This window comes from Engraulis encrasicolus, chromosome 16 (genome assembly GCF_034702125.1).
Source record: "Engraulis encrasicolus isolate BLACKSEA-1 chromosome 16, IST_EnEncr_1.0, whole genome shotgun sequence".
Taxonomy (NCBI): domain Eukaryota; kingdom Metazoa; phylum Chordata; class Actinopteri; order Clupeiformes; family Engraulidae; genus Engraulis; species Engraulis encrasicolus.
Window position 1 is genome coordinate 16,202,324 of NC_085872.1, and position 63,373 is coordinate 16,265,696.

At 43.7% G+C, this 63,373-nt stretch overlaps 2 protein-coding genes across 4 annotated transcripts; both read left to right on the forward strand.

The window, feature by feature from the left end:
* Positions 1-18,235: 18,235 nt before the first annotated feature.
* diras1b (DIRAS family, GTP-binding RAS-like 1b) lies at positions 18,236-18,832 on the forward strand. The gene has a single exon (XM_063220223.1). It carries the CDS (start codon positions 18,236-18,238, stop codon positions 18,830-18,832), a length of 597 nt encoding a protein of 198 aa, XP_063076293.1.
* A 13,278-nt stretch (positions 18,833-32,110) lies between these two features.
* On the forward strand, positions 32,111-56,554 carry gng7 (guanine nucleotide binding protein (G protein), gamma 7). 3 transcript variants are annotated; one of them, XM_063220224.1, is made up of 4 exons: positions 32,111-32,200; positions 34,909-34,954; positions 54,055-54,175; positions 54,691-56,554. In XM_063220224.1, the coding sequence occupies exons 3-4, from the start codon at positions 54,095-54,097 to the stop codon at positions 54,814-54,816; spliced, it is 207 nt and encodes a 68-aa protein (XP_063076294.1). In that variant the 5' UTR covers positions 32,111-32,200; positions 34,909-34,954; positions 54,055-54,094; the 3' UTR covers positions 54,817-56,554. The 3 variants fall into 3 exon arrangements, with proteins under 3 accessions (XP_063076294.1, XP_063076295.1, XP_063076296.1); XM_063220225.1 differs by having other exon boundaries at positions 32,118-32,200; positions 34,912-34,954; XM_063220226.1 differs by lacking the exon at positions 32,111-32,200 and adding an exon at positions 32,761-32,781.
* Positions 56,555-63,373: the final 6,819 nt, after the last annotated feature.

The window sequence follows — 63,373 nt, forward strand, 5'->3', positions numbered from 1 at the left end:
ATAAGTATGTGCGTTTAATTTTATCCTTCTTTCCATTCCATATAAATTTAAATATTTGTTGTTCGTATTCCTTATAGAATGATTCAGCGGGTGTTGGAAGAGAGAGCATTAGATATGTAAACTGTGACACAACCAGTGTATTGACAAGTGTTGTTTTGCCGAAAATTGTCAGTTTATTTCCTTGCCAAGGTTGTAATATCTTGCTGAGCCGTTTTAATTTGATGTTGAAGTTGAATGTTGATATATCCTTCACAGTCTCTGGTATGTGGATTCCTAGAACATTGATGCCACCATCTGTCCATGTCACTGGCATTTTGCATGGAAGGGTAAAGTTTGTATGTTTGAGTGAACCTAGTCTCATAATGTGACATTTTTCATAATTGGGTTTCAAACCAGATACTTTGGTAAAAAGGTCCAAGTCGTCTATGAGATTTTCCAAGGATTGTGTGTTTGGTTTGATCATAAATGTTGTGTCATCCGCATACATTATTATTTTCGAGTGTATGCCGTTTAGTCCCAATCCTCTAATTTTTTCATTTGAGCGTACTCTTTCTGCCAATATTTCAATGGCTAAAATAAACAAATATGGAGAAAGAGGACAGCCTTGTTTCACTCCCCTCTCTAATTTAATTGGTTTTGACAGGTAACCATTATTAATAACGATACTGGAAGCTCCCCTATACATGACTTTTACCCAAGTTATAAAGGAATCCCCAAAACCAAAATATTGCAAACATCTGGTGAGAAAAGTCCAATATACTTTATCAAAAGCCTTCTCAAAATCAGCAACAAATATAAGTCCATCCTTATCCTTGGTTTCATAGTGCTCTATTATCTCCAATAGCTGCCTAATGCTACTAGATATATTTCTACCTTCAAGGAATCCGGTTTGATCATTATGTATCAGTGCTGGTAGAACCTTTTTGATCCTTGTTGCTATACACTTGGCTAAGATCTTTGAGTCATAGCCCTGAAGAGTCAGTGGTCTCCAATTCTTTAGGTTAACAGGATCTTTACACTTTCCACTGGAATCTTGCTTTAATAATAGAGAAATCGCACTTTCTCTTTGTGTTCTTGGGAGAATACCTTCAACATATGAAAAGTTTAGACAATCGATAAGAGGTTTTTTCAGTTGTTCATAAAATACCTGATAGACTTCAATGGGAAGGCCATCTAGGCCAGGTGTTTTTCCTTTTTTAAAGGACATTATTGATGTATAAAGCTCCTCCTCTGTTATTAGGCCCTCACAGGATTGTTTTTGGACCTCCGTTAATTTTGCATGTTTGCTAGGGAAAAATATATTTTCATCACACTCTTCACGAATATCCTCTGTATAAAGTTGCGTATAATATTTTTCTATTTCCTTCATAATTTCATCTGGTGTAATTAGTATTTTCCCATCATTCATTATTAATTTTTGTATATTCTTTTTTGAACTGTTTCTTCTTTGTAAGGTTAGGAAAAACTTGTTACATCTCTCTCCCATTTCCATCCACTGTGCTTTGTGTTTATAGTAGGAAATGTTAGACCTTTCCTGGATTAACTGTTCAAATTCTTTTTGTTTTTGCTCAAGTTTATCAAGAGTGTCCTGGGTAGTGTCTTGTTTCTCCACCACCTCTGTCAAGACTTCAATTTCTGTTTTTAAATCCTGTTCCATTGTTTTAAAACATTTTTTTCTGTACGATGCCATGTCAATTGTATGACCTCTAAAGGCACATTTAAAGGCCTCCCAAACAATATGCGGGTTAGCCGTACCTATATTATAAGAAAAAAAATCCTTGATGAAATTTGATGTTTTCTCTACAAAGGTCTGATCTTCAAGCAACTTTTGGTTGAATTTCCAGTACCCTCTACCTCTGGGAAATTCTGTTGTTTCAAGATTCAGGGAAATTAGTTGGTGATCAGATCTGAACTTATCTTCAATCATCACTCGTTTAACTTTAGCTACCAGTGAAAAGGAAATAAGAAAATAATCTATTCGGCTGGCCTGATTCTGTCTTCTCCATGTATACCGTTGCGATTTGGGGTTCTTTAATCTCCATATGTCTACCAAGTCCTTCTCATCCATTATTGTTCTAAGTTCTCTAAGTGCATTTGGGTGATAATTCATTGCATTCGATCGTTTGCGATCTAATTCATAATTTTGAACAATGTTATAATCCCCAACCATTAAGTGCCAGTCACTTTCAAACTCTGTTCCATTTACAGCCTTATTCATATCTACAAAAAAGGATGGTTCATCACCATTTGGGCCATAAATATTAACCAAACACAAACTTCTATCTTCTATTTTAAGCTTTACAATAATCCATCTCCCCTGAGGATGCACTTCTACTTTCTCCATCTTCAAATCAAAACCCTTATTAAATAAGATCATCACTCCTCGTGAATTCTTAAGGCCATGAGAAAACAATATTGAACCTCCCCACTCTTCTCTCCAGGGATCTTCATCAGGGGGACTTGAATGTGTTTCTTGCAAACAAATTATAGTACGTTTTTTTTCTTTAAGCCATGTAAATAATTGTAATCTTTTAGTCTTATTTGCTAAGCCGTTAACATTGTAACTAGCTATTTCAATGTTAGTTCCCATATAGAAAGGTTTTTAAGGAATCCAAGTAGCCTATATTTGAATATAACAAAATATATATGTATATAATAGAAAAACAAAGGAATATTTGGTCTCCAAGGCATACTGATTTTCTGTCTACAAATCCTTCTTTGTCCTCCCCCACCCCCACCCCACCCCTACCCTTACACTGACCGCCCCACCACCCAAACAGTTTCTTCGTCATACACAAACACATACTGTAGCCTATCCAAAACAAAAATAAAGTAAAGAAATAAAGTGAAAAAAAGCGAGCGGAAAAGAGGAAAGAAAATATTCAATCAAAAACAAAAAATATTATTTAAACAAGCATAGTGAAAAAGCGTAGTTAGCAATAAAATAATAATAATAATAAATTAAGAAAAACAGCCAAAAGAATAGGAAATATAGCCTAGAGAGAGAGAGAGAGAGAGAGAGAGAGAGAGAGAGAGAGAGAGAGAGAGAGATAATAAGCAACAACAAAAACCAAAAAACCAAAAATACCGAGACCAATTTGCTTTTAGGGGAGCGAGCATACACCTGCGGCATGTCCGGAGCTCTCCATGCATGTGGTGCTGAAATCCGCGTAAATCGTGCTGCAAGGGAAGGGTGTCCGAATGGCGGGACGTTTCATGGGAAAAAAAGATACTGCCATTCTGACAATTGAACGTCAATGTCGGAATGGCAGTATGTCGGGATGGCGGTTTCCCCCCAGTAGAATTCCCTGCCCGGCTTTGAACCCATGATGATGGTCACACTATCCCAGTGCTGCATAAGAGGCACTGTATTGATTGGCCCATGGTTTGAAATACAATTGGTGGTGGTAGAAATGGGCCAAGTGTAGTCGTAGTAAAGGTTAGGCAAATCAGGTGCCAATACTGCAGGTGCAATGTGTGTCGTTATAGTCGCAAACTGAAGAACTCCTTAAGGTTCTCTGAGGAACCCTTCAATTTCCACTGTGGAAGAACCCCTAAGGCCTCTCTGGGGAACCTTGGAGTCCATAGAAAAGTAATGAATCCTCCGCACACCTCCTCTTCGCTATGCTGTGCATCACAGGAAAGCACTGTCTTCAAAGACGGAGAGTCAACGGAGCATACCAGATGAAAGAAAGTGAAGTGAAAGCCCACCTGGGAAACTCCAACTCCCATTGCCATTGTGACACCGCACTCCAGAGCACACAAGTGTTCACTGCACACTGCACACAATGAAATTGCATTTTATGCCTCACCCGTGCAAGGGGACAGCTCCCAATGGCGCCCGAAAGGGAGCAGTTTGGTGGGACGGTACCATGCTCTGGGTACCTCAGTTATGGAGGAGGATGGGGGAGAGTACTGGTTAATTACTGTCCCCAGAAAATAATACTGATTTTAACCTCTGGGGTTCCTCTGGAACTTTTGGGTTCTTCCATGAACCAGTTGAGGATTCTTTGAGGAACTCCAATTTTTACATAGGGTAGACTAAGCCAATAAGGAAAACTTCTCTGATGATTCAATTTCTGTAGAATCAATGATAGACCATAACAAAAACAACAATAGGCCCATGCTTAGTATAAGCCTTCATAAAATACCTACTAGAGACTCTCAGGGGTGATAGTGAAAAAAAATCCTGAGCCTGAACTTTTTTCCTGTTCCAATGACGGGTCACATAATGTCACATACAAGGCCAATTTTGACACACTATTCAATCATTTAATAGTCTCATTTGAGATGCTTTCATTTTTGTCTCACGTCTTATTCACGAAAACACACATTTTCATCTTGTTAGGCTATAGCCCTTAAGATTGACTGAAAGAAGCTGGCCACGTTCAATTCTAGCTGTAAAAACAAATACCAACGAATGCAGTTAGAAAACTATTCTAGGCTTGTGATGTTGCAGTATAGTTATTGAGGTGGGTATTGAACCACAATGCAACATTTAAACACCAGAATGCATTTCTGAAAACATGGTAGCACACATATTTTACCACATGAATTAACTCAAAGCTGTATAGGGGCCTATGTAGCAGCCACACCTACAGATCAGTAGGGGGCAATACTACAAAAAAGTAGCCTACGGTAACTACATTGTCTTATAGACTACACTGTAATATACTTTTCCTGTGCTGATTCATTTCATTTTCATTGGGACATTGTTCATATAGCTTGTCTACTTCCTGATATAGTGTATGTTTAGATACTCATGGCCCCATGGTCTATCCATCAACCCCTGCCTTCCAGCCGTAGGGAAACGCCCATTATTTACATGAAATATTTAGGGGACAAGCGCATAATTGGCTACATGTAGGCCCACGTTCACATCGCTAATTTCGGACTCCACAGATGTCGGAACCGGCTCTGGTTATTACGGAAAGGACAGTGACTACTGTGTGACTACTGCGTGTCTTTCGCATTGGCTTGTCGTCACTTAAAAGACATGAAAATCAATCGCGTGCACACATTACAATGTATAAGTTGCAAAGATAACAACAGAAAACAACAAAAACAAAGACCGAATTAAACTAGCCTACTTGAAAATACCCCAGGGGCATGACAAAAAGATGAACATTCACTGCATGTCTAGGACACGGTGGCCTGGCCACATGAAATGGAACGCAGACATGACAATACGTTAATGATGGGAGTGTCTGATATTGATAATTGCCCCCTGCCCTCGAGTCGGGCTAACGTATCACCCTTTTTTATAATACCAGTGAGAGCGTGCAGGCAAGGTAACCTGTGCATCGTGCGTGGAATAATTCGATTCGAGTACGCAGACGGGCTACGAGAGGGAGCGCGCGCGAGAGAAAGGGTAAACCTGTGCGAGGCTGTTTGAGTTTCACCCAGCATGACTGTAACAGAGCGCGCGCTGGTTGGATGATCAATCAGCAAAACTATTCTGAACATCTCCCTGAAATCAGTTTTTGACACATGGATTGTCTAGGAATGACGCAAAACACCATCCTTCAATCAACAGTACACAATCCACGAACCCAGCTCACACTGGGTTCCCAAAATCATTCTTAAGTGGTAAATTGTAAACCTTGATACATCCGTTATGCAGACTGGTCGATTCAATCCATTCCAAAGTAGTCACACACTAGTTGCAGGTTAAGCCATGTCTCAAATGTGAAACATTAGCGATCCAATTTCAAGCATTCCACGGTCATTTGGGCATGTTGCAAATGGTAGCCGCTATTCCAATGCAGACAACATAACGCAATGCATCAAGAAGCAACATTATCATGACTGACATAGCCTAGCCTACCGTTTTGAGCATACAAACTTTTTTTTTGAAAGAAACTACTTCTACTTCCATCAAAGTTGGTCAACATTGCACCGTCATTTAGCGCACATGAATGAGGACAGCCGAGTCTATTTCAAACATATTCTCTCAATGATTTCCAAGCATGAGGCGACACGCCAACATACAGCGGGCAAACAATAACCAAATCGCCTTACCTTCAAACGTTGTCTTTGTCACATAACTTTACAAGTATTCCACTTGGGCCTACATCCACATGGTTTAACACACCCAAATCACAAAGCAAGCAAGCCATGAGGTTTTGTGCTAATTGTATTGCTAATTTTTGCAATGCCGCTTCTGCTGCCAGTGGTGCTGGTGGTGAGTGACTCGAGTCATAGAACTATTTTTGTTTACATGTTACAGCTGTTAAGGTGTCGGGATGATACAATGTTATGGGCTGCTGCTCATTTGGGTCCCTTTCACATCTCTTACAACTGGCTGTTGCGCGCTCATTTATTTCCACCGTACATTAATGAGGGCCCACGCGATAATTTATTATTTTATTAATATTGGGGAAAGATTTTATTTCTTTCTACAGCCACCCTACGCCGGATTTCCGGCGCGGCGCCGGACTGCTATCACCCCTGGACTCTATTAGCCTAGACCCTTGATCTCCAAGCATAGGCCCGGGGGCCAAATCCGGACCGGGCATGGCAAACATTTCGCCCATCATGAGTTCAGAGGAGTAAATATAATCATAAATGTGTGTGATTCTCGATCACTATAACTGCAGTGTGTCATATCTCTCCAAAATAGTCACAGAGAGTTAGATCTTAACAGTTCCATAACAGACGTTGACAAGAAGGGAAAATGGAAAAGCAGAAATGTGTTTTCTGTCTAGGCATCTTACTTGTTTCTCTTTGGGTTGGGGCATTAGTTTGGCCCGCAGCTCCACTTGCTCCACATAATTTGGCCCTTGGAGAAAAATAATTGGATACCGCTGGCCTAGACTTTTATTGTACAGTAATATACTGTATATATTATAAGCGGTGGTGGTGCTGTTTTTTGTTGTCATTACTGGTGAGTCATCATCGTTACACTTTGACTTTGTGTAAACGAATTGAATCAGACACACACCGGAGCATAGTTTTCCGTGGCTTTACTTCATGCTGGTCAACGTAGAAGAGAGCATCTTACATCCCTACTACACAGGGTCAAGGGGAACAACGTATGACGTGCTGACGTCATCCTCAGTACATGACATCCCCTCCTTTCTTGGATTAAAACTTTACCCAATGTACTAATAACAGTTTAACTCTCTTAACACCATTAAGATATCTCATATTACTTTCAACATAAATCTTACCACAGTGGCACTCTGTTACAGTCCACAATATCTGTACCAAACTCATGGATTATCATTTACCATTAACATTTTCAAAATAAACCTTTTTTTTTCAAAACATTCTCAGAATAACCTTTTTGTTCCTTTAACTCATAGGACCATTTCTACTTCAGATATTATGCATTCAATATCAATTGCTGAACATATTCAAAGATTGAAACATTCATATCCCAACAGCATAGAATTCACTTTCATTGAACATGAACATTCTTTTTTTTTCTTTTTTTTTAATACATTCATCACTTCATAATGAAGTCCGTGAATCTCTCCGGCTGCTTTATTTCTCTGCGAGGCCGCTCAGTCGGTGTGGTCAGAGGTCGGCTTGGAGATGACCCCTGAGTGAGTGTCTCTGGTGTGGACCTCACAGACGGTTCTGCATGAGTCTCTCTCTCTTTCGGTGCCTCACTCTCGCCAGGTGAGGTTGTCTGCTCTGCTGGTGTGTACACCTTAACATGTGTGGTATTTCTGGAGTACTGAGCTCCACTGGGTGACTCAACTACAACATTATTACCATTCTTACTCACTACAGTGTGTGGTGTGTGATTAAATGTTGTGGTGAATTTGTTAACCTTGTCCTGTTTCAACAGAACTTCATCTCCCACCTGCACCGGTGATGGTTTTGCGCCGCGCCGCTGGTCTGCATACTCTGCATACTTGCCCTTGTTCTCAGCATCGGTGTCTCGTGCCTCGATGTCGACTCTCGGCGTGCTGATGTCTGGTAGCTTACCCCGGAGCTTCCGGTTGAACAGGAGTTCAGCAGGGCTCCTGCCCGTGGTTGAGTGCTCGATCGACCTGTAGACGGTGACGTACTTTCGTAGCTCCTTCTGCCAGTCCAGCCCCTCTGCGTGCGCGATGCGAATTCTTTTCATGATGGAGGCGTTCTGCCTCTCGACCTCTCCATTCGCCTGTGCCCATTTCGGTGTCGTCTTGACGTGTTGTATGCCGTTCTCCTTGCAGAAGTCCTGGAACTGTGTTGACAGAAACTGGGGCCCACAGTCAGATCGGATGGAGACTGGTAGACCATGTCGACTGAAGATGTTCTCCAGGCTGTCAATCACTTTCTCTGCTGTAGTGGAACGCATGATCTCGTACTCATAGTACCGACTGTAGTAGTCTACGACTACCAGGATTGAATGTCCTGTAGGTAAGGGACCTAATAAGTCTGTGGCAAGGTCTTGCCAAGGCCCGTCAGGGAGAGCAGTGGGCCGCAATGGCTCGGGTACATCAGGACGTGCCTCTAGTTTGCATCCGTCACAGTCCTTCACATATTTTTCTGTTGCCTTATACATCCCCGGCCACCACACTTTCCCCCTCAGATGCTGCTTCATCCCTACCATGCCTAAGTGTCCCTCATGAGCTAAGATTAAAGCTCTGCTGCGCAGTGACTGTGGAAGCACAATCCGTGTCCCCCTCAGCACTAATTGTCCAATAGTACACAGTTCATTCGCTATGCGGCCATAAGCTGTGCACTTTTCAAAACGGCCTGTCTTGATCGCTTTTCTCACCTCATCCAGTTCTTTGTCCTCCGCGGACGCTCTTTCCACCTCCCTTGTGGTAAGTGCCCGCGGTGTAGCCTGCACCGCCACGAAGCGCACGTATTCTTCTGCTCCATGATGATGTGGCGTGCTCTTTGCGCTTTTCCCCAGCAGACGTGACAGGGGATCTGCTATGTTGAACTTTCCTGCGATGTGCACGACCCGAAAGTCGTATGGCTGCAGGCGGAGCACCCAGCGCTCGATCCTAGCGCATGGCTTGGACTTGGGGCTGTAGATCACCTGTAGGGCTTTGTGATCAGTCACTAGGTCGAACCTCTTGCCGTATATGTATGGGTGTATGGGTATGGGTATGGGTATGGGTATGTATATGTATGGGTAGGCGCTCGCATGCCCACACCAGTGCCAGGGCCTCTTTCTCCGTCTGCGAGTATCTCGTTTCACAGTCTGTCAGGCTCCTGCTTACATAACATATAGGCACCATAGCACCCTGTTGCTCTTGGATTAGAACTGCCCCTATGCCCACCGGGCCTGCGTCAGCTATCACTTTGGTGGGGGCATCTTTGTGAAAGTATGCCAACGTTCCCGCCTCTGCCAATTTCAGTTTCAGTGTCTCAAACGCCGCCTGTTGCTCTGGCCCGAAGACGAACGGTACCTCTTTCTTTGTCAGCCTCCGCAGCGGCTCTGAGATGGTCGCAAACTGGGGTATGAAACGGCTGCTGTACCCAGCTAGACCCAGAAAGCTGCGTACCTCTGATGCGTTCTCTGGCTCACGCGCCTCCTCCAGGGCTCTGACTCGCTCACTGGTAGGCCCTACTCCCTTTTCAGTCAGTAAGATGCCCATGAACACTAATTTGTCCATCTCAAATTGACACTTCTCACCGTTCAGGGTTAAGCCGCACTTCTCCAGCCTCTCCAGCACTGCATGTAGTCGCTGGCGATGCGTGTCGTGGTCAGGTGCATGGACGATGATGTCATCGGAGATGTTGGCCACTCCCTCGATGCCTGTCAGCGCCGATGCCACCTCGTGCTGATACTGCTCACTTGCAGACGAGACCCCGAATATGAGTCTCTTGTAGCGGTATGTTCCGCTGTGTACGGCGAATGTTGTGATCGCCCTTGACTCCTCAGTGAGCTCCAGCTGGTGGTAGCCCCACCGCAGGTCGAGCTTACTGAACACAGCTGACCCGTTCATGTCATGCAACAGTTCATCAACGGTCGGGATCGGGTATCTGCCCCGGATGATTGCCCTGTTTGCCATTCTCATGTCCAGGCATAAGCGAATGTCTTTGTCCTTTGCCTTTGGCACCACTACGACAGGGTTCACCCATGGCGTTGGACCCTCCACTTTCTCGATGATGTCCATTCGTAGCAGCTCCTCGATCTTCCTATCGACCGCCTCCCGCAGGTGGAATGGTACCCGTCTCAGCGGCTGTGCTACAGGCTCCACGTTGCCGTCGATGTGCAGTCTAACTTGCTTAGTGTTAAGCTTACCCACCCCTGTGAATAACTTTGGGTATTTTCCTTTCACCTCTGCTTTAACGTCGGTGACTGCTGCAACATCTACACCCACCCTTAGCACTCCTAGCTCTGTAGCTGTCTGCCTGCCAAGTAGCGGTACACCCTGACCTGCTATCACTGTGAACTCTGCTTGTGTCGCTCTTTTGCCTATCTTCACATCACATGTGAACACTCCCTTTACCGGCAGTGGCTCCTTTGATGAATATGTGTACAATTTCTTGTCGGATTTGGCTGACTCACAATTAATTTTCTTTTTCTTCAGCCCTTCCCATGTATTTTCATCAACTATGTTGGTCGTGGCACCTGAATCAATCAACATTACTAGGTCCACGCCACCCACATTAAATGTCAGGCTATCTGTGTTGCTATTGTCACGCACTACAAATGCAAAATCTTTTTCCTGCTTTTCATCTACATACTTCACTGACCCCCTACTACCTTTTGACTTGCACATCTTGGCGTAGTGGTCCTTGCCGTTGCACTTTCTGCAGGTTTGTCCGCGAGCTGGGCATTTCTGGTCTTTCGCGAAGTGGTCGCCATGTCCACACCTGAAGCAGACTTTGCCTTTCTCTTCTCCCTCGCGTTTTCGGAATTTGCCCCGCTCTCCTCTCCCCTTCGAGATTTGGTTCACCGCCTCGGCGCCTTTGATGTCTGTGTCGTTCACTCGCATTGCCGCCATCTGTTCCTCCACCCTCTCACACTGTGCCGCGATCTCTAGTGCTTTGTCGAGGACCAACGCCGAGCCCTCCTCGAGCAGTTTCCTCCGCACATACTCCGACGAGCATTTACTTAGCACAGCATCCCTGAGCTGGTTAGACAAGACACCCCCAAATGCACAGTCTTTTGCCGTCCGGCGTAAACGGGTTACGAACTGCTGTACAGTCTCCCCTGCATTCTGTGACAGTTGGTAGAAAGTTTGGCGCGCAAATGCATTGTTCACCTTTGGTACGAAGTAGTCGTTTAGCGCCTTCACAGCCTTGTCATAGTCCGACGAACCTCCAGTGTCGTCCAAAGTGGAAAAAATATCCTGCACATCCGTCCCGGCGTGATGTAGGAGTAAAGCACGTCTCCGAATCTTTGTGCTGTCGGTGACCCTTGCGTCCAAGATTAAACCTTTCCCGTCAGCAAACAGTTCAAACGCCGTTAGCCACCTGGTCCAGCGAGGACCTAGCGTAGCTGGCTCCTTGTAGCAATCAAACTTCGGCACGGATGATTTGTCCTCCATCTCGAAGATACGGACTAATCTCACTTTCAGATTTAACTATACGAAGTTGATTATTATCCTCGTCGCCAATGTTACACTTTGACTTTGTGTAAACGAATTGAATCAGACACACACCGGAGCATAGTTTTCCGTGGCTTTACTTCATGCTGGTCAACGTAGAAGAGAGCATCTTACATCCCTACTACACAGGGTCAAGGGGAACAACGTATGACGTGCTGACGTCATCCTCAGTACATGACAATCATCGTTGTAGAATTTTAACTAACCCAATACAAAACGCATACAAAAATGCATTGTGCATTATTCAACATTATTCATGGCCGGCCCACCATTATAAGCAGCTCGATTTCTGGACACTGAATGGCGAGTGGCGATGCAAGATTGCAAATACCTGTATATCTTCTCGTCACCCACCAGTCACTTCATTTGGACGATGGAGTGAAGTGTGCCTATTTAAGAAAGATGGGAAATGGAAGTACCTCCCACCTTCTATCTTTGGAATCAAAAGGTTGAAACGAGTTGAGAGAGAGCCAGTGGAAGCGCGCGCGCGAGAGAGAGAGAGAGAGAGAGAGAGAGAGAGAGAGAGAGAGAGAGAGAGAGAGACGCAGTTGAGATTGGACTGTAGGCTATCGGGTCTTCATTATTTCTGTAAAATGCTTTAGGACGTGATTGTGCTTATCTGTTTATTGAAGCCACACGGAACGATTTAATATCAATCCAGGTAGGTCATCGACATCGTCTCTGGTTTACCAATTCTGTGCCATTTTGTGGGAATCGGTGTGTTTTACGCTGTGTGGAGACGTCAGCGCCGGAAGATTTTGTTTATTGTTGTTTTTATTGGTCTACAGCATCTTATGTGTCACGGGGGAAAATGGCTTGCGCTGAATGATGTGCATAGATTTGTTGTAATAACGAGTTATTTTCAGTACACCCACGATTGAACAGATTTCAGACTCGCATCTAAAACGCATCCCTTCCATGAGCCGTGCAACCTACCATTGCATGCCTGGAAAATAATGACAGTGCCATCTTGATGGCAATCCTCAGCTATTTATGAATGAAAGGAGCTGCGTATGATGTACCCTGGGTGGATCGCCAAACTGCAGAGGATGCGCTTGGTGATGCCCCGCTCATTCTTCACTCCAAACCGAGTCATTTTTCTGTGTCGGGGTGGCTAAAACCCCTTCATATGGATTGCAAATAGCAAAATAGGCAGAGTTTCCGCTATCTGCATGCTGGATTAACGATTTTAGCCGAACGCACAAAACGAATGACAATGCGTGTGCACCGGGCCACATTTTTATAACCGTACGTTGTCCAATTTGCCTGGGAAAAGATCGTGCTTGTGTCGACAGTTTCAAATGGGTCATGGTAGCCATATGCTGATTTGATATGACTATAGGCCAATCTACCCTATCAGTTTGGCAGTGGGCATGTGGAATGTGAACAGCAATCAGTGCAGCCCAGTTGGCTTTAGGCTACGGTGTCTTTTTAAAGCCGACAAAGGGCTGATGTACGCCTAGTGCACGCTGTTTTAACGACGAATCCACAAAATACTGTAGCTCAGTAGGACATTTCCGATACCCACTTAAACGCTCCATCGGCACGCGTGTAAATGGGCCATGCATACACGTCAGTTTGATGACCGGACAATATAGCTACAACGTCATGTCGTTGACGTGAACTGTAGAGGTGTGGATTTTAAATTTGATATAGGCCTAAATAGTAAATTATCTTCTTTTTCAACAACTGAATGGGTTTGTAACAGGCATTACAACCCCAGACCTCGCTGGGCGTAATTTGGAAAACCCAGTAGTGCTTTGGACGCATGTAGGGTAGCCAAGTATTGGTGACGCAGGATCTCACTTGTCACGTCGTATGTCGTTCACTGTGTATAGCCTGTTTTAAAGGGAGCGGTTATCCTGAACTTCACTCGTCCCCGTTCTTTCATTGGGCTGTCCGATTGAGTTATAACCTTGGTGAGGAAACCCTTTGCCGAATACGTTAGAAAATGATTGGTCCAATCTGTGAAACATTTATAAACAAGACACAATGCTCGTGTTTGCAAGGCTGTCCTCTGGGAACACGCTATGGCTCTCTCTCTCTCTCCTCCAAGTCCCACGTGGTCATGATACTTTCCTTATGCGTAAGCGATATATGTCTTGTCATCTATTTAATTTATTTCCTTTTTCTGCCCACACATATTGTAAAAGAGGAGGTATGAATATGACCGATAGAGTGGTAAAACATCATGCCTCCATGACAAATAGACTGCCCAGGACCACTTGAGTGCCTTTTCCATAGGCCCTACCATTTAGAAGCTGAATGGGTTAAATCATCCTTTAAACCCTTCTTTAGAACTCTGTATGACAGTAAGTAGTTCTTAATTCCAGACCACTGATCATCCATCAAGCGGTGGGGATGATACTCTGTGGTGGAGGAGCAAGAGACGTACAGGTCAAGTGCTTTCACCGGCAATTAATAAATACTGTTAATGAAGAGTCAGACTCAATAACCATCCTCATTAGCAATGAACAGGTTAGACCTTGGCAAATGTTGGGGACATTTATAACGCCCTGCTCTTCTGTCCATGGTCTTACGCAAGGCGTAGAGGACATGAAGACCATTCATGCAGTGAAGTGCAGTGCCATGCAGACATCAAACATAGTGAGAGTTCCTTTACAGAAGTATTTTTTTCGTTTTTTTAAATAGCATAGTGTGTGGAATATGTTACACAATAGATACAAATTTTCCACGTTGCAAGTGAAGTGGCCTCATTTACTCTATGGACGTTGCAAATTAGCTTTCCACAGAGCATGAGTGTGGGAACACTACAGAAAAAAACACTGTAATATAAGCTATGAAGAAATGTAACTACATTTTTCACAAGTAGGCTACTTAATGCTGGCGAGTGCAAAAAAATGCATAAGTAGAGCATCTATGTATCTACCTTCCATATGGGACTGGAAGTCACGGCCAGTCTATCAAGAACTCCATGTGACACTACAATACAGCGTTGGTTATTGTATTGTGTTTGCTTTGGCTGCATGCATGCGAGGAGTAGGAGGAGTATTAAGTCCCCTGAACTGGGTCAGTGGAATCATGTCCAGGAGTAACAGACAAGGTTAAGCATGATGATTAGCTAGCAAGCCCAACCCACAGTGGGCCAATCTGTTTGACAGACCGAAAGTGAAGCACACATCAGGACCGCTGCTGTCCTTTGCGCTGACAGGGAGCCTCTAAATGATTGAATCACAAAGGGAAGGGAATATCTGCCAGGAAGACGCGGCACTTTTTGAGCCAGGGTATGCTGATTTCTCTCTGTTGAGATTTGAGCTTTGGCTGCAGGTCTTGGCGAATTCTTGCACCGTGTGTTTCATTTAGGATGTGGATTTCATGCGGCGCTGAGAAAGACTCGGAAGGTTTGGAAATGTGTAGAGTGTATACCATTCCATTGCTGTAAAATATATGTAGTTTTATGAGCTTTGATGATAGTGGTTGTGTGCATACTGAACCATTTAACACCCTGTCATTGAGTATAACCAATGTAATAGCACAGCCATCTTGACAGAGCGTGTGGGCCCTTGTTAGTGTTGTGTTGTGTCTGTGTATTAATGAAAGCTGACTGCGTGCTATAGCATCAGGGGATGTCTCAAAACTCTGAAACCCATTTTCACACTCAGTGTGCATGGTCCACAAGTCCCTCACGCCACTCAGTGTGGGAGATCTGTGGAAATGGCTTTGCGCTAATCCACACAGCACTTGGTGCAGAGAGATGGCAGATGGATGGTGGATATTTTTAGATTGTGGGTTTGCTTTCACATTAAGGCGTGTAATAGAGGTGTGTTTACACACACGCACGGACGCAGGCACACATGCAGGCATGTCTAGGCCTATTTGTCACACTTGCTGCATTAGTATTTTTAAACAGATACAGACATTTGGTTACATTTGGTTACACATTAACATGTCCGTAAAATGTTTACAAGCGTTTCCTAATGTATTTTGATTGATGGAGGAGGAACTAATGACTTTGCGAGGTCACTCTCCGTAGAAGATTGCATCAGACCCCTGACATCTCCCATCTGTGCAACTATTACACCAGAATGACTGAAAACAAAGGTGTTTGAATGTCTTCCTGTGCCTGCAACTGTCCCATATTTATTTGAGAAATATGATGCCAAAATCCTACAGTAGGCCTATATTTCAGACTCCATCAAAATAATATCTCATGCTTTGTGATGTTGATCACAGAGAAGCATATGGATCACCTGCCTGTGACTTGCTGGCTTGTATGTCTTTTTTCCTTTTTCATGTCCCCCCTCCCCTTCCAACTCACATTTTACTTGCACTCATGACCATGGCTCTGGGGACTGTTCCTGCGGTAACCAACATTCTCCCACGGAGCTAGAGAATCCCCTAGTGAATCTTCTGAACTAGAGTATCTCTTGCACATGTACTGTACACTCTCAGAGAGAGAGAGAGAGATATATAGATAGAGAGAGAGAGAGAGAGAGAGAGAGAGAGAGAGAGAGAGAGCGAGAGAGAGAGAGATGAGAGGGGGGGGGGGGATTGCTCTCACTTGGCTGCACGCACAGACTCCAATGTATACACACAGATGCTTCCTCCAGCTGCTTCATAGCCCCCAGCAAAACAGGACCATGCGAAGGGGGGGAGGCGGATTGGTCAGCCAGCCTGCAAGCAAGGGATTTACTTTATAACAGAAAATACAAACACACAGCAATTAGCGTGTCTTGACGCTGCTCTTGATGACATGAGAAACCATTTTTTTATTGACGTGCAATGCAAACAGCACTCCCTTGGTGGCTGTTGCCGAGGTTGGCATGTGTTATATGACATCAGAGCTGCTCTTTAGACTGAATGATGGTGTGCCATAACGCTCCTTGCGGATTAGTGCAGGCCGCAATCTAATCGACTTAAGTTTGATGGCAAACCACCCAGCTCCTATTTATCTTAGGTCTTTAAGAAATCAGTGACACAGTGTGATCCTTCAGGAACCATTATCCCATTCGCCATCGTCATCCTTATCCTAACCTCCACCCTCCTCCTCTTCCTCTTCCTCCTCCTCCTCCTCCCCCTGCTCCTCCTCCCCCTCATCATCATCACCATCACCATCATCATCATCATCATCATCATCTTTAATGTTTTTATTTTCTGCCAGAGAGATTAGATCTAAAATATACACTAGAGCATGCTTATGCTCACCTGTGCAATGTACGGTAAATTGTAGTTAAGTTAAATGGGTGTCTTTTGTTAACACGTAAACCACCGAGCCATGTTAAGTTAATCAGAAATAATTGTGCTCAGGTTGCACGTCTCTGAGGAAAGCAATACATTAGTGCTGGGAATAAAATAGGCTTTGATGTCCAAATGGCATACTCTTTATTTGTCCATTCTCAAAGCTGGCACTTAAGTGCAAGGTTATTCCCAAATTCTGCCATATCAGCACATCCGTACGAGCGCGCTGGAGGACCTTGAATGGGGAACATGCATAGCAATCTCTGCTAGTGCCAAACTTAATCTATAATGGAGTCTGGCTGGATGGATAGATCCGTTAAAGCCATTAATAAGTCACCCAGCCCCCTCTGCCTTAGCAGAAGCAAATAAATAAAGAATAAACCCCTTGCTCTTTGGAGGATTGACATCAATCAAGGGAGGAGCGGACTGGCATCCGCGGCGCCCCCCAACCGTGTGGAGGAAGGGGTGGGGTGGTGGTGGGGTTGCATGCCCTGTCATCAGGCTTAAATCCGCAGACACAGGCATTGATCAAAGCCTCAGTGTCTTTGCATATTGATTTGACAGCACAGCACGTGCACAACTTGGAAGGAGCACTTGTGTAGTGTTCTTAGAGAAGATGGGCTGCCTGTCTGTCTGTGTGTGGGACTGTTGCACCCCTAGCAAGCCAAGCACCTCCTGTCTTGATTCCCAATGCAGGGTGCGCACGCTTGAGCCTCATCGGGGTGGACACAGCAATTCTCGCAGGGCTGGGAAGTGAAGGGGGGAAGCGAGCAATGTGGCCAGCTTGGAAGGATTAATGTCAGCAGCATCGCGGCACGGTTGGATTAGAATTTCCTCAAGTTGTACGATTTACTTGCAATCCAAGCACCTTGTGGGCTAATTTCACTATGGTTTCAATTTTCAAATGTTAGTACTGAGGGTGTCCGTTGCACTGAGCTGACTGCTGTTGAGGTGCTGATATTATATTTCGCATTACAGAAAACATCAAGTGATGTTGGCACGTTCATGTTAGCATTCTGTTACCAACTATTTGATTGCAACTATCTGATTTTTTTTAAAATCTCAGATAGTGTAATACATATTTATCAAGCATTAATAATATGCAGAGGAAATAAAATTATGATTTACTTGTTTATGACCTTATCTTCACCAACTTATCTTTCTTTTGCTGAATTAAAAATAAACAAAATACAACATGATTTCATGGACTATAATAATCTGAATTCATGATAGATATTTAAGAATTCTTTTTTCAATATTTAAGGGGCAAGCACAACTCACAAAGTGTAAATATATATAGCGAAAAAGCAATACATCCAGGCTATATAATTACAAGTCAGCCATCTGGCAGATCATTTCAACTTTCACCATGCTGATTGTTAGGCTATAGTGCTTCGTTAATTAATTACAAGCGTTTGGCTAGCATAAATTGCACTTTGATTCACTTGCTTTTGAACAACTTGAGCTTACAGTATTGTGTTATCTTTCATCAGGTCTAAGAGAAGAAGCCCCAGGTGCCGCTCAAAATGCCAGAGCAGAGCAACGACTACCGTGTGGTGGTGTTTGGAGCCGGCGGCGTGGGCAAGAGCTCCCTGGTCCTGCGCTTCGTCAAGGGCACCTTCCGGGACACCTACATCCCCACGGTGGAGGACACGTACCGGCAGGTCATCAGCTGTGACAAGAGCGTGTGCACCCTGCAGATCACCGACACCACGGGCAGCCACCAGTTCCCCGCCATGCAGCGCCTGTCCATCTCCAAGGGCCACGCCTTCATCCTGGTGTACTCCGTCACCAGCAAGCAGTCGCTGGAGGAGCTGAAGCCCATCTACCAGCAGGTGCTGGCCATCAAGGGCAACGTGGAGAACATCCCCATCATGCTGGTGGGCAACAAGCAAGACGAGCCGCAGCGTGAGGTGGAGACCAAGGACGGCGAGGCCCAGGCCACGTCCTGGAAGTGCGCTTTCATGGAGACCTCGGCCAAGACCAACCACAACGTCACGGAGCTCTTCCAGGAGCTGCTCAACCTGGACAAGAAGAGGAACATGAGCCTGAACATTGACGGCAAGCGTTCCGGCAAGCAGTCGCGAGCTGACAAGCTCAAGGGGAAATGTAGCGTCATGTAGACAGAGGAGAGCATGGGACTTGCAGGGCTTAAGGGGGACGGCAGGAAGGATAACAACGTACAGTAGATGGGAAACATCCAAGCAAAAGGAATGGAGGCCTTGCCGAAAGAGGGAGGAGGAAGTGGATTGGTTCGTCATGGCTGGGGACCTTGTAAGTCATTGTTGCCCCACTCATCCTTGTGGCAAGCATCCCTTTCCCACTCCCCACCATACCATACATCTGCCCAGCCATTAAATTTCCATTTCTCCTTAATTAAGGGAACCACTTCCTACTTAAAATCACACATGTGCATATGAACATGCTCTTCCAAAGCCATATCATTCATATTGCCTTGTCTGTCCAACCTATGTGAAACAAAGGAACTGTCCTCTTAGGATCCAGGTAGATTAGAGTTTTCAACGTCATCCCTGTCCCCTCATGCCTCGCCCCCTGGAAGGACTACATGGAAGATCTAGCACCATGGCCCATAGTTGAGTCAGGATACATTTGCTGTGATAAGACTGCACACATTATGCAATTCTTTTCTAATGATAGCTTCACATTCACAGAAACATTCTGTGCCATTATGTTTTAGCAGTCATTTGATCACCATGGTGCAGATACCACTGTGGAATATATTCCTGGAACTCCATGAAGGTTTTCCACGGAAGTGATGGACAACTGAGATGATAGGGCATCCATCAGAAATGTGTCCATATAATGCACTTGTTTTCTTTCCTTTTTTTGCCTTTCACAATTTGCAAAAAAATATTTTGACGCATTCAACTGCTTTTTTTTTCAAATTCAAAGCACAATGGCTAGCACGTTGTGCGTGAGAATTTAAATATTATCGCAAACTAACTCATGTGCAGGTAGATACGTGTAATAATGGGTTTCTGTCATCCTGTGGATCAAAGAGTCCCACAGTAACATTTCATGACCATAGACAGAAATATTTATGACAATCATTGCATTTGAGTATAGATAACATGTCTGTCTGCATGATTTTCATGTTAGAGATACTACTATAAAATAATGCAAACACTGCAGTTAGAATAGGATGGTAAATGTGTCTGAAAATGTCCAAGCTTAACAGAAATGAATCAGACTTGCTGAACTTTTCTTCTCTGTGCTTATAACACTACTTATCACTGCTTTTTGTTCACTCTGCCAAGTTGCTAATGCTTATTTTGACAGTACGATGAGTGACTCCTTGTGTCATGCTCCCTTGTTTCTATTTAACTGTGCAGTCATGTTTGACTGAACTCCTCAGGATCCAGGACCATTCTTGCTGTTAGAACCTTCTTCACTGAAGTTCAGGAGGGGCATTGTTGAACGAAACAATACAGAAACTAATTGGGTGTTCTAATTGTGCAGACAAAAAGCTTCACATTAGTTAATTGTGAATCACTGATTTTACTTCATTTTCTAAAATCTTGTTCTCAGGGGTGCCGCTAACCATACTGGGGTCTGAAGCAATACAATGTTAACAGCTCCCCATGGAAAATTATTATGATGATGATTATTATTATCATTGTTATTATTGTTATTATTGGTAGTGTTCTTGTAATTATCCTCAAGGGGCCCTTTTCAATGGTCAATCATTTCTCACACTATTTCCCCCATATCATTAGATCTTACTCGTTTCTATTGCGGCACCCCTATTTATCTCACACATAGACAACATAGACAAAATAAGGCCATTTACAATAGGTTCCATCCTCTCACTTTAGATCTGTGTTGCGTTGAGAGCCAATTGGGATCAACTAAGACATGTTTGTAAAAGAGTGGAAATCTTGAAACTCTGAGGGTTGACACCAATCAGGCTATGTAATGCACAGACCCCTTTAAAATGAACAAAACTTGGTTTGTGTCAGCTGTATTTATCTGATTTGGCTGATGTGTTCAAAGAGGACATGCGGTTAATCTCCATGACTTGATCACGAGCTCTTTGGCACGAGTGGATAAATTAGGTGGTTTTAATAGCATATGACAACACTGGTGTGTGTGAAACCATAGAACATCAATACAGATCAATACAGTAGACAAAGTTCCTGTTTATTCCGACATCTGTGGTGCAAGGCTCCACGTTGAATCAGGAAATGCAGTGGACAGACAGACAGACAGACTGTACAGTGGGCCTGTCTGGAAGCAGATGGTCTCAGTTTACCATGCAGATTGTGTGTCCTAGATGACAAATGACCCAGTACCTGGGCAGGACCCTATTCATCTGCTCTAAATTCAGTGTTCAAATTTCCTCGCATTGCACTTTATTTCAGACAAGCTCTCAAGAGACTGAGGTGTCTCTGTGCTTTCAGTGTGTGTTGTCTTATTGCATATGATCAGATGGTGAAGGTGTAACAGAATACAAAATATTTGGAAAAGGGTCTCTGTCCTGTTACCCAGAGCATTACTGTGTGTTTCAGCACTAAGTCAAAAGCACAACTCCTTGTTTATTTGTATATATTTTTTGTTCCTTCATTCGTTTGTTTATTCATTTGGCTTGGCTGGTTTGTGCAACAGGGTATCATGATGATGGAGAAATTCTAAACGTTTAAAAGGCACCTTTAAAAATAACATGTTTTCTTTTTTCTTTCATAACGAAAATGCAATTGAATATTGTGTTAGGGTTTTAGTGTTTCAAATGTTTTGAATACCAAACAAAGCAGATGCTATTGTTCATTGTTATGCTGAAGAGAAGCACACTACTGTTTTTTAAAATCAATTTCCCCTGGCGCTGTTATTGTATCTCATCAAATACAAACAAATCTGGGCACTTTACTAGATTCTAATTCATGTCACTGTTTATTGACCTCAGTGTGTAAAAATGTTAGTGGGCGAAGGTGCACTGAAGTGCAATGTGCTAAATCTGTATGTTTCAAGTTCTCTCTTGTGTAATAATGCAGTGCAAAATGGCCTGTTGTAAAATTCTTTGTAAAAACGAGTAATATACTATAGACACTATTCTATGTCACCATTTTGTCACTATATTTATTTTTGTTTATTTATTTATTTGTTCGTTCGTTTCTTTGCTCATTGAGATTTTATATAGTACAAACTCCTGTGTGTGGAGTCCTTTTTATTATTTTTGCAGGCTGGACTCTGTGAGAAAGTGCTTCATTTTTTATGCTTATGAGTCTTGAGTTAATGGTGTGCACAGACACTGCATTTAAGACAGAACAAAAAGGTGATGGAAGTACAGTACATATGTCATTGTGACAAGTAGGAAACTGAGCATAAAGCAATGTAAATGCCAAATATGTGACGAGGCAGCAGCCAGTGCTGCCCATAAGAGAGATGGGTGGCTGCTACTGGGTCATTGGTGGTCTTTACCAGAGGCGGAACAATTGCATACAGGGCTCCAGGGGAAAACACTGATAGGGCCCCCCATACAGCAATGATAGGGTATATAGAGCCCCCACCATCAATACTGGAGGGCCCCGGGCCCCGGGGCAAGAGTCCCACTTGCCCCTCCTATAGCTCCGCCCCTGGTCTCGACATGGTTTGTGGTGTAGGCCTACTTTGTTGTAGTTTCTATCTATGTGTGGTCATCATTAAGCCATTGGGAAAAAAAGCTCTATAGCCTTGTTGTCTCGTGACAGTTTAAGGTATCAGTGACAGATCACTTTTAAAGCATATGTTTCTTTGCGTTTCTTGCTGGCTGTTACTTTATTGTACGTTTAGCACATCCTTTATGCTCGGTAAAGATTATGAAGGTCCTATTCTTTAATGGTGCTATGGGAGAGGATGCTACCTAATGTTAGCATCTGGTGACAGCGGTTGTTCCCCGGGTCTTATGCAAAAAAATGTCATGGTACAACCAAGCCCATCCCCAACCTGCCTTCCTCCAGGCTTTAAAGTCTTAAAAAAAACTGCACGGCCATGTCTTTCAGTGTAAGCCAAAGTGAACAATGAATTAATTTGATTACAATAAAACACATTACTGTGAATCAGGACTTACCTTCCTCCACTTCCTCTATGTGAGTCTAGCATGATGAGTCACTGGGAATCACCCACAGTGAAGCTACAGTAGCTCTGAAAACAGACGGAGCTTAGATCGTTCCCCCTCCCCACCCAGAACCGTGCAGGCACATCCTCCTCTCAGGGGCGCTTGCCACTGTGAGATAGATAGGCAAGTGTCTCAGTGTTGGTCGCTCTTCTCATGAGGATCCATGCAGCTCTCACTCACTCTGTGTGTGAGTCACTCCTGAAAGTCACTCCCAGAGATGACTGAAAGCAGATCAGGGGGTGGAACATGATCAGAAAAAAAAATCCAAACATTGTGGGAGTTGAACAAGCTCTGCTGTCAATTTCATGGTCATTTGTGGATGTACTAGGCCTACCAGCTGATTCTGACACTCGACAATAAGGCCAACACGTCATTATCCACAACCTTTTGTTTTTGATTTGTTTGGATTTGGGAGACATGCCATACATTTCACTTTGGGGTGTTTTTTCAGTGCCCACACATCTCCAATACCTTGGCTACTCCTCTGTGTCATAATGCGATCACTTGGTTTGGTATGGTAAAGTGCAGGGGCCTGTGTGCAATTGCCAATATGTCACTTCTTCACCCTGGAAACAGAGATTTGGTTGTTTCCAGTAATGTTTAGGGGGAGGGGGGGGGGGGTAAAAAAAAAACTAAATATGAAGGCCTGCAACTAGTTCATCTGTAACAGCATTCTGCTATTCAAGCAATGCTAACCTACCTTAACATGTCAGCCACCAAACTCAATAGTATGGCTTCAATTGTACTTGTAGTTTTCCACATTTCCATAAGTGTAAATAATTGTAAAATTGTATGTACATGACCCTATCATCATGAGATTCATCATGTTTCCAAACTGGAAATTGAACAATGATCATCATAACCTCACGATGGCTGTGGTAATCCAGTTTGAAGGATCTTTCCTTGACCGTTTCCTTTTTATCAGCGTGGTTGTATTCACACCTTACATAACCAACAGAAGGACCTTAAACGGTGTCTAATGTGGATAGTATATGTCGGGCTAGTTTGTTGGAGAGATGTTAGTTCGCATATAGAGAGCACTTTAAACTCCTCTCTGGGTTCAGGAATGTACTGGGAGTCCTGTGTAGATGGTAAAGGTGCTGGTATCGCGTTTAATGTTGCAATCCATATCGAAACATGTACAGCATGGTCCCTATTGGTGTTCACCAGCATGAGGGCAAGGACAAAAAAAACAACAACTGTGAAGTGACTTTGTCACTTTGATTCCTGTGCATTTCATTTGTTTTTGGAAGTATATATTGCTTTTACTGAATATGTTTTTGTACAATACAATATGGTTTCAATATTTTTTAAATCTAGCTGATATATACAGACATTTCCTCTAGCAATAGTCTTCCTATTAACAATATGCTGTCCTCATGCATCCTTCAACAAACAAAAATATGACGAATATAAATATGACATAATATATACTTAAAGGATATTCTCTCTATGATAAAAGTGCAAACTGATTTTCATAATAAAATGGAAATAAAACTCACATGTTTTCTCAGTATTTTTATTGATAATTCAACGGTCATTCAAACAGTAGCCTACATACCAATGTATAATTTATGCTATGTGTATAAATATAGACTGACAGTGAACATACACTGTTACCTACACTCTGCATCACTGAGCCGAACACAAGTCGAACACAATCTGTAACATTAGGTTCAAAGTAATGCCTTTCATTTGAATTATGTGGACATACATTATTCTTTAGTACGCTTCTTCTGTCTGAATCTGTGAACTCCTTCCTTCAGGTTAACTTAGTCACCATCTATTTCAGCTTTTTTTCTTCTTTTGTTGCGTTTCCCCCTGGGCAGCAGGCTATAACTCCTGGATGGCCCAGAGCATAATTGGGTTAATAGCGCTGCACATCCATCTGAAGTTAGGTCTACAAAATTCTAAGGCAACACTATGAATGTTTGACGAGTTTGAGCTGGAAAATCCATTCTGCTCTGGGATTCCTGCTCCATGCGCTGTTTCCATGGCAACATCATGATGGTCTCCCCATCACATGCTTGGCTGGCTCAGGTGAAGACAGAAGCATGTGGAGGCAGTGAACTTCCCCTGTCACTGACAGAGCCTTACATGGAGCAATTAGCTACCAAGGCACAGGAATGACGCTAGAGAAATGTGAAGATATTGTGCAGGTAGCCTATATACTTCACACGGGATATTAAAATAAACTACAGTAAAAACACATAGGCCTACACGTACATTGAAGACAATCTCAACACATTTTTTAATCATTCAGACAGCCATCGTGATGAGCTCAAATTGTCTTATTTGGGCGGCTAAATCTTCACACATTCATGTTCTTGGCAACCCTTTGTTCCTGACTTCTATCGAGCCACTCTTACCACCTAATACTTGCAAGAACAGAATCTTCACTTCCATGCATAAGCTGGGGAGATAGCATCACACTGCTTCAGCATTTCAAGCAGGTGTAACAGGAGGAATTTGTTGATACACTGACTTGCAACGACAAGAAAATACTGTTCAATAAGCAACAGAAATAAGCATTTTAACCAGATTTTATAGCACAATGTTCTGACCTTTTTTCAAAAGCAAACGGTTTACACCATCCAATCAGCTGCTAATTATATTCAGTGACAAAGGCCTCTGATTTAGTTCTGGCGAGAGGCACACGTTAGAAAATGGCTGCTCAGCGCCAGTAATTCAACTCTCCACTGACCGCTCGACTGACTGTCTTGCCACCCCTCCCTCCCTCCCTCTCTCCCTCCTTTTACTCATCTATTGTACTTTCGGCTTCAATCCATCCCCTTCTCCTTTTTTCATCTTCTTCCTTCCTCTTCCCTTCTTCTCAAGCCATCTCTGCCTGCATCTACTTGCTTTCTCATCCTCTTTTTCCTCTGAGAGAACTGGTGTGCTTGGCATTGTGTCAGCATTAATGCAGTGTTAGCATCCCCTCAGCCTCTAATAGATTCACTACTGCTGCCTCTGCTGCTGCTGCTGCTCTTACTGTTACTGTTGCTGCTGGTGGTGGTAGTGAGAAGCACTTCAAAGGCAGCGAGAAATAAACCCTCTAAACGTCGTATAGACGTTCAGATTACGTCCCTGTTGCGTCCATCCATCCAATTCTGTACCAAAAAAAGATGTGCAGTATACAGTAGGTCTAGTATTTCGACGTCAAACTATGACCCCTGTTGGACATCTAAATATAGGCCTATAGTTGAAAATGTGGTCCGACTGTTTAACGTCAAAGTGACATCAAAACACAGTAGGAGAATATTTTGAAAATTATTATTGAAATATAATGTGGAAAATGCAGAAAATATCAATATGTGAATGAAAATAATTATGTGAATGTGAATGGAAATGTTTTCTTATAGTATATCTGTGATTAAATACCATGTCCTTGCCACTTTCCACAAAGTATAGGCCTACGTGGAGATTTTCAATTACCAAAGGCATTTCCGATGGTTAAAGAAAAAAAAAATCACAAAAAAAAACAGATGAGGCATCCGATCGAGTAGCCTATTTTTTTATCTGGACAGAGCCACATGGGCTTTTAGTGCCCCCCCCCCCCCCCCCCCATGCTCTGAAATATCAACTATTGTGCACTGCTTTAAACAATTTAATTGTGCAAAATACAGTCTGAACCCTTTTCATAAAATTGTATGCACGATTTGTGTGTGTGTGTGTGTGTGTGTGTGTGTGTGTGTGTGTGTGTGTGTGTGTGTGTGTGTGTGTGTGTGTGTGTGTGTGTGTGTGTGTGTGTGTGTGTGTGTGTGTGTGTGTGTGTGTCTTTTGAGCCTACTTGCACATCTTCAATAAACAAGCAATATTGGTGCTATTGTTGGCAGATAGTCGACGGGAAATGAAAACAATTTATATCTAGTCCATCGAGGAGAAATAAAAACACATTTCGCAATGCCCTTTTCTCTGATGCGCTCTAAAATAAAGCAGGTCTTCCCTCAATTTGCATAATACAATTGTAAAACCACTAGGGGGCAGGGTAGTTCTATAGTGCAGTGGGTTTATTCCCATCTCTTGTGTTTGACAAGGGAGTGGACTTTCTGCACTGCACACTCAATCCAGGACAAACACTACATCAACCCAAATCAACAGGGGCCAGCACAACACCTGCTTATCCTAGTTACTTAATAGTCAGTTAATGTCTGTGCATGTCAATAGTCATACTAACATACTCATTTTATTGATTCACTATAAACTAAACTTCAGCTGAAACAAATGATAAGCATTTCAGTTAGCTAACATTAAGCTGTGTGTGCAATGTAAAAATGTGAATAGTAAACTTTTTATCAGCACACCAGAAGCCGAACAATGGAATATTAACAAACTCAAACCCAAACCGTCTCTAAACTTCAGGCAGTCGACTATCAGGCGAGACTAACTTGTCCAACAGTCAGAGGCGTATCTTGACGCCATGCTACGCCGGCTGTCGCTTGGGGCCCCCAAGCCCCTGGGTGGTGAATAACAGCTCACACTTTGCTATAGTACGGTACAATTTCTCTGAAATTTTCACTCCTTTGACATTTCGTTTTGGGGCCCCAGCTGAACCTATGAGTCGTCCCTGCCAGCAGTTGCAGTGCTGGCTGTAGAGGTGTGGGGTTCATGCCCCTGTTGTGCCCCTCGTGCCCCTGTCGCCCACAGTGCAGCGCTGATCCTGTTCTCAACTGCAGTCAATCGGTTAACACGGGGCTGCCTTAGGCTTTGGCTCTCTTCGTCAGTGACCAGCTCCTCCTGAGTAAGCTTTTGTCTATGATGACATATGACAGCACCTCACCCAGAGAGGAACGAGCACAGCACACACACCTCACCTTTTGTCTAGGGTCTCTTTTGAGGAACAATGGCAGGCTGTCTGGTTTGACATCATGCTCCTCGACCTGGTGGATAGTATACGCCAAGAACCATGATGAGTCTATGAAGACACACAAGACATTTTAACCATGGTATTTGTTTGGGAGATGCTCTTACACACAGCTCCTTAATTCCACCTCCAATTCATATTTTCTATCTTCTATGTTCCATTTCCAGTGACTGGAATGTACTGGGAGGCCTTGTCATGGTAAAAGTTTTTTTTGGCGGGAGGGGGGGCTTTTTTGCCTTTATTTCGATAGGACAGTGTAATGACAGGAAGTGAGTTGGGAGAGAGAGATGAGGAAGGGTCGGCAAAGGACCCGAGCCCGACTCAAACCCGGGTCGGCCACGTAGTAGATGAGGACCCTTGGCCTAAACCTTTACGCACCCTCTGCAGAGTTGGCACACAGTTGCTGTGTATAGCTCAAATGTGCCTGCCACTAAAAGAGGAGGGGGTAGAAAAGAGTACACACCTGGCTGCATCACACACACACACACACACACACTAGTGGTGTCAACAATGATCGATTCGGCGATGCAATCCAATGCGGGGCATGGACGATCCAGAATCGATCCGGCAAGTTCCAGAATCGATCCAGCAATTAAGTGTCAATTATTTCCATGGATATTTCGGGAGCAAATGAATGTTAAATTAAATAAAAGCACTTCAAAACATTGCAAGACTGATACAGAAAACAGCCAATTAATTGTTGCTCAGTGTCTGACTACTTCTATTGCCTCATCATGACTGATTAAACATTTGCTTTGCTTTCAGTAGAAATGTAATGCATTGCAATGCATTGTAGAATTGAATCGGATCGGATCGGATCGGATCGCATAGAATCGAATCGAATCGAATCGCTACCTCCCGAATCGTGATCGAATCGGATCGTGAGGGTAGTGCCAATCCACACCACTAACACACACACACACACACACACACACACACACACACACACACACACACACACACACACACACACACACACACACACACACACACACACACACACACACACACACACACACAACACAGACACAGACTTGGACACAGAAGATCATGCCGCTCACACAAATGCATGCTCAGCATTCTCTATCCTGTTAGCCCTTGGCAACAGGGAAGAGTGTAGAAATGAGGACCCACTCTCCCATTATTATTACCTCCGCCAAAAACAAATAAACGGATTTGGGTGAAACTTTGCGGAGTTGTTGGTAATGACCCAAGGAACACGTGATTAAATTCTGGTGGTGATCCAGATCACGAACCGGAACCAGGACCTTTTTAAAGATTCTGTCAGCAGGATAACTCAAAAATAACCAACGATTTGGACGAAACTTTGAGGAGTTGTTGGTAATGACCCAAGGAACAAGTGATTAAATTCTGATGGTGATCCAGATCACGAACGAGAACCAGGACCTTTTTAAAGATTCTTCACCATTGCTGGCCTATAAATCTAGACGCCCCTATTGACCGTGCCAGGGCAAAACATTCCAGTTTCTAAAGGGTGGTTTATGCCTCCAGTCCAGCGTCCCTGCGTCGTAATGCAGTGAGCCGCGCAGTTAACGTAGTGAAGCCCCCCCATCACGCAGGTACTCTGGGGCACCTCCCCAAAATTGTGTCTCGACGCAGGGAGCGACGGCGTGAAAGGGCAAAAATAGGTCTCTGATTGGTCCTCTCGACCAGCCTGCTCTGTCCTCGAGTCGAGAACAAGCGCTACTTCCTTGTTCTAACCTTCGTCGGTCTACGGACTGTGAGCTCTTCATTAAATAAGTTGCCCGTGCTTTGTTGTTTGATTTATTTACACGAACCAAAGACAACACATGCGCTTGCAAGTTACGACGCTGAAGTTATTTGGACAGTTGAACAGTGATTCCGAGGTCGAGGAAACATTCCGCTTTGTCCTCGACAAATGAGCCACTTCTTTGTTCCAAACTACCACTGTGGCTGCCAGTGCGATCAAACATGCACGTGATATAAAGATTTAATGTTTCATTTTCATTCTCGTCGAGTCTGTGATGCTAAAAAACAACCGACACGTCTAGTTTACTCTTTGTATTGAAGGCAGTTTCAGCGTGGAATGACATCGCGCAGACCGTGCTTCAAAACAGGGCATAAACCAAAATTAACTGCATCATGGCTGCGACAAGCTCACTCTGTGGCACAAGTAGGAAGCATAACCCGCCCTTAACTCCACAAAAGAAGGCAGAAAGAGAGGGTGTAACATAGTCAAACGTTCTATCAAGGAGGTCTGCGCTCTCTGAGTGCTTCCAGTTGTTGTGTTGATATTGTGTTCTAGGGGGAATTGTTTGATATTGTTCTTGGGATGAATGAGGGCCACTATTATTGTTATGATTACATTGGGATTATAATAAATATGGGGAAAATGTGTTGTTGCTGAATTGTGATTCATTTGAAAACTGTGTTTAGGTTCTACAGCAGTCACTTTGGATTTAACATTACAAATCTTCCATCGTTCATGAATGCAACTCTTGTTAATTAAGACCAATTTTTATACTTAAAACATTTCCAACTGGCTATAGGCCTACAATTGTCAGGGAATGACATTACGTATGTTCCATCCATGAAGTGACAAGGAACTTAATGGTTGTGCACATAGTCTGGTAATGGGTCAGATTGGATTCTTAAGGATCAACTTAGTTTGAATCTCAACTAAGTCTTGCTTTTCAATAACCTATCACTCTTGTTTTCTTACAATAGCACATTCTGGGTATTGAGCTTTTTTCAGGTCCCTCTAACCAGTCAGGGAAAATCATGTAATTTTAGTTGCCTTAAAGAGGGCTGGCCTCTAAGTGTTTAGTGAGGCTCCCGACCAATGTCAACTGCGCTTAAACAAACTGAATTACATGTACACTGTAAATGGTGTAACATAAGTATTGATGAAATGTCAGAAAGACATCATTTCAACTAGAATTGACCATCGTTTGGAGATTCTAGGAACATACCTGACGTCTAAAACATGTTAAAAAAAAAAAAGATGTGCATCAAATGTCTCTTTGCGCAGCGGGCAAATGTATAAGCATCAGCATAATTTCATGCTCCACGGGAAATTAGGCCAATGCGGTATAAGCTATTCTCTCCTCTTCATGTTGCCTATAAATAACATCCACTGTGGTGATACTGATTTCCTGACGAGTCAAAATACCATCTCAAATGTGTTGTGATGCACAGTGACATCTTGCCATCACTATGGCAGTACAGTACAGATCATCCAAAATGAGAGACACATGAAGTGCAGTCTGGACCATTCAGATTTGTTGTGTTTTAAAGTAAAACTACAAGCTCTCATTGTGGTAAATTAATTTGGTCATACACTACGTATACAAAACAAATTAGGCTACAGTTTTTCATTTAATATAGCAACTGTCATTTATGGATTATAGGAGCAGTATGTCAAGAAAAGGGTTAATACTTGTATTATTATTATTATTATTATTATTATTATTATTATTATTATTATTATTATTATTATTATTATTATTATTATTATTATTATTTATGACTACAAATGGATGGTAATGCCCAGAGATCCCCAGTGATCCTCAGAAGCCAAGCCAACACTGCAATAAATCACGTCATGACATACATACTGCCTCTGGTAAAAGAATATGTGGACAGTAAACTTAATTTCCATAGCTGTCTGACCCCTTTTTCCCTGTACCTGCATCTTGGAGGTGCAACAATTCCTGACTTGACTGGCCATTAAAACACTTTGCCTAGGCCAAACCTGATGTAGGCCTAAGTAGGCCTAGCCTGGAGTCTGTGGGTTTTAATTATGTTGGACAACATTTAAAAATCAAGTGGAAGACTAGTTCAAACATGGCATGCGTGATGCCATGTTCAAACATAATTCAAACATGGCATGCGTGATGGACAACTCGAGGAAGAAAGTCATACCCTCTCCACTCACTTGGGTGATGGACAACTCGAGGAAGCCAGTCATACCCTCTCACTTACGTTAGAGCTGCGACCACCACAGTCCATTTCTTAAGTAAGAGACATTGAGTGGCGGCGCCCTCTTGGGCCAATACTTGATACTGCATATTGCGGTTGGAGAAATATATGATTTTCTTTGCGCAGATGTGTGAGTTGTTGAGGGCACCGCGATGGTAGGCCTACAGATTTACTTCGTCTTGCACATTGTAAGGAGGTAATGTCAAGCTCCACGTAGCGTAGGCTGCAGATCCAGTTAACAAAATGCATCCTTCCATAAGCAGAGTGTTCCCATCTCAGTTTGGGTAGGCTAGACCACCGACAATTTAAGTGAAAATAGTAAGCCTATCTACAACAAGTAAAGCCGTGTTTTAAATATATATTTAAAAAAACGAGTCCCAGGAGAAAATCAAGTTAGTGTGTGGAAATAATGTCACAAGCGGTGGGGAGAAGGAGGATTGGGTGGACAGTGGTAAGCGAAGGGGGTGGTGTTTGGTAAGGGGGAGTGAACGATTGAGGAGAATGATCTTGGCGAACCTGGCCCTTTAAATTGCACATACACCGTACTCGGAGGTGAGTAGCGAAAAACTGGAAATGTTGGCCATTCATACAATTGAAATGCAACAAGCATGTTTTGTATTGCACGTTTACAAGCTGGCATTATGAGGCTTTGGTACAGATAGGGCGCGGGTGCTCAACTCCACTGGTGTCACGAATGCGATATGGCTTGAATTTTCCAAGCTTTGTCCGGAGGGGTGGGGAGTGGGGCAGAAGGGAAACGTTTGATATAGAGGTTTAAGCGCTTCTGCATACTTTGATTTCATATGTAATAGGGGATTATCATTCGCGGAAGTGTCTGGCCATATGCTTGGATTTGTGCCATATTAGACCGATATTTCAATACCGTACTGGCGAGTGCAGGCTTCATGCGCCTCCTGTCAACATCTCTACGCGTAAAACGTATTCTTGTTTTATTAAAGACATTGTGGTAGTCGAACACCCACGTTTGCTTGTATGGCTGAATTGTTCAGTGTATGGTTCAATATTAAAATAAAATAACACACAACATGTCCTGGCGTTTGTTAGAATGCCCGCATTGTCTTATACACTGTCAGCTAGGCCTACCAGCAGCAACAGAAGGCAAGAACGGGAAGGTACAGTATGTTATACTGTTGCATTGAGTTTCAGTTCGCACATACTGGATGGTTTGTCGAAAAATGTCTCTACTGGGTCGCGATAGCTTTCATTAACCATAGTCTCTGCTGCCGTTTGCTTAGTTCTCTTTTCTTCCAGCACTCAGTCGTTTGTGTCACCTGGGCAGAAAAAAATGTGTTTGAGAGTGTGTTTTAGAGCGCACCGTATAGCCTACCTTAGTTTGTTTTGACATATGCTGTAGGCGAAGTGCCTCCCAAGCAATGGTGTTTTGCTTGATTTTTTCAGAACTATTTCTTTACCATGCCTTCAATTAATGTATTCAGAATGCATATTAGACCTATGTTTACATCCACTCTTAATCAACTGCTGCATGGTATTCACATTAGAAGTGAACCAGATATGCTTTCAAATAAGGTCGCTTTGTAACACATCAGCTTATTACCTAAGCAAGAACAGGTGAGGTCCATATACAAGCCCACATAGGCATAGGCTAGGCCCACTGTAAATGAGGAAGCAATTTCAAACCTCTAAATATCCAAATCATTCTTTACCACTATTAGTATGAAACTTGGAAAGGGCCATGGATCATCTCTGTAAGGTCTTCTGGGTTTGTTTCTGTAATGATATGAAATGGCACATTAATCAAATCTCTGCAACGAGTTATTCACCTGTTTCACAAAAATAATTAAAAGTGACTTTTCTAGTAGTTATGCTTTTGCAGGTGACATGATGACATTATGCCTAACCAGTCTATTGGTCTGAAGAATGATCTACCCAGATGCAGAATGGGCTATTGCACTTTATTGGCTTATTTTTATATATAAATAAATAAAAAATAATATATATATATATTTTTTTTTCATTTAAATTTATTGGCACTTTTGCCTTTATTTCGATAGGACAGTCTGAGAGGCGACAGGAAGTGAGTGGGAGAGTGATGGGGGGAGGGATCGAAAAATGGCCCGGGCCAGAGTCAAACCCGGGTCGCCGGCGTATAACCCAGTGTCCTACCATTAGGCCACGGCAGGGCCTATTGGCTTATTTTTTGCATGTGGATGTTTTTGTTGCACCAGTACAGCGATGAGTTTGTGTCATGTGAACGCCAAAGTTTGTTTACAGTGGCAAATAGGAGAACTAGTAGTATGTTTTATATATATATATATTTTTTTTTTTAACTCATATAGGTCGTCAACAACTTGCTTAGATTTGGACAGGAACTCTTATTAGATGTGGGGGTATGAAACATGTCAGAGAAAAATGCTCCTATGTTTAACCCGTTAAGACACAGCGTTATACATTTGCTGTCACCAGAATGGCAATGCCCAAGTTGTAGTGCATTACTAAAGGCCCTGTGTTATGTCATAGTGCTGTTATACTATAGCAGTTAACTTTTCAATAACTATTACAACGTGCCACTGGAGGTGCAGCATGCATTAAGGGGCTATGGTTTTGTTTATGAAAGGATCCCTCATCTAAAATACAAATGTAAGTTACCTTTTAGACCAACAAACTTATTTCAGTGACCAGACCTGTTTCAATATAGCTTACATATTAGTTTGCATTCAAATCAAGTTCAAAGACTACATTCTAAGGCAACTTCAGTAGGCCTACGTGTTGTCCTGGCCTAGGTGACATTTGCAATCTCATCTGTCATCTAACCCAGTGGTTTTTAACCTTTTTTTTCTGATTGCACCCCCTTACCTGTGCCCAAGACAAGCTACGCACCCTAACCCAAACATCTACACGTGTATGCGCACTAAAAAATGATTGAAGTGATTAATTATTCTTGATTGAGACATTAATCAATGCCTTCAAATAGGGGTTAAATTTTACTTTAAATGGGTTTAAATGGTTTTGATTAGGACTAATTATTATGTTCCCAAGCATAACCAAAATTCTGCGCACCCCCTGCGATGTCTGGCGCACCCCCAGGGGGTGCCCGCAACCCAGGTTAAGAACCACTGATCTAACCAAAACAAATGTTATGCTATTCGTCTGTATGTGCATACAATGTAGTATGCCATTATTCATTCACTTTAATCTCTCTCTCTCTCTCTCTCTCTCTCTCTCTCTCTCTCTCTCTCTCTCTCTCTCGCTCTCTCTCTCTCTCTCTCTCTCACACACAGCAGAAGAATTCTACGCCTTACCAGAGTCACATATATCAGCTCTCAGGTAGGCCAATCAGGTTGCATCCTTCCGCTTTTTCACAACAATATCAGTGCACCGGACCATGTTGTTGTCAGCTGAGCAGGACAATATTTCAGTCTAGTTTATACAGTTGTAGCCAGTGATGTTGTGCCATGTTTCCTTGACTGCACCATGCATGGTCCTTTTACAGTAAGGGCCAGGCTATCTCCATTCATCACCCACAGATCAGCACCTTGGCAATCTCATGGAAGTTGCATGGTAGGCAGCAGGCACATTGAAAAATAAGTGGCTGCTCACTATGTGAAAGCCCAAAGTGAAAGCGAAAGTGAAGTGAAAGCCCATTGGGAAACTTCAACTCCCATTGTCATTGTGAACCAGCACTCCACAGCACACAAGTGTTCACTGCACACTGCACACAATAAAAATTGCATTTTATGCCTTACCCGTGCAAGGGGGCAGCCCCAAATGGCGCCCCAAGGGAGCAGTGCGGCGGAACGGTACCATGTACCTCAGTCATGGAGGAGAATGGTGGAGAGCGCTGGTTAATTACTCTCCCACCAACATAGCAGGTCGGGAGTCGAACTGGCAACCTATGGGCTACAAGTCTGATGCCTTAACCTCTTACCCATGACTGCCCTGGTAGGCAGGCTCATTGAAGAATAAGTGGTTCCTTACAGGTGGGCGACATGGCAAAAATGTCATATCACAATTTTTTTTACATAAAATCTCGATTTCTATTTTTTATCATCATCTTCCATCTAAAAAATAAAAACAGCAAGGAACAACTTTGATATACTTGCAATGTGTAATTTGCAGTTAATAAAATGTTAACACACTGATGACACTCTCATAAAGTGCACAATTGGAATACAATAATGTAAAGAATAAAAGTGAAGACAACAACACAAGTAAGTAAACATCACTCTGATACTGATAGTAAACATCCTCACTGCAAGACGATCTATACGATTTCTCCACTTTGGCAGATTCGAGACGATCTTCACGATTCACGATGTCACGATTCACGATTTAATATCGTCATACTCATATCGCCCACCCCTATGGTTCCTAGTGTAAGTGTACTGATTCAGTATACAGTATGTATCGTAAAGCAACAGATGAGGGTCACTATAATATAGTTCTGTAGCAGTGATTCTCAAAGTGTGGTCTGGGGACCACTGGTGGGCCGCAACAGAGCTCAGGTGGTCTGCAAGAGGATTTCTACTTTTCTTCAAGCTAGCAGAAGGCCATATTTGTAACATTATTACAAAGCCAAACATGTCTGAAGTTATATTTTCACCACAATAAGACAGGCTTGTAAATGTAAATAAAAAGTAAGTGATCTGAATCAAAATTAGCAGTGTCGAATTAGCACCCTGTCAACTGTCAATTTAGCTGACAGGTGGTCCTTGAACATTCTTGGGGGGGACAAAGTGGTCCTCAGTCTGAAAAAGTTTGAGAATCACTGTTCTATAGTATAACTTCTGTAGTGTCCCACAGTGGACAGTTGAGGACAATATTACTAGCCCCCCTCCAGCCTGATCTCCAAAAATTCTGTGCTCCTGGACACGGATGTTAAGGACACAAAATCCGTGTCCAGGAGCACGGAATTTTTGGAGATCATGAAAGTGAAAGCCCATTGGGAAACTCCAACTCCCATTGTCATTGTGACACAGCCCTCCACAGCACACAAGTGAACACTGCACACTGCACACAACGAAATTGCATTTATGCCTCACCCGTGCAAGGGGGCAGCCCTCAGTGGCGCCCCATGGGGAGCAGTGCGGTGGGACGGTACCATGCTCAGGGTACCTCAGTCATGGAGGAGGATGGGGGAGAGCACTGGTTGATTACTCATGTTGCCCCCTCCTAAAACTGTTAATTGAGAATGACCATTGTTAATGCATTTCTGTTCTTCTAGAAACAAATATACCATGGGCATAGTGTCCAATGGGTTCGAATTTGAATTTGTCAATCGTTACCATGAGTTTAAACAAAAAAGGGGAAAATGGCAAGAACAAAATGATTAGCCCCCAGAACATTTATTTTCAATACGGTGCCATTTATGAACCAAAACTGACACCAGGCTCTTTGATTAGCCTAGTTGTTAACTAGGTTGGCACATGTCCTACCAGGGATTTTGGCCCCTCTCTCCATTGCAAACAGTTAAGCTGGTCCAAATTGCATGTATTTTGAAAATGGAAATTCATTTTCAGCACTCCTCCTCAAACACTATCTAAGGCAGTGGTTCTCAACCTTTTTTGAACAAATGCCCCCTTAGCCTCATAACAAGCCTCCCAACGCCCTCTTGACCTCATCATAACCTGCCAACGCCCCCCTTAGTATTAGAAAAAATAAATAGACTAATGCCCCCCAATGGCAACTAAGCACCACCCCCTCTCAGCTGCATACTTCTCAACGCCCCCTAAAGGATTGTGGTCTGAACCACTCCATGACCATGGTGTTAGTATCCTTGAAGAATATTTGAACTATTTTGGATGTACATTTTGGGTTGTTATCTTATTGATCCAGTGAAGATCTTAGCTTAATCTATGAGCATACTTTTGCATGGTTACCTTCAACATTCTATCATAATCTTCTCTTTTCATGGTGCCATATACCCATACAAGGTTTCCCGTGCCTTAGGGTGTCACAGAATGATGCTACCATGACCATGTTTAACTGTTGAATCAAGGTTTACCCTTTCTTCACCCAACAGAAACAACATTCAGGTGTCCAAGCAGGTCTAATTAAATATCATTAGACTAAAGCAGAGACTTCCAAAACTCGTTTTTGACTTTCGAATGTTCACAGGCAAAGCTCAATCAGACTTTGATATGCACCGCCTTTTGTAAAGGGGTTCTTCTGTGAATGTGGCCCCAAAGCCCAATATGATGACAAGCTGTCATCAGCTGTCTTTCTTGAATTAAAAACTCCAGGTGAGGCCAGGTCAATACATGGGTTCTGAATGTTTGTACACACGATGTTATGAGGAGGGGCAAGACACTGGCAGCCAACCACGTGCGCTATTTTTTTAACCGACAGCGGTTTGCAAGAATCAGAGGTTGAGTTGTGTGCAGATAGTTTCGCGCAGTCAGGTTCTAAACAAACTTTGGAACCCATGTATAGCAATCATCTAGGCAGGTGCCCAGTGCTTCTCTGATTTAATGAGTATAAGTACTGTTTACACTGTTACACATGGTGGTGGGGGTCATCAAGTTATTCGTTTGTTGTTCAGCTTCAGAGACAGGGAGCCTGGAATGGATCTGGAGTGCTGGATCTGGATCTGGAGTGCTGGATCTTCCAACACAATCATAACCCAAAGTATACAGTATACATCTAAATTAGTTCAGAGGTTCTTCAAGGATACTAAAACCATGATACCGGAATGACCCGCTCAGAGTACGTCCTCAATCTCACTGAGAGTCTGTGGCAAATGTCTATGCCTAGCATGCATGCAATCAGTTAGAACAATTCGCAATGGAGAAATATGCCAAAATCCCTAGTGGGCCATGTACCAACCTAGTTAACAACTAATCAGAGCCCGTTATCAGTTTTGGTTCATAAATGGCGCCATATTGACTATTAATGATCAGCAGGCTAATCATTTTGTCCTTGTCATTTTTGCGCTTTTTTTGTTAAAACTCATTGTAACAGTAGAAAAATCCAAAGTCAAGTTATTGGACCTTATTTCCATCAGTGTATTTGTTTCCAGAATACCAGAAACTGTTAATAATGGTCATTCTCACGGAGAAATCAAGAGGGATGTCTAATTTCAGGAGGGGGGCTAATAATATCGTACCCAACTGTATGTATTACTGTAGCAAAGGGGAGTAGAATTGCCCCACCGGGACTCGAACCCAGACCTTCAGGGGTAGGGAACTGGGGCTCTGACCGCTACACCAAAGAGCCATCCTCGTTGGCATGTTCGTCAGAACACACCCACAACCCTAGTCATGGTCACTCCATCACAATTACATAGTAGGGCCTAATGTAGTCACAGCTCCACCAGCACCAGTCCCAGCTGGGCAGTCATGGGTAAGTGGTTAGGGCGTTAGTCTTGTAGCCCAAAGGTTGCTGGTTCGACTCCCACCCCGCCAGGTTGGTGGGGGGAGTAATTAATCAGTGCTCTCTCCCATCCTCCTCCATGACTGAGGCACCCTGAGCATGGTACCGCCCCGATGCACTGCTCCCTTGGGGCACCATTGAGGGCTGCCCCTTGCATGGGTAAGGCATAAATGCAATTTCGTAGTGTCCTGTGGAGTGCTGTGTCACAATGACAGTGGGATTTGGAGTTTCCCAATGGGGCTTTCACTTTCACGGTTTACACTGGTCATATTTGGAAGGAAATGGTAGTCCTATTTCTACTGACTCAGACATATTTATCGTGTCAAACTTCTGTAAGCTGCTGAATCACTTCTGTTCACTTTGCAGCACATCTTCTACACACCTTCTACATAGCCTACACTTAGATTACATTTCATACTGCTATGTATTAGATGTTTGCATATTTCCAAATTCTTGTGTGTTCTTCTGATCCTTCCTGGGTTCAGTATATAGATGAAACCAGGGCAGCTGCTGAGTACACAGTAAATTCTGCAGTGCTCATTTAACACTTAGAGAGTTGATTTGACATTATTTGGACTTAAATGAACTCTCGATGTGTTGAATTAACACCGCAACATTTACTGTGTAGGTGTCCTAAGGGCTGAAGTACAGGAGCTCTTATCACTGCAAAGAATGGGGAGAGATTTCTGAGTTCACCCGTCTTGACAACTGTTAAGTGATTACTGCACAGCATTTCACTTTACGGGGTTATATATTTGCCTGAACATGTTGTAGCCCATTACAAAAGCACAAAAGCACATTACAACATACTTTACGAAATAAGACCAAACCTTCAGACAAAACGCACCTGGTATTTCGTAATGCTGATTGCTGTTGACTGTATGAAGCTGTGTTCAGCAGAGCATCTATTCATTATTCTTATTTGAAATATCTGATACTCTATACATATATCTATCAACGATACATGTCATGTGTCACTGAATACTGACCAATCAATTGACTGTCCATTCATCAATTGACTAGTGCCTTCTGATGTAGAGTACATTATTCCCCTGCATTCAGCATTATTCAATAGTTTGTCGAACTGTGAACCACATCTCTATTATTTGTGCTTTAGAAATTCCCTCTCGTGTCTTCTGATCAGCCATAACACAACACATACAGTACATTGCGGGGTGCATTTTTCTCAGAAGGTCTGTGATGGAGTAGCCATCACTATGTTGTGGGTGCGCTCTGACTATCATGTCAATGAGCCTGGCTCTTTGGAGTAGCAATTAGAGTCCTTAGGGTTGGAGTTCCGTTGTGGCAACTGTATTCCCTACAAATGGTGTCAGAAGTTGAATGACCAACCGTGAGGTCATCGGAGGTGCACAAAGTTGTCTTAGCCATACGAGGAACCCCAGGATGGATAACCCTGCTGCGAGGGACACCCAGCATGGATTGTGGGGCATCCTGGAATGGGAGAAGTATGGTGGGTGGTAGGTGAGGGACACCAAGAGTGTGTAAAGCGTACGGTTCCACTTCCCAAATGGGGTGGCAGTGTGATGGAGTGGCCATATAGGGTTGTGGGTACACTTCCTGTATCCCGGCTGTCACAACTCTGGGCCTTTCTCAAAACCTAGGACAGTGCACTTCCAAGTGTATCAGCCTAATTAGTCACGCCCAGTGATTGGATACTCTTTGGTGAACTCCACAGAATATCCAATCACTGGGTGTGACTAATAAAGAGTATCCAATCACTGGGTGTGACTAATTAGGCTGATACACTTCGAAGGACACTGTCCTTGGTTTTGAGAATGGCCCTCTGGTTCCTCCTAACAAGCAGGAAGGGTTTGGCTGTGTAGTACTGATGGTTTGCCACAAGGTGGCAGTGTCATGTTGTGGGTAGTGTTCCAGGCTCTCGTTTTTGTTTTCCTGAGCCATCAGCGTACACGACTAAAGCCAGACATGCCACCACATTCCACTCTTCTTACGTCAGCCGTCTGACTCACAAGCTGTCGGGGAAAAGTGTTTAGGGTCTCATCTGGAAAAACAAGCCTCTGGAAATCACCACTGTGCAACATGACTGTCTACTTTCCCTTCATCTGCATTCAGACTGTTTACTGTGTGCCTGATAGACTTAAATCCTCCCCAGTCTGCAGGAATAGGAATGCCATGGGTTGTTATCACTCACAACGGAGTCCGCAGTTAAGACTTAAACTTTGATATAAACAGAAAAAAACACTTTTTTTATAGTAAAATCTCTTCCAGACTTGAGTAATTAAGTAATTCACTTTGTAATGACATGATACATAAATGTGCATGAACCAATACAGTGATAAAACATGACCCATAGCCACAAGATAATTCATTGTGTTGCCAATGCAATTCACCACACTGGCAACATAACACACAGTGGCTGCATGAACTCAGGGAAGCAACATGTGATGCTGTCTGTTGATATTGTGCAACAGTTTTGCAATAGAACGTGGTTACAGTATGGTCAAGTTTGATTGGTTGAAATGTTGCTAAAGGAAGCTGTGGGCGACTTTGTGCGAGCTAGCTGTGTTTGAATGCCCATCCCAAGAGGCATATGTGTCCAAGCTATGCTGACAGTAGAAGAGGATTGTGAATTAGCACTTCAGCTGGGCCTCGTGTCATTTCATAAATAATTCACTATTGCACGTCAAGCATAACAACTTGCATCAACTCATATGATCGGTGCATTCATTGGATTCATGCACGCTTCTTACCTTAATTGTGGTCACTTTGTTGCTATTATTTCATAAGCTACAAAGTATTTAGACTAAGGTTTTGTGGTTTAGAAGTTGAAAGGAAACTTTTTTCTACATCAGGTTATTCAGAGACATATGCCTCTGCTGTCATACTAAACACAACGTCTGGTGATTGATTTTGTCTCTTGTTCACTCGTGACTAGACAGACTGTCATACGGTAATGTCGGTAACTGTGGCTGCCATCATTTTTTTTTTAAGAACTCTTCCTCGGCTTCCTCCATTCCTCCTTTCCTCCTTTCTTTGCCACTAGGGAGCACCAGAGCAGCAGCTTGCTGTGTTGCTCTATGAGGAAATAAAATGAATTGAAAGCCCAACTGGGAAACTCCAACTCCCATTGTCATTGTGACACAGCACTCCACAGCACACAAGTGTTCACTGCACACTGCACACAACGAAATTGCATGCCTCACCCGTGCACGGGGGCAGCCCCCACTGGCGCCTCAAGGGAGCAGTACGGCGGGCCGGTACCATGCTCAGGGTACCTCAGTCATGGAGGAGGATGGGGGAGAGCAATTGGTTAATTACCCCCCCTCCCTGGTGGGTCGCGAGTCGAACCGGCAACCTTTGGGATACAAGTCTGACACCCTAACCGCCTAACAATGACTGCCCGCTTACCCATGACTACCCATAACATCTTAGCCTGCTCATCTCTTCCCCCATCATGCCATCTACCCTCCTTCTGGACATTTAGTTAATCTGCTGTGATTTGGAATCTACACACACTGTGTAGAGAAGGTTCACACATCAGTGGCTGCAACTTCACAGAGTCACAGAGATGTTGAAGAATCATGAAGACATTCAACTCTGAGGAAATTATTCAAGAATGGTCTTTTTTGTGTAGTTTGAAAAACATTGGTGTGTAAAACAGTTCTTAGAAGGCTCTCTTCTACAACATTCTGATATAGCCCCACTCATGAGGTTAATGCCTAATACTGGAATCTTTTGCTGTTGAAGCAGTTCTGCAAATCTTGAGATGAGATATCTCACTTTAGTGTGTCCATTAGATAATTCTGCCCGTCTATTAAACTTTCAAGCTGTCTGTGCACCCGCTGCAGCACGTAGTTAAGCTGTTATCGGCCTGAGGCTCATTGGTGCCCTTGACCGACCATTGCTATGGTATGTGACGTACCAGATGACGCCGTCTGATGTGACCTGCCTGTGTGTTGAAGGACACTCTTTGCCATGTTGCTCTGGTTTCCAGTGCTCCTGGTCCTCTCTGTATCTCAGGTTGCCCTCTGCCATAGTGAAAGTGAAAGCGTGAAAGCCCAACTGAGAAACTCCAACTCCCATTGTCATTGTGACACAGCCCTCCACAGCACACAAGTGATCAATGCACACTGCACACAACGAAATTGCATTTATGCTTCCCCTGTGCAAGGGTGCAGCCCCCAATGACGGCCCAAGGGAGCAGTGTGGCGGGACAGTACAGACAAGTGACAAACTGTGTAATTTTCCAGTAGCCACAGTGACTCTTTTGCAATCCCGTGTTTGAGTGACTAGCCCTAGGCTCGAGCCTTTCCGTAACTCTGTGAATGAATTGAGATAATGTGTCATAACTGGGTCACCACCTTCCTTGAAGGGCTTGTCTGACCTCTTCAACTTCCAACTGTGTGGCCTCAGACAACCAGACTGTAAAAGTCCTCAGGCCTGATCCATGGCACTCTCACACCTCAGGGGACAAAGTGTGTGTGTGTGTTTGGGGGGGGGGGTACAGGAATACATTGCATCGGGATAGTTGTTTTAGATATTTTGGCCCAGCTGTGATTCCAACGGCTGGGCACTGGACTGCTATGTGGCCGACCTGGGTTTGAGTCCTGGTCTGAGTCATTTCCCAATCCTTCCCCGTCTCTCTCTCCCACATGGCTTCCTTTCTCTCCTCCACTGTCCTATCTGAAAAATAATAAAATCCCCCAAAGAAAGATATTTGGTAGACAGATATGTATACATGCGGGGCTAGACAGGCCATGTCTGAACATGTCTGCTACGTGTGTTTTTTGATGTCTGTCTCTGAATTGCACATTTTGTTACTACTCTTCATAAGCCAGATATGACTCCACGAATCTGACAAAGTATTGATGTAGACACCCATAGATCAGGGCCGGTTCTAGACAATTTGGTGCCCTAGGCGAGCACCCCTCTTTGCTTTTGTAGGAATAAGAGATTGGCATGTGTAAACATAGTGTCATACATCTGATAGAGCACAGCTGATCTAATGCCTACATGTAATGAGTGCCCATTAATAATAATTGTCAATATAAAGCTTAATTCTTTATTTTACTTAATTTTCTAATTCTGTGGGACTTGTCTCCCCCAAGACATTTGGTGCCCTAGGCGACCGCCTGGTCTGCCTATGCCTAGCGCCGGCCCTGCCATAGATTGTGGTCTGCCTGAATGTACCATAATAAACTTGACATGACTGTTCGATTGCTTAGACATTATCAGTACACTACGAGGTCACCCCTGTGCGCACTGTGTTTGTCTTCCCTCCATACCCATAGCTCTTGTTCTCTGAGATATCCAGTGCAGGCCATGGAACATGGACTGAACATGTACACTAGATCTAGACTAGAATCGAGAGGGGTATACTAAGAAGCTGGTTCAGGAGTAAACCAGGTTAAGTTAAGAAGAAAACCATCTGGCCCTGCCATGGCCTAACGTTAGGGCACTATGGTTACTATGACGGCGATTCGGGTTTGATTCTGGCACAGGTCATTTGCCGATCCTCCCCCATCTTTCTCTCCCACTCACTTCCTGTCACCATCTCCAACTGTCCCATCAAATCAAGGCAAAAAGCCCTTATTATTTTATTTATTTTTTTAAAGAAATTATTCTAATCAATCTATTAGAGGATTTACCTCTTAACTTAACCTGGTTTACTCCTAAAGCAGCTTATTCAGTATATAGGCCCCCCAGGTCCACACCTGTGCAGTCGAGGGCTTCTAGTGCAGCTGCTGTTAGCAGGGGGTCTCTTTGAGGAGAAGCCATCCTGGGGTAGCCACTGTCTCTGCCCCTTGCCATGTGCCTCTTGCCCCCCTCCTCCATCCTTCCCCATGCATGTGAACCCTGCTCCTGCCCTGTCCCTGCTCTGAGGTGTGAAAATCTCCACGGTGGCGCAGTGGCCCGGCTTTGTGATGTGTTGTTACAGCCACCAGCTCCCGGCTGTAAACCTGCTGCCTCAGGCTCTCAGGCTCCGACCACATTGTGGGTCAGGGTCAGACCCCAGAGCTCTCAGGCTGCTGCTTAGTCACATGACCACAGATGAGTAAAAGAGCCCTGTAGGCCACTCCAAAATAAGGGGGTGACAGGGTTGTGTGTGTGTGTGTGTGTGTGTGTGTGTGTGTGTGTGTGTGTGTGTGTGTGTGTGTGTGTGTGTGTGTGTGTGTGTGTGTGTGTGTGTGTGTGTGTGTGTGTGTGTGCGTGCGTGCGTGCGTGCGTGCGTGCGTGCGTGCGTGCGTGCGTGCGTGCGTGCGTGCGTGCGTGTGTGTGCCTTAAGAGAAGGTGCAATCCTTGAGTCAGATATTCATTAATTCGCAATTGATATCAACACATAGTTTGAATTGCTCTTATCATGATTGTCATGAAAATGTTTTGTGTCACGAAACTCTTGTGCACCAAGGTGAGAACTGCACACTTTCTAGGGTACTTTTCTTTGTCTTGGTATTTCTATGCATAGGTCTGTGAGAGTTACCTGCCTAAATATACTGTATGTTCACATCTTTGCCATGCTCTTTCAGCCATAGTGATCACATAGTGCAGTAGATGAAATGGTCAAAAGGAACATTGCTTTATGCCAATAAAAGTATGGTCATGTAATAGTACTGTATTGTATGCAGTTTGCGGTATACCATATGTGTGGTAGTTCAAACCTATTGAATCTAGCCTGTGCATATTATAATGAGTTAATGCAAACTTGATTTGCTCTTGATTATCTTCAACGATTGTATAAGTGTGTTCATGTGTTACGAGTGCTATCGTTTTAAGTGATGTGAAATTGAATGCTGTGAATGTTGCATTTTGAGTGCGTGAGGTCATCATTGCAACTGCTAATCTGAAGACAGTAATGTAATCTGAAGACAGTAATGTGCATGTATGAATGTGTGCCGTGCTGAATGTAAGCACAGAGGGCCTTATGCGATGCATGTTATCACTCTAACTATCAGGCCAGACTGGTGGAGGCCTGATTGCCACTCCTTTTTGCTCTCCTGCGTCAAAAGCTGCCTTGACAGATGACCCCCTGCGTCATTAAAGATATCTCCTCCCCCACTATCCAGAACACTACTCTGCTCCCTCTTTTCTGAAAAATCCTGTTGCCTACCCATGAAGGACAATCAGGCAAGCCGGCATGCACTCTACTTTGAAAACATGTAGGACTTCCCAGGCTATGGCCCAGATGCCACACTTCCTGCCATTCTGAAGAACAAATCTTTGGAATGTGAAGTTTGTAAAATAAAGTGAAGTGTGCATGTGTGTGCGTGCGTGCGTGCATGCGTGCGCCTCTGTAAGTATGTGTCTGTATATGTGAGTAAGTAAGCGCGTCCGATTTTCTCATTTCTCTTCCCTTTTCTCTTTCTGACTGAAACAGATTAGATCATCAGGTAATTCATGTTGTTGTTGTTGTCGTTATTCCCAGTGAAGGAGAGACAGAGAGGAAGTCGAGGAAGTAGTCCACTCACTCATGCCATGTGTGTGTGAGTGTACTAGTGTTTTGGAATCAGCCCCCTCTCGCGTAGCGCCGGCGAGGCCCTCGTGAGCTGAGCTGAGCTGAGGGCCTTACTGGAAGCCGCTTGGCTGTCCCGCTCCGGGTTTCCCCACGCTGCTGCTCAGCCCACACTTCCTCTGGCCTTATAAGGACGCAGCAAGCATTCAGAGGAAGCCAGCTGGCAATGGTTACTTAGTCACTGTCTGAGTGTCAGCCTTTGCGCTGGCTTACTGTTTACCCGACTGCCGACTGGGCCTCAGAGTGGGACTCTTGTGTTGTTATCATGGACCACCTGGGTACCGGTGGACAGACCCTGCTATGGGTAGAGCTGTATTTTATGATTCACGTGCAAAACAAGGAAAGTAAGTGGACGCATTGTATGTACTACTCAGCATGTTCATGTGTCCGGGTAGTAAGTGTACACACACAGAAGCATCCTGAGGACATTGTGTCTTCCGGTCTAAATGGACTTTGGATGGAGTAGCCGTTGGAGTAGCCGGCCCATCCCACCTTTTAGTTTCAGCTGTTGTTTGTCATAATAAACTCAACAATGCACTGCTGGAGACGTGCCAGGGAATGCTGAACGTGGGGACTCCAGGGAGCTAGTAAAAGGTAGCGGGCCTCATATCTATCCTATCATTAGATGAAAACAGTCCCCTGTGCTCCCTGCCAGGTGCTGATATGATGATGCTGAGGTGGGCACCGTGCCCGTGGTGGTGGTGGTGGTCATTTGTATACATGGGTTTCTTTTGGTTTTTTTACAAGTGAAAAAGAAGTCCGCGACACTGCTTGTCTACTGTGTATTTAGTAGAGCCGCGTTTCGACCTTCAGGTCTTCATCAGGCAAAGATGAAGACCTGAAGGTCGAAACGTTGCTCTATTAAATACACAGTAGACAAGCAGTGTCGTGGACTTCTTTTTCACTTGGATTTACTCTCATTGTCCTGCACCTGGCCCATCGGGTGGGATGTGCACACATCTACTCCTCTGAACCTTTCTTTTGTTTGTAAACACAGTGATGTGAGGAGGGGCAAGACACTGGCAGCCAACCACGTGAGCTAATTTTTTGACCAACAGCGGTTTCCATCAATCAGAGGTTGAGTTGTGTGCAGCTAGGGTCGCGCAGCCTGGGGAAAACAAAAATTGAGAACCCATGTATAGGACTTATAGGACAACACCTTAGTCTCAACAGGCGAGACAGGGACTCTGCTGTGATTTTCAGATTACCAACTACAGTGTATGGTCACTCACTGGGCATCCTGTGGTAAGATAGAAAAAGGAATAATACTAAGTAGTAGAAGTAGTCATCATATTGCCTTTGTTTCTGGCATAATCACAGTGATTTTTTTTGTGAATGACATTTTGTTAAATTACATTACTCTGATTTGTAACATCACATCTGTGCAGTTTTGTTTCCCCACGTTTGATTGGCCATCTATTCAGCTTGTCTTCCTGTGTTGTTAACCACTGGTTTCCTGCTGTGGAATATGTCTAAACTAACAAACCAGATCATGTGATCGCTGCCTGCCGTCACACCAGCAGCACGTGCTGTGGTCAGGAGCCCTGGGTGGGTTTGGGGTTGCCAGGCCACGCCCACCTGATGCAATACCTTCAGCATAGTCAAGTCAAGAGCAATGTAAATGTTGTTTCTGATCTCCAGAAAAATCGGGAACTCACTCCACCCACTTTGCCGAAAACCAGTCAACCAGTAGCAAACCTAGGGAGGCGGTTCAACCATGCAGTTTGGGAAATGTTAATTGTTATGCTCTTGGTCAGGCCCAAGTCTCGAAGAGATTTCGATGATAATCAGGCTAGGTTTGGGGGGCCCACACTGAGTGTAGTGCTGGCCCTGCCCAGCTGGTCACACCTGCCCCGGACATGGAGAAGCCAGTTTCTGTGCTGCTGCTTCTACAAGCCAGTTATTTAGTACTTGTTTTTCCTAAGAGAGGGCAGACCAATTGATTTAGCTAGAGCTGAACATTTAGCGTGTATCTAGGAAAGGGGAACGTGCAGGCGGGAAAGTTTGAAGTTTGGAATCTCACTGTTTGGGTTTTCCCCTTTTTTGTTTTTACTACTACTGAGATTTTTCCAATTCAATTATTTTGTCAGTCTGACCTCGGTGCATGGTTGAACAGCTGATAAGACTATTACCTGTCCCGTTCAGGCTATCAATTCCTTTCTAGAAGTTCATTGCCGGCATTTCATTGCAGTTTTTTTTCAGTCATATCTCATGTTTCTGGAGATGAATTTGCTGGTAGAAATACACAGTTGTTTTTGGTATATCTGATAGCCTTTCTGCGAACTGTACCCTGAATGGAACATTAACAGAATGCCCCATACCAGTCTTTGGTGTGCTGTTGACAGATGTCATGGTGTATCAGGAAAGCCCCATCGTGTGTCAGAGTCACAAACATATCCTATCAGCATGAGGGAGGGAAGCCCGTTCTATGTAGGAGAGTTGCAGGCTAAAGGCGGCGTTGTTATCTGGTTAGCTTTGTTTCCATCCTGAATGTACATCCCTTCCTCCACAAGAAAACATGCGAGCGAGAGAGAGAGAGAGAGGGGGGGGGGGAGCAAGAGGGAGAGGGAGAGAGGGTGGTGAAGGAAAGGACTGTAGTCGGGTGGGGGAGAGGCTTCTAAAGGACGTCAGTATGGAGAAGGAAGGGGTGGGACAGGGGAGTGGATGGGCGTGAGTTAGGGAGAAAATGAGATGACTTAGTAATGGCAAGCATGCACAGATGACGGCACTGTCATTGTGTTCCCATGAATACAGATCGCGCAACAGAGAAGTATTAAGCTAGTAAGGATATCTGGAGGCTGTTAATGTCAGTGCATCAGGTTTAAAACTAAAAGCATTTTGACATGCATGGTAATCAAAATCATTTCTTTATTTACAAGTATCTCTCTCTCTCTCTCTCTCTCTCTCTCTCTCTCTCTCTCTCTCTCTCTCTCTCTCTCTCTCTCTCTCTCTCTCTCTCATGAGGAAGTTGTTTCACAGAGGCTTCCAATTCGGATATATTTATGTAATGTAATAGATTGTGATGTGTTGTTATTGGAAGTGTTTCACAGTGACATACAGCTTGACTGACATAATGTAATACTTCATCAACATGACCAGGATATTGATTGCATTGATCCAGGTCCATTTGTGTGGTACTACGCGAGAAGACTTGGCATTTCACCACACATTAGGTTCTGTTGCATGTATTACATCAAATATATATACAGAACCCTGTAACTCTCACTTTTACATGCAAAGTGATACTTCATTGGTTTGCAAATTATGCTTGTTAACACCTTATAAATTCAGGGCCCTGCCGTGGCCAAACGGTACGACACTTGTCTTCCTTGCGGCTGACCCGGGTTCGATTCCCAGTCTGGGTCCTTTGCCGGCTCTTCCCCGTCTCTATCTCCCCACTCGCTTCCTGTCACCACCTTCACTTCCTGTCATAAATAGAAATAAAATAAAATAAAAACAAGAAAATAATAATTATAATAAAATAATTTAAAAAAACACAATTCAGACACACTCTTCCTTGAACAGTACCTCCTACACATCCTGTGTCCAATACACACTGTTTTCCATAGTTGTTCAGTTCAGATCCCCATCACCATTCACCTTTGCCCCAATCTGTAATCACAAAGCACTTCTGTCCGCTCTGCTCTGCATCAGTTTTGCACTCTCACTGCTACCACTATCTTTCCACTCACTGTCTACTTTTACATGAGACATGTAATTCGGAATGAACTCCAATTTAATTCTGAATAAAGCTTAAAGGTACACTGTGCAGCAGGAAATGGTCAAAAACGGTACTGCAACTATGCTGCTCATTGAAACTGGGCTGCCTATTGCCAAATTTGCTCTTTACATGAAACTTTACGAAGTAATAAACAAATATTTTCTAGTGTGGTCCAAGTAGAGTCATTTTTGCAGCTAAAAATGGCTATTTTTGGAAATTCAAAATGGCGGACCATGGAGAAGATCCCCCTTTTCATGTATTGAAAAGTGCAATTTTTCCAGTCATAATGAATACTTAGAATTTGATGGTGGTGGTAAGTATTCATGAAAAAGGTAACAGTAGTGAATAGGCAGCATGAATTCTGGAAATAAACAACTAAAAATCTCACACAGTGTCCCTTTAATTCTGCTTTGAAAACGTCATGCAAACACCTCTTAATTCGGAATTAAAGGAAAGAACAAAGCAATATATATGGATGGATGGAACTATTTAATTTGGAATTATTCATTTGGAACTAAAAACATCATGTAAACGTAGTGACTGTCTCCCAATAAAAGTGGCATTGCAGGGACATCCTAGTTACTGTATATCAGGGTTACAACCTGCAGCCCAGTAGGTCAGGAGACTGCAGACACGATGGCATACCACAGCTTTAGACTCGGACAGTCAGAAGACAGACAGACTGAAAATCAAATGTACACCAACGTTTAAGCGTCACTGCGCTGAGTGAAATGTGCCTATCGCTATACAGTCTATTGGGTAGAGAAAGCAAGTGAAGCGGACAAGAAGCACGCAAATTTAAGTTATCGTGGACAAAAAAGTTATCATGCTTGTAAAAACGTATTGTACGATATACTGACTTATTGAATGTTGTGACGCTCCTATCTGTAATGGTGTCAGACCGTGCTGCACCAAACTGCTGAGTCTTTTTAGCCACCACAACAAGGACCAACGTTGATTGCCGTTCACCGCTTGAAACTGAGCTCTGTTATAGAGCTTAGAGGACCTTTACTTTTGTCTTTCTTCGCTGATAGGAAAGCACAAGGCAACATTGCTTATGCTTTCTGCAGAGAAGTGCAAATGTGTAAAAAGTGTTCCAGGTAGGAGAGAATGATCCATGACAAACTGTGTCCTCGCCCCCTCAGGGAAAGACGAAATTCCACTCTCAGGAGAAAGGGATCCCTGTTCAGCAGACCACACAGAGGAGGAGGGGGGGGGGGGGGGGATCTTACTAGCAGCGGCACGTGAGGCATACTGCTCTGAAAAATGCAGGGGGTGAGTGAGGTAGGTGTGGGGGAGTAGAAGGGTACAAGGGCAGAGTGGAAGGGAATTTGGAGTGTGTGTGCGCACGTGTGTGTGTGTGTGTGTGTGTGTGTGTGTGTGTGTGTGTGTGTGTGTTTTGAATGAGGGCGAGGAGGAACTCCACTTGGCCTTGGAAGGGAAAATGGATTCTCCGTTGGGAATAGCAAGGACCTGGTGGCGCCGCTCGACCTGGCAGCACCCCCACTTGATTTAACTTACTTTATATAAAGCCTTAGAGAATGTGTAAATGTGTGTTCAGTAAGTCTGTCATGCTGTTCAAATGCCACGTGAACCTAGCGTAAAACTTGCTGGTTTACAGTCACAGTTCATGTGACTGCTTTCTTTCATCACAATAGAAATACGGTAGCTGGAGAAAATGGTAGCTAATGCTCAACCCTCACAGTAGACCCCCCCTGTCTGACCACTGTGCTTCTGAAAACACCAGAGGGTCAAAAAAAAATCTGTAGCACAGAAAAATTGTCCTTCATGAGATGTGTGTTTGATGCGTCCCCATGAATGTGTGTCTGTATATGCTCAAGTAGAGCATTTATGCTCTCGGGCTGCATGGGCCATTTCCTGGACGATGGCGGCAGGTGCCTTGTGAAAAGCAGCTCTGTTTCACATGCAGAGACAAAGGCCCAAGGCTCTGAGAAAGGTGTATGTTCTTCTGCAGGGCACTTCTTGGAAAGCCTTGGTCAGGAAAGGAGTTCCAGCAGTTGGGATGGGGGGTTTGAGGAATGTGCCAAGGAAAAGAGTTTGATGTGATGTGAGTTTGTGCTTGCAAGAACAACAGAGGCCTTTCAAAGGTCTCTTTCTCTTTTTCCTGAACATTTTACGTCCTACATTTGCGTCCATTGCCCGTGCGGTTGCACACAGGACACTCTGTGTGTGCATTGCTATTGGAGCCACATGTCTAGATATTGAGGGCAACACGTTGTCTTGCAGTCTTTCTTTTTCTGGAATTTTTTGCTTTTTCGTGTTTGTACATTGAGACAGAACTTCTTGTCTGGGTGTGCATGTGTAACACCACAGTATAGTATAAGAGTCCTCAGGCAATTACCACCCCCTGACTGGGTTTGAGAGCCACAGGCACTGTCCGCCATGCCATTCTTGTCAAAAAGTAAACATCGGGGAGGATATAGCCCCTATGGGGGAGGATAGGGGCCTTGACTTAGTGCTGTCTCTGCATTGGCTGTAAGCCACTAGACACCTCTAAAGTTCCTGTTTATCTCCAGTAACATCTACGCCAAGGACAGAGTTGGGACTCCTCTGGGCCTGAGCGAGGTTGAAGGCAATAGAGCTGGAAAGTGACGTCACTTATCCCGATTTCATGGGACCTCAACAGTGTTTTTAACAGAAAATGTTAACATTGTAACCCAATGGCGGTATTAAAATGATATTTCAATCCCCTTTGAATTGTGCCACGAGCTCCACATGTGTTGTTTCTGATATTTTTGTGTAATTTTTCGTATGAAACACCAAACGATTTAACCCCTTAAGACGCGGCTTTATACATTTGTTGTTACTAGTATGGTAATGACCAAGTCGTGGTGCATTACTAAAGGAACTGTGTTGTGTCATGGTATTGTAGTGCTGTGGTAGTTACTTTTCAATGACTATTACAGCGTGGCACAGGAGGTATGGCGCTCATTAAGGGGTTAAAAGGGTGTGTTTCTTCACATTTTTCATGCAGACGGTGTCGGAACAAAACATTGATTCTAATCTATAGCTAGCCTCTTAAACAGCATATTTGTAGCCCAGCACATATGACTGAGATCAGAAGATATTTAGTCGCTACCATGTTGTTAGATGGTCAGCTTAGGTCCCGTGAAATGCGGAACTAAGGGGCGGGACTTTCAAGCTGCTGATAAGAGGAGCTGAAGGAGGGTGCACGCATGCCCAACCTCACCTCACTTCTCACACTTATAAACACACCCAATCTCACACCCAATCAGGGGGGATACATCCCTTTGTGTGTGTGATATTTCTCAAATTTGAATGCAGAGAATTCACAAAACCCATTGAGAGTAAATAGAATGGAGGCCAAAATTCTATTTCATTGTTGAAGCCAAGTTGGAGCCAAGGTTGGACCCAAAAAGACCAAAAAATGGCCAAATCCCATTCATTCCTATGAGAGACATAAAACCCTGTATCTCCCTTAAATGCCACTCCAGGGAGATCATTTTTCGCTCAACTAGTAGGTCCCCTTGCTCTCCAACTTACCAGGGTGGTGATTTTTTGTGGTGATGTTTTATTTTAGAGAGATATTAAAAGTTAAATTGACCAATGAACATCAGAACATGGTTTGATTGACCGTTAGAAGTCTTGTTGTTGTCCAATCAGCACCTGCGTTTGGCGTTGCTAAGGTGGAATGTAAGTTGGAATGTTCCCAAATCTGGCTTCAAAGCGTTGAATGGCAAATAGCGTTGATTTGGCGTCCATTCTATTTACTGTCAATGACAAAACCACACAAACTACAGAACAAAGTTTTCAGGAAATGTTTTACTCATGTTGCTTTCTTCTTTTCCTGGTTTCTTGCAGCTTTCCCTTCTGGTTGCTGCTTCATAACTGATGGCCGAGAATGTCGACGACTAATAATATAGCCCAGGCAAGGAAGCTGGTGGAGCAACTGAGGATCGAGGCAGGCATCGAACGCATAAAGGTACGCATACTGTGGATTCCCTGTCCAGTGCACTCTCATTGATGCACACACACTCACGCACGCACACACGCACGCATTCAGGCACGCACGCACGCACACACGCACATACGTGCACAAACCCACTTGAAGAGGAGCTCTTGGTTTTTTGGTAATAAAATTCCTGCCATTGGCTAAGACTGACACTGTGAATTTCATCTCCTAATCGAACCATACAGTATGACACTTTGTGTTCTAATTACTGTAGCATAATTAATTTCAGCATTCAGTTGTTGATAACTCCATCACTTTCCTGCATAAAAAACGCCATTTTCACCACTACCCTGTGGACAAGGCACTGTGCTTCCTCACAGAATTTGCGGCCATTGGAATTGACCGCAATTGTTCAAAAAATGTTTGCTCGTCTTAACCAACAGCACTTGCAAAAGGGCTAGGGGCATGATACTGACGACTGATATACAGGTTATACAGTGTTCTAACAGTAGTCCTCCAACTCTTACCACCTCCCTTGTCGGCAGGTGTCGAAGGCTGCTGCTGACCTGATGAGCTACTGTGAGCAGCACGCCCGCAATGACCCACTGCTGGTAGGGGTGCCCACCTCGGAGAACCCTTTCAAAGACAAGAAGCCCTGCATCATCCTATAGCCACACCTCGACGCTCTGTTGTCCCTCTCGGATCTACATGCCCAGTTACAGTCAGTGGGCACAATTCAAAACACCACTTTTTACTTGGGGGAGAAAACACACACTCTGAAAAAAAAATCCCTAAAATGTCACACTCTCTTGATCAAGGTGAATGGGCAATAACGGCATCAGCATTGAGCAGCCCCGTGGTCGAGTGTGTCTCTGTGAATGAATGTTTGCATACGTGCCGAATACCTCTGGCCACAATCTACAGCGCATTCATTCACAGAGATGTACTTAACAGGGGGATGGCAGATTTTAGAATCTCTCAGTTTTTAAGAAAGCTAAACCTTTCAGAAAAAATAATATAGCGACTGAGCGATATAGCGCATGTTCTCCAGTCCAGAGTTGGGTGATGGACCGGTTTAGTGACGAGGGCTGATGATGGTGGTTGATGGTGTGAGTAGAGGAGCATGGGTTGAGGAGATGCAGTTACAGCACGTGCTGGCAGAATATGCTGACTGTCTAGCTGGCTAGCCCAGTCACACTGTGGTTATGGTTTTTCAGCGTTAACAATTAGCTGTGTTATTTTTTGAAAGTGGCTACCTGTACATTTGTCAGGCCAACATAAGAAGAAAATATTGCAGACTTGCTCACCTTTTACGGCGACAGCACATTTTATGATTTTCAAAGGGATACAAAACTTAGGGCAGAGATATCATTATTTTTGCCAATATTTTTACAGTGTTTAAAATCAAGTAATTACTTGAAACCTTTTGAAATTGGATCTACTCGAGTATAAACTTGATATGTGCATTTTGTTTTGTTTTGTTTTACTAATCTTGGAAAGATAAATTAGATGATACAATGAAAGCACTATAAAGAAAACAAAGTAGCCGTTTTCCATGATAGTAAGTGGTATGAAAGTAGTCATTAGTGTGCCCACCATTTACTTGAAGCATAAAGGTTTTCAGCTTATGCAGATATGATGACCGAAGGGAGAGCAGTGAGACCTGTAATGCATAGTTTAAGAAATATATAACCAGTGGATATTTCTCAGTGCGTTCTGAGGCAGAAAGCATATTGTATGTACCAGATGCCAACAAAAGAACAAGTGACAGAAAAATAGGCAAGGGTTGTTCTTCTCTAAAACCAAACTTGATTGTAAAATCCATGAAGAAAAAAAAAGAAAGAAAACAATGTATAAACTTTCTTTCAAAGTGTTACCTTTGAGATTAGCTGTTTGGATTTGTTTGGTGAAATTTCTTCTTTCTATGGACTATATGGAATCTGAGTCATTGAGTATGATGCTGTACAGTGTTTGATAACTAAAACGCATTCATTTTCTGTGGATGTTTTATCTTTTGTAATTTTTTGTGTAATATTTTTGTTTTTCATCATCGACCATGTTTCACAGTTATGTTCGCTGTTGGACAGGGAAGACATCTGGATTAGCTCTGTCAGTGGAAAGACTAGGTTGCCAAGTTCACATATGCCCATGCCCAACTGCTTAGTGGTCAGAGATTCCCATTCAGTAAACCGAAAGGAGGATACACTTGATCCACAGACCTTTGCAGACTAAAGCAAATAGAACATCGGCATGTATACTAAGTGCATGATGGGATTGAATCGGCCTCCAGATTCTTGTCCAGTGCCCTTTTGAGTGGGGGTGCGGTATACCATGGTCCTGTCGCTAATGGTGTCAGGGACAGGACACCTTGTTCCACAGCAAGACTGAGGTCTGGTTTTATCGTTCAAGTAGCACATGCTGTGTCTGTGGTGAACAGCTAGGTCAAGGCCATCAGGGTCTGTCATGAGGGGTGTGTGTGTGTCTGCGTGTGTGTTTGCAGGTGTGTTTACGTGTGTGTGTGTGTGTGTGTGTGTGTGTGTGTGTGTGTGTGTGTGTGTGTGTGTGTGTGTGTGTGTGTGTGTGTGTGTGTGTGTGTGTGTGTGTGTGTCTGCGTGTGTGTTTGCAGCTGTGTGTACGTGTGTGTGTGTGTGTGTGTGTGTGTGTGTGTGTGTGTGTGTGTCTGCGTGTGTGTTTGCAGCTGTGTGTACATGTGTGTGTGTGTGTGTGTGTGTGTGTGTGTGTGTGTGTGTGTGTGTGTGTGTGTGTGTGTGTGTGTTTGTGTGTGTCTGTGTGTCTGTGTGTGTGTGTGTGTGTGTGTGTGTGTGTGTGTCTGTGTGTCTGTGTGTCTGTGTCTGTGTACCTGCGTGTGTACTTGCAGGTGTGTGTACATGTGTGTGTGTGTGCATGTGAGTGTGTGCGTGCAGGCGTGCATATGCATGTGTGAGTGAGCAAGAAGCAGGGAGGGTCAGTGGAGGAATTGTATGTCTGTGGGCAACTGGACCATAACAAAGCACAGAGTCAGCTAAAAATGGATTCACATGAACGCTTTGCTGCCAGTCAACACTACCGCAGAGCCTGTTTTGGTCAACGCTTAATAGCGTTATGTTGTCACCCCCTCGCCTTTGTGCTGAAAATGACAGCTTGATCCCCCCCCCCACCCCCACAGTGAGGCCAAGCACTGTGGTCACTCCTGTCAAGACAACAGGCTAGAGCTACTATTGTGAAGGAGTGTCATTAGTCCCTCTCTATACAGTACACGGGGTGACGCACAGTGCTGAAGGAGTCACACGATGATGCTGTTGATGATGAGTCATCCAGCGGTGTGGCCAGCAAGCTGATGTTTCGCTTGCCCGTCCGTCCACCACCGGCTGAAGGAGTAGGAGTAGGGGGAGAGGTGAGCAGGGAAGCTGCTCGACCACATCCTCCTCCCCATTGACACCTGCAGCCCTTTAGTGAAGGTGCATAGACAAAGAGGGGGCATGCCTCAAAATGCTGAAGGAGTAGGGGAGAGGTGAGCAGGGAAGCAGGGAAGCTGCTCGACCACATCATCCTCCCCATTGACCGAGGCGATTCTAGGGTCACCTGGGGCCCCAAGAAAAAAAACCCAGAAAACATTGAACATTTGAACCAAATCGCTAATATCGTAGTTTATAGTGTGAGTTGTTCACAATAGTGGCTTAGGGGCCCCAAGCAGCTGCCTGCCTTGCCTGGTGACAAGATGTGTCTCTGCCGACTGACACCTGCAGCCCTTTAGTGAAGGTGCATAGACAAAGAGAGGGCATGCCTCAAAATTATAACAAACAAACAAACAAACAAACAAACGTGCCTGACTGAACAACTCTTAGTCATCAGTTCAGGCTCACTCTGACAGGATTGGAGTTGTTGCAGCGTTGAGGTCTCCCCCCCGCCCCCGCCCCCACACACCCCCACCCACACACACACCCTCCTCACCAAGGAAGAGAAAAGGTCAAGGAAAAGAGAAATGAGTCGGGTTACAGTGCAAAGGAGTAGTTGAACTGAAATGTGTGGATCTTTAAGCAAAAGCTGTCCTGTGCCTTGTAGAGTTGTAAAAATGTGCTGAGAGAAGAGGGGAGGGGAGACGCGGTGCTGCAACTCCTTTGTGGTTATAAAGCGTCTGCCAAATGCAATGTAATGCTTACAGGGCCATGTCAGTTGGCATGTACGTATCACCACACAGATAAATATTTTATCTGCATTTCAGCTGATCTCATTAGAACAGAAATTGCCTGCAGTCTGTAAAAAGTAAGGTTTTTTTTCCCATGGAGCCTTTGAAAGAGTCATTGGCTATGTAATGGCCGTAGTAGATAACAGTTTTCATCCAGGTTGGACCTGCAGAAGTAACCAAGTACACCTGTTGGCTGTACCATTTCAGTTGGCATTACACTGGAGCTAACACTGTGAACATGCGTATGGAGCATTTCAGACCACAGTTTTCAACCCCTTCACCAGCAGAGTGTATGAGGGGTCCACTCTAACGAGTGTCCTTATTTTTTTTGTTATTATGTTAAGTGCCAGAGTCAGTTTTGACTGAATTCCCTGATGTGATCAGTACTTGCTCATGAACAGCCGAGGTATATATTCACGCCGCAACAGCTAATATCACTGGGCCTTGCTCAGCTGGGGTGCGTTTCTCGAAAGTGAAGTTGTTAGCCAGTTAACAACTTGGGTAGTTGCCAATGGGAAATTGCATTGCAAACAACAAAGTAGCTAGCATAGTTAGCAACTATAGTTTCGAGAAATGCACCCCATGTGTTGGGAGTTTCTTGTGCCGTGTCCCAAAGGTAGTAAGAGGAAAGTTGCCATCCTTTTTAGTTTGTACAAAACAAGTAACACAAAAAGGTGCTGAGGTGGCCATGATGCCGAGACCTCAATCCCTCAACGGGCATGTTTTTGTCTGCCGGTTTTAAACATGGAGTGCATTAGCAGAGTTGAGAGGCTCTATGTGGGTAATATCTGTAGCCAATTCATTAGCCAGTAGAATCCAGTCCCAGCCTGAGTCATGATCTTGTGTTATTTCCTGTGTATGCATACGTATCTTTCTTGCCTTGATTATGAAGAAATATATCTATTTTTTGTAATTGTTCTTCTTCTCTGATGTGCCATAACTCTTTTTTTTTCTTGCACACTGTTAATATTTTGTGGATATTGCTGTTTAAAATGATATCAAAAAGTAGACAAAAGAAATAAAGTTCAAATGTAATTGCAATTGCATTGGTTTTAAGTGTGTTTTTTGTTTGTTTGTTTGTTTTAAAAGGTTGCCAACAATCAAATAAGAACAAAACTTCAGGAGAACTTTGTGTTTTTGTTTATTTGGAACACATGTCAGTGCCTAGCTAAGTGGTTCCCAACCTTTTTTGACCCAGGACCCCATGTTGGCTTTTTACTTACATCTTTATTCCCTAACTTGTAGGATATTAACTTGAGAGACAACAGATGGTCGAACCATCGAATCGTTAGTTATGTTGTGCCCTTGAATAAAAACAAAAACAAAAAAAATGACATCTGTGCTGCTCCTGTGTTGTCTCTCCAGTGAAGATTTCCTGCCTCTCTCCTGTCGATGCACCAGATGATAAAGCAGAAGCTTTTTACCCTCTTGTTTGTAGGCTATTAAACCTGTAGATATTTCTGAAAAGATATAAGAATGTATGTGGTGTCTCAATTAGAATAATAATTAATGTTTTATTAACTAGGGTATTTATCTGTATTCTTTCTACACACCAAGACATTTCAGGCGACTCCATTTGAATTTCAGACGACCCCATACGGGTCCCGGCCCCAAGGCTAAAAACCATAGAGGTAGAAAATAACACTAGAGAGGACACAGCAATTTGCGACAGCACTGGGAAATGGCAGCTGGAGCTTCCCAACTTCCGTAGGTAGTGTAGGTACTTTCAGGCAATGCAAGTCAATGGAGAACACGCCCACACCTGTCAAGAAATTAACTAAAACTGTGTAAATATAAAGTAACACTTTAATCAAAGACCAGATTTGAAATGTCAGGCTACATATCTACTGAAATCATATGAGTCGATAAAATACATTTAAAAATCAAATAATATGTTTTATGAACACAGTTAGCAACACACTTCAACTATTGTCCTTGTATAGTGTGTTGATGGACATTTTCACATGATTAAGCCATTTTTGACAGAGGTGAGCCTCGTTCTCCGTTAATTTCCATTTCTCTGATCTACCTACAGATAATGGCCGCTACAGATTGCCGTAAAAGGGGGGCGGGGTCCTCTCTAGTGTTATTTTCTACCTCTATGGTTTTCAGCCTTGGGGCCGGGAGCCCGTATGGGGTCGCCTGAAATTCAAATGGAGTCGCCTGAAATGTCTTGGTGTGTAGAAAGAATACAGATAAATACTCTAGTTAGGAGAGCTCTCCCTAAGCAGGACCTTAGTAAGACAAGAACTACCTGTGGTGATAGGCTCCAACTGTGCTTGGTCCACAGAGATTTACATTAGTAGAGCATGAAGATTGGCAGTCCTTTAAAAAAATACCATGTAGGTCTCCACAACAAACTTACAGTAAAATATTCTGCTGTTGGGGATTCCTCATGGTGGAATCACTCCCTCCACTTGGTACTTTGTTGTAGGCAATAACCTGTTAAAGATCTGCCTCTGACGTTGCAAGAGGAAACCTTCATGACACCAATAATGATCATAATTCAACATCACATACCGTGTGTGTGCGTGCGTGTGTGTTTGTATTTTCACTCTTGAGATTCAAGGAATGCCTGCTTTGCATACAGCAAATTCTGATAAGGTAACTACAGAAGAGAAGAAGAAGAAGAGCTTGTACAACCAGTATGCACCCATAATACAGTATATTTAAATGCTGCGGTGTATTGTGCAAAACCCATTGCCAAAAGGGAAAAGTCTGTTCTTTTGTCTGTTAACTCTTCAACAAGAGGCCAGAAACAAAGATCGTCAAATGGATTTGAGAGGGCTACTGTCTCTTGAGTTGTGCTTTCAGTGCTGGAGTAATAATACAAGCCAGACGACCTTTTCTCCAGCAGATGGTAAACAATCCAGCTGAGCTCCCCATGTGAGCGTGTCCTGCCTTTCCCTCGTAGCACTCTGCTCAGACATGTGAGTGCACAGGGAGGGGTGGCAAGATTTGAGCTGTACTTATGCACAAACATACTGCTCTTTCTCTCTCTCTCTCTCTCTCTCTCTCTCTCTCTCTCTCTCTCTCTCTCTCTCTCTCTCTCTCTCTCTCTCTCTCTCTCTCTCTCTCTCTCTCTCTCCCTCTCCCTCGCAGACACATGCATGATTGCATGCACACACATGCACACACACACTTAGTTCATTTACTATGAGACACATGCCTGTATGCAACACGTGCATCAAAAAACGACATGCATCAAATACAAAGATCCCACAATCAAACATGCAGTGCAGCTAGCTCTCCTAAGGCATTCCCATGCACACCCAAACTCACACATTCTGATACAAACACGCAGACCAACCCATGTAATATGCAACAACACATGCATGAACACCCAGGAGTATGAGTGATGGCAGGGCTTGGTCAAACACCAACGCACATGCACCTCTCTTTTCAGTTGGCAGGGACGCGCAACACTTTCTTTATTACAAGACACTGAAGAGGTTACATAAGTGTCCCATCCGTCTGGCCAAAGGTGGCCAGAGATGTCAGTCTCCCCACCAGCACGCTGCATTAGCAGGTACCTGCCCCTGGGATCATCTGACAGTAACCCAACGCCCCAGCCTGGAACTCGACAACACAGACGCAACACAGCGCAATGTTCCTGAGAGAGAGAGAGAGAGAGAGAGAGAGAGAGAGAGAGAGAGAGAGAGAGAGAGAGAGGGTGGTGAAGGAAAGGCCTGCAGCAGGGTGGAAGGGAGGCTTGCAAATGACAACAGTGTGGAGAAGAAGGGGGTGGGTCTGGGGAGTGGAGTGGATGGGAGTGGTCAGCCACTCACAGCTCTGGATTGTTTTGCACATTCTGAGGTGGTGTGCGGAACATGTGGCACACCATGGGTGAAATGTTTTGATTTTGTTGTTCTGTTCTTGCAAAGGTACAAATGCAATACAAGTGCTACATTTGTCATTGCAATGTGGAACTTCTGCAAATCATACAAAACCTAATCAACACGGCATGTTTAAAGCAGATTTTGCATGAAAGATACTGATTCAGTAAAAGGTACGGTACATTTCGTTTTTAAGGTACATTTTATGAAACAGAGAAACATACGTACGTCGTTGCACGAATTGCACACTAATAATAATTTCAGCCACGTCTGCATCTTTTAGTCTGTAGGGGTCTCCAGGGCACTCAGTTATGTCACACACACACACAGCCATGGCACCTCCCAATCTAGTCTAAGCCTAGAAAGTACACTGTGTAAATACCATCGGAGAAAGGGGCGCCTGTGGCTGCACAGGCAAAGCCTTCTCGGAGCTTATTTCAGCTACCAAAAACACAGTCAGTATTTCCATGCAGAATAGACGGCACAGGAATGCCTCTTACCTTCTTTGGCACACTCTGTGCACTCTGTGCTAAGACATCTTTTTCCTCTGTTCACAGATAGTTTGAATATTCTATGCTGCAACTACTATACTGCATACTAAGTGTGATACATGTGGTATAGAGTCGTTGCATTGTTCATGAATTGCAATTACAAGTGTGTTTCATATTTGTAATCAGAACATCAAGATGCTAGCCAGCCAAACCTCCTGTGCACATTTCTGTTCTGCACTGTTGTCCCCACAGACTTTGAGCGTTGAGCTTGTTGCCAAGGAGATAAAGGACTGGTTAGATTCTTTGCATTTCTGTCTGCATGTTCCATAACAACTAGCGGAGAAACATGTGACTGAGACCATTACAGGTACATGAAATTGCAGCCACCGGTGATATTTATGTCATTAATATGGACGAAATGTGAATTGAGGACTATCCACAGTGAGCATTACTTCTCCTTGATGGTCTCAGGTTCTCATTCTTGTTCAGGGATATGCATGCATGCATTATCAGTCCTATTTGGTATCTCTGTGTAGAGGCACTGCGTATTGTCATATTTCTACATTCTGGTACTGAAAATCCGATGTCATCACAGAATGTTTTCTTTCTTTCTTCTTCTAGTTCTTCTAGTCGAGTTCTGCATGTCATGTGCACATGCTTTCTTGATGTGTGTTTCCCGTGGCATTTCTAACTATGTGTTTAACTAAAATAATCA

Bases quoted from the DNA above. Each gene is read 5' to 3' on its own strand.
- gng7 (XM_063220224.1), top strand. From the start codon at position 54,095: ATGTCGACGACTAATAATATAGCCCAGGCAAGGAAGCTGGTGGAGCAA. The intron at 54,176-54,690 runs GTACGCATACTG...CCTTGTCGGCAG, and splicing joins CAGGCATCGAACGCATAAAG to GTGTCGAAGGCTGCTGCTGA.
- diras1b (XM_063220223.1), top strand. From the start codon at position 18,236: ATGCCAGAGCAGAGCAACGACTACCGTGTGGTGGTGTTTGGAGCCGGC.